The following is a 72,089-nucleotide window of genomic DNA, read 5'->3' as shown; positions in this document are numbered from 1 at the left end:
ATAATTAGCCCATATGAAACACGAATTACAAAAGCAAAACTCAATTTTTATTAACTATTCTAATTTAATATTTTGTTTTCCTCAATAAATTTGACTAAATCCCAAATATAAAGTTTATTTTTGACATGAATTAGAATTAGAACGGAGCAGTAATGGATCCAAAAATTTTTTTTAGGGTGAGTCAAAATAAAAACTAATTACATATCAATATTTTTGTTAGAATTGACCAAATTTAAAAAATTATATATATTAGCATTTAAAAAAAAAAAAAAAATTTGGCCCACGGGCTGGATCCGCCCCTGGAACGGAGTGGTGTTATTCAAACTCCATGCAATCTCTTTGTAAGCTCCAATATTGATTAAAAAAATTATATTCAAAAATTTTAATTTATTTCAAAATTGTCATTTTCTTAATCTTTTTAACCTAATTCTATTCTGGTTGAGAAACAACAAAATAATCATGAATGAGAAATAACAAAATAAATAATAAGATTTCATTAAAAAATTTGCCCTGACTTACTTTTTGCTCATGATTTATCTAGGAGATTGCGGCAATTGATTGTTATGGGATAGTTTCTCTTGAAGATTAATTGAAGTGTATGTAAACTAGTTCAAATATCCCAGTTAACAAAATAAAAAATAAAAAATAAGATTTCATTAAAAAAGAAATTATTAGTACACTTTTACCCTTATTTTTTTTAATTTAATTACTTCCACCCATAATGCTATGATTTAAATTAATTTAGAAATAATAATATATTTATCTAATTAATTATAGAAATAGAAGATGAATGTGATTATATGTACCCATAATTACAGGAAAAACTTGGGCTTTGATTTTAAGGAATGAGAGCCAGAGAATCCCTATCTCTTGCACGAGCTTGTATGGACCAAGTTGTACCTTGAGTTTTCATACTAAAGCCTACGGTTAACGGTCTCTTTGAATGTTTGTTTAATGCACGCCAAACATTCTCATTCCTCCATGGCTATTCAACCTATAATTTCATCTCTTCACTCTCATTTTCATCTTCAACTCCTCCCTCACTCTCCTACTGTTTCTCCATTTACGTTTCTTCCTGGACACCTCCACTCTAAATTTCACAAGGCCCCCAGAAAATCTCCAAGAATCCTTTGCAAATCCAATGAAGATGTACCTCCCATTCTCAGTTTGATCATTAATTTTCATCTTTTTCCTAACTTGCATATAATTTAACTCATTAAAATTGTTTAAATATGTTTGTAATTGTCAGGATTATCTCATAGATTCTTCTGTTTCTGTTGGTGATGGCTTTTCTTTCAGTGGAGGTACCCATCAAATTAGTTATTTCATTTTTAACTGTTTAATTATTAAGAATATTATTGAAGGAGAATGTGGTTGTTTTGTTTAGGAAAATATTCAGATGGGTCATCACCTTCTGATGAATGGTTTAAGCAAGGAAAAATGGTAAGTGTACAAGGAAACTTTCTGTGTAGTAATGACTTTTTAAAAGGGCTAAAGGCTCATTGTATCCCCCGAATAAGTAATAATAAATTTCCTCATAGCGTCGTCGAGGTTTACTGAAAAGAAGTATCAAGCATCAAGCATGCCTATTGATAAACATTGAAATGTTTCTTGGTTGTTTACTAATGTTGCTCACCAATACGAATTTAAGAATCTGTTTTTGCTTTAGATGAAAGCACATCCTGTTTCTGGTTTTGGTGAGAAGGCAAAAGATCCTGTTTTCGGACTTACTATGGGGCTGCTTCTCAGGCCTCAGCTGATGTTTTCAGGTAATATATATGAAATTAATTGAAATCTTCTGTAGACTATTCTGTAGACTATTACCTAATAAGTAGTTTCAATAGTGCTTTTTGATTAAGATTTGATTATTTGCAGGGTTTACCGATTGAAACATGCTCTCTCTATATATGATTTTGTGCCTTAGATGGTTCTGCGTCGAAAGTGGAAGTGCAGATAATCATTCAGTTTTGTTGATTCATGGTTTCCCTTCACAAGTGAGTATTATTTCCTCGATAAATTATAAACATTATGCATAACATCATGTTTGTTTTTCATGATTTATGTTGTTGACAGGCCTATTCTTATCGCAAAGTCCTTCCTACACTCGCCAAGAACTATCATGCCATTGCTTTTGATTGGCTAGGTAACATCATGCTCTTAGTCTATGGTGAATTGTAGTGAAAGAGGGTTCACTCCCAAAAGAATATAAACTGATAAGGAAAATTTATGCCTTTTTCTCTCTTCTTCAGGCTTTGGATTTTCAGATAAGCCTCAACTCAGATATGGATTTGACTATACTGTCGATGGTAATTATTTATTAGCCTTCATGGTGGCGATTCGCGAATGAGAATTATAGATTAGTTTAGTTTCTAATGCAACAGCTTTCATTTATCAAATTATGAAAATGAAAACATATTCTCTGTTTGTTTTGGGTTGCAGAATATGTAACAGAGAATATGTGGCATCCTTGGAGTCTGTTATTAATGAAATTGGCAGTTACAAGGTCTCGATTGTTGTCTAGGCATGTTTTCCTTCTTTGATTTTCAAAGTTCGGATGTAGCAGCTAACTTTATCTATTATGTTTAGTAAAATGAAACTGGAACTTCCTATTTTTGATGTGCTTCGCAGGGTTACTTTTCGCTTGTGGTTGTTACATATGCAAGCAATCATCAGGAAAAGCTTAAGGATCTAGTTCTACTTGATCCTCCGGTATGCATCTCCTGAAACTTTACCATTCAGTTGCTGAATTTCCTTCGACAATAACTCATTCTATTATTTGTGATGCTCTTAATTGCATTCAGTAACAACTAAATGATGGTGAATTTTTAGAATGAAGACAACTAACATATGCTCCTTCCTGGTTTACTTAAGCTAACAGAAAAACATGCCAACCTTCCGTCAACCTTGTCATCTTTAGCAACTTTTTGCTCGGCGAAATTTTTTCCCAGGTGAGTAGATTCCATTATAATTTTATTCAAACATGAGATGTTTGTGTGTTTGTGTGTACAAGTGTGTTTCATTTTCAAGCACATGTACTTATTTCACTGTCAATTTACTTTGTCCTCGAGACGTAGTACAACTGTTGATATCCTTAATGACTTTCTTCTGTGCCTAAATAGGATCCACTAAGGGCTAGTGATAAAGCCTTGATGAGCTCCGATCCTTATAAAATGAAAGAAGATGATGCAATGGTTTATAGAAGACCTTATCTCACTTCTGGTTCTACAGGGTTCGCATTGAATGCCCTTAGTCGAGCGATGAAGAAGGAGTTGAAGGTGAATCTAATTTATTTTCTGGTAATTTTCTCTACTTATCGATCATTTATTCAGCCTTTGTGTTTTGTAAGATTACTTGCTAGAGGTTTTTCTGTTGACTTTATTCTGTGGATTCTTCACCTCACAGAAATATGTGGAAGAAACCCTGTAGGTGTTTAGTGCCAGTGAATACTAAGGAAAGAGGAGAGAAAATTGAGTTGAGAGAAAAGTTGTCTTTCATTGCAATTCACATTACAATTTTATACAACCAAAATGCTTACTGTTACACCAGCTAATCAGTGCAATTACAGGTTTGAAATTTAAAAACAAGATTTATAACTAATACACCCTTAATCTTAGCTGACAGCACCTAAACATATCACCAAAATCTAACAACCATAGCAGCTCCATTCACGGCAGACAGAGTGCTTCTTTGGGGCCAAAAATATTTTAAAAGCCAACTGAATTTCCAGTCAAATTTCCAGCAAAATATCACTATTTCAACACTCCTCCTTGATATTTTTGCTGGAAACACCAAGTCTAAGCCTAAAGTCTTCAAACTTGGTTTTGGACAATCCTTTAGTCAAGATATCAGCCACTTGATCATCACTTCTGCAATGAACCAGCTTAACTTCCCCTTCTTGCTCAGCTTCTCTAACCGCATGAAACTTGATCTTTATGTGTTTTGTTCTTCCATGATGAACTGGATTTTTAGCCATAGCCACAGCTGATTGACTGTCACACATAATTGCAGTAGGATCTATTTGCTTTAGTTTCAAATCTTCCAGAATTTTTCTCAGCCAAACAGCTTGATTCATAGCAGTTGTAGTCGAAATGTATTCTGCTTCTACTGTGGATTGTGCCACAGTTTCCTGCTTTTTTGAGAGCCAGCAGATTGCACCATAATTCAAGAAAAGGAATACCTTAAAGTGCTCTTCATGTCTTCCATAGAACCACCCCAATCACTATCAGAAAATCCCACCAATTCAAAGTTTTCTGACCTCCTAAACCATACTCCAAAGTTGGTGCTACCTTTTACATATCTTACCACTCTTTTTGCAGCTTTGAAATGTGTTTCCTTGGGCTGATTCATAAACTTGGACAACAAACTTGTAGCAAACATGATATCAGGTCTGGTTGCTATTAAGTACAGCAAGCAGCCAATCAAACTCCTATATTGCCCTTCATCAACACTTTCTGCATCATCATCTTTTGACAGCTTTTGATTAGGAACCAATGGAATGTCCACTGATTTGCAATTCTCCATATTGAATTTCCTCAAAACTTCACTTGCATACTTCTCTTGGTTAACAAAAATTCCAGTTGAACTTTGATAAACCTGCATCCCGAGAAAGTAAGACATTTCTCCTAAATCTGTCATCTCAAACTCATCAAGCATTAATTTCTTGAACTCCTCCAGCTGAGTTGGTTTACTCCCTGTCACAAGAAGATCATCAACATACAAAGAGATAATCATCACATCTTCATCAATCTCTCTAACATACAATGTGTACTCATTTGGACTTCTCACAAAATCCAAGCTCAATACGTGATCATTGATCCTGTTGTACCAGGCCCTTGGTGCCTGTTTCATGCCATACAAGGCCTTCTTTAAGAGATAGACTTTATCTTCTCTTCCTTTGATCTTGTACCCTTCCAGCTATTCAACATATATTTCCTCATTCAGCCATCCATTGAGGAAGGCTGATTTAATGTCCAACTGAAAGATTTTCCATCCAAACTGTGCTGTCACTCCAAGTAATAATCTAATTGTATCATGCCTAGCAACTGGTGCAAAGGTATCCAAGAAGTCAACTCCATATTGCTGAGCAAAACCTTTGACAACCAGCCTAGCTTTGTGCTTAAGGACTAAGCCATCCATATTGAGTTTCCTCTTGAAAATCCATTACTTGGATTACTTCTCTGTTCAGATGTCTGTTTACCAGGTTCCACGTTTGGTTCTTCTCAATCATTGCCAACTCCTTCATCATGGCAGCTCTCCAAACCTCTAATTTTGTTGCTTCAAAGTAGCTTGTTGGGTCAAGTGAAGTCATGTTGCATCTTTCATAAACCTCAGCGAAATGTTTGGTACCTCTAACTAAGAGTTCCTCTTCTGCATCACTCTCATCATCTTCAAGAATCTGAACACCACCAGCTTCTGTCCATTTTAGTTTTGTCTCCACATCAACTATACTTTCTTCCTAATTCCAAACTCCATCGTCCTCTATTTTGACATCCCTAGAAATCAAAATTCTTTTGGTTTCTAGAACATAAGCCCTATAGGCTTTGGATTGGTTGCTATAACCAATAAAAGTGCCAATTAAGGCCTTCTCACCTAGCTTAGATCTTTTTGCTGCTGGAACTAAAATGTAACATATGCTCCCAAATACTTTGAGATTGTCTACTGCTGGTTTAACTCCATGCCAGGCTTCATAAGGGGTTTTGCTGACTAAGGCTTTTATGGGAAGCCTATTGAGCAGGAACATTGCTGTGTTGACAACTTCTGCCCAAAAATTCTTTGGCAACTTTTTCTCAGCCATCGTACACCTTGCCATCTCCATAACTGATATGTACTCTTTTTCTCACTAACTCCATTTTTTTGTGGAGTGTAAGGGATGCTATATTGATGCCTAATTCTAGCTTCCTTGCATACTTGCTCAAACTCTTGAGAAGTGTATTTAGTACCATTGTCACTTTTTAAGGTTTTGATAGTTTTTCCAGTTTGGTTTTCCACCAGTTGCTTAAATTGGTTAAACACACCAGCCACCTCTCCTTTTTGCTTCAAAAAGTACACCCAACACATCCTGGACCAATCATCTATAAACAATACAAAGTACCTACTTCTACTCAATGACAATGTCTCCATAGGACCACACACGTTTGTATGAATAAACTGAGCTGCTTTCCAGGCTTGGTTTATAGGGAAAGGCTGCCTACTCAACTTGCCAAGTTGACAAGCTGGACATACAGTCTTACTCTCCTTTATTTCAAGCAGATTCTGGACCAGCTTTTTGGTCTGAATTTCCTTGAGACCTTGATAATAAAAGTGACCAAGTCTCTTATGCCATTTCTCAAACTCATCTACCTTTACATTAAAAGCTCTAACTTCAGTTTTTTTCCATTTAATAGGGAAGCTCTTTCCCACCATTTTAACTCTTATCAGTTCACACCCCTTACTGTCCAAAATTTGACAGGTTTGATTCTCAAAATGCAAGACATAATTATTTTCCAACATTTGTCTTACACTAAGAAGACTTTGACTAATTTCGGGTGCATAAAGTATAGTGGTAATGAGTTTTGTACTTGTTGAAGTCTGGACAACAACATCTCCCTTTCCCTTTACTTCAACAAACTCACCATTTGCAACCTTGATTCTGGACCGATGTGCTGGATTCAATTTGACAAAGTCCCACAGGTTTGGTGTCATATGGTTTGTACATCCACTATCAACCAGCCAACCTTCATAGCTTGTTGGTGTTGCATTGCAGGAGGCTACAAATAGTTGTTCTGTCCCTTGCTTTGGTTGTTGATCATCAGTCACATGAGCTTGCTGTTGGGACTACTCTCTTTTGTTTTTGCAAACCTTCTTTATATGGCCAAACTGTTTGTAGGCCCTGCACTGTATCCTTGGCCTAAACCAGCATTTTTTCTCAGAATGTTCCTTCCTTTTACAGTGAGAGCAAGGTAGATATTCCTTCATCCCACCTAGTTTTCCCCATTGACCATTGCTCCTTTCTTTCCCCTTTTTATCACCGGCATATCTCCTATTGTTCCCTTGAACTGATTTACTTTTGTGAGTTGCCATCATTGCACCCTCACTTGCATCTTCTTGCCTCAAGAGCCTTCTTTGCTCTTGTGCTTGCAACACATGAACCAACTCTGTAAGAGTAATATGCCCTATATCCCTTGAGTCCTCAAGAGAGGAGATCTTGGACTCAAATCTTTCGGGCAAGCCTACCAAGACCTTCTCCACAACTGTCCTATCTGTCAACTCCACTATTGGCAGCCTAATTGTGTTGACAACACTCATCAACCTGTCAATATAATCCTTAACCTTATTTGATTCTTGCATCCTCAGCATCTCAAACTCTCTTCTTAGATTCAGCACCTGCATATTCCTTGTTGTGTTGCTTCCCATGTATTCCTCTCTCAACTTATCTCACACCTCATTTGGAGTTTCATATGCCATAATCCTTGTGAATACAATGTCTGTTATAGCAGCATGGATGTGGGATAGGGCTCTCGGTGCCTTGGCAGTTTCTTCTTCATGCATTCGAATATGATTTAGAGTGGGATTTGGTCCCAATGGTGTTTATATCTAAGCATAACGCTTGTCGGGCACAATACCTTTTAGATTCTTCTTGTTGGCTTAATCTCTTGTTCGGGACTTCCTTCAATTAAAGGGAGGGACATACAACTACAAGGAGTCAGGGTATTCAGTTAGCAGCCTCGAAAGAGAGCGGTTGGTTGAATAGGTAAAGGCGACGGATTGGAACTGTCGGTTAATGAAACGATTGGCGGCTTTTAGGCATGTATAGGGGTGAGCGGTTTCGGGTACCCTACATTTTTTGGGGGAACCGGAATCAGAACCGCACAGTGCAGGTTCCCAAAAAAAGGAACCGGAACCGCACAGTGCAGGTTCTTAAATTCAAGGAACCAGAACCTAAAATGCAGGTTCCGGTTCCTTTCCTGGGTACCTTGTAAAAAATCAATTACCCCCTTATTAGTTTAAAAAATGACAAAAATACCGTAAAAGTTTACAAATACACTGCTAAATTTTTTTTATTAATCATTCATTTGTGTCCAATGTAACTCATAAATCCTCTAATCTCTAGGCAACACTTGAATTCAATCAATTCATCACAATTCACATAAAATTTCTCAATCAAAACCAAGACACAAACAATTATTCATCTGTAAATTGTTAATTTAATGTTATAAATTATTAATGTTTATAATGTAATATAATAATATTGTAATTAATTAAGTAATTATTTAATTATAATGTAATGTTATAATTAATTAAGTAATCATACTATACATGTATAATTAGAAATTAATTAAAATTCTAATTACTTAATTAAATATTGTACTAATGTTATAATGTAATGTTATAATTAATTAAGTAATTATACTATAAATTTATAACGTAATGTTACTATTAATTAGATTTTTAACCATTTAATAAGTAATGTACTAATGACTAATGTAGCAAATTAATAATGTTATAATGTAATGTTATAAATTTATAACTAATTAAGTAATTTAACTATGTAATGCTATAATAATTTAGTGATCATAATATAATAATGTAAATGTTATAATTAATTACGTAATAATTTAATTAGTAATCATTTGTTATAATGTATGCTAAATTATTAAAATCGTAATATGGTATAATTAATTAAATTAACATTATTAATTAAGTATTGTGCTAATGTTTATGTAGTAAATTACTAATGTTTTAATATAATGTCATCAATTAAGTAATCATATTATAAAATGTTATAATTATATGTGATCTACTATAATATATATTATAATGAATTAAGTAATCATATTATAAATCTATAATTTAATATTGTAATTAATTAAATTTCTAATCATTTAATTATATACTAATGTTTATAAGGAAATGTTATAATTGATTAAGTAATTATACTATAATCTAAATGTAATGATAATTGATTAAGTAATACTACTATAACTCATAGTAATGTTATAATTAATTAAATTTTTAATCATTTAATTAAGTAATATAATAATGTAGCAAATTATTAATATTTATAATGTAATGTTATAAATTTATAACTAATTAAGTAATCATTAACTAGGTAATGCTATAATTAATTAAGTAATCATAGAATATGTAATGTAATAATTTATATTAATTAAGTAATTATTAACTATAATATAATGCTTAATTAATTAAATTTCTAATCATTTAATTAAGTAATCATTTGTTTCTATATAATGTATAATAATGTTTATAATATAATGTCATAATCAATTAAATAATCATATAATTATGTAAGTTATAATTAATTATGTAATCATACTATAATGAAACGTTACAATGAATTAAGTAATCATACTATAAATCTTTAATATAATATTAAAATTAATTTGTTATATAGAATGTTATAATTAATAAGTAATCATTTAATTATAATGTAATGTTACAATTATTAAATAATCGTATTATAAATTTATAACGTATTTATAATTAATTAAATTTCTAATCATTTATTAAGTATTGGCCAATGTTAGAGCTGGGCACTTGAGACCGGGCTAAAAGCTCAAAATCAAAACCCGGTCTTAGGACCGGTCTAAGAGGCTGGTCCCGTAAGGAGGAGGGCCCGGGCCCTCCACTAGGCCCTCCTCCAGGCTCGGGCCTGGGCCAAATTTTTTTTGCACTTATACATTTAGTCATTTAAAATTACATTAAACCCCTAAATAAGTATAAATTATAAGGGCTAAAATGAAATTTTACAAAATTTATAAAAAAAAAAAAAAAATTAACTTTTTATAAACGTTGGTGCAACGGTCACACAGCAGCCAACGGTTATAAACTAAATAATTATAAGTTTTTTTTCATCTCCACCGCCCCCCCCCCCCAAATACACTATAAATAACCCTAAAGCCTTTCATTTTTTATCACAATCAATCTCTCATTCTTTCATTCTCTCAACCTTACTCCAATCTCCAATCAATTTCTCATTCAATAATTATAATTTATTCATATTATTTATTATATTATTCAATTTTTTTCTATTTTTCAATATCATCATAATTTCATATTATTATTTATTTCTTTCATTTTTATATATTTTATCATAAATTAATGCCCCAAATGAGTTTTACGTTCCATCCACCAAAGAAATTGAAGCCTTCAACCATTTTCATCATTTCCCCAAGAGACGCAGTTGTAATTCCACAACCACATTCGGTCAGGACGAGGTGTAGCCAAACACATGTGAGCTGCGAGTCAACGACGGCACGGCATAGCCAACCCCCGACCGTCAAAGAGGGTCGTGTCCGATGTCTGGCGATACTTCACCAAATCAAAACGGCCAAAGACAAATGGGGAGGGGGAAGAATGTATGGGATATGTAATTTATGTGGAACCATTATTGGCGCTGAGAAGGGGACTTCGACGATGCGACGACGTAGAGAAGAAGCATCCCAAATAAATGCATCTTCAAGCAGATCAGGGAGCAAATTCAAACTCAACTTAATTTTAATTCACAATCTCAACTCTCTCAACATGGCAATACAATACACATGTTGCACGAGAGGAAATAGCAAGAAATAGTTGCTACGGACTCTCCCATTTGTTATCTGAAAATCCTTTTTTGTTAATAGGTTAAACTGCATTTTGTCCAGCATATACCTGTTAGTAGAAGTACTGTAGAAGAGATAACTAAAACTTTATAACAAATAAATAATAAACTTAAAAACGAATTTCAAAATTTTAGGAATATGTCTAGCATTACATCAGACATATGGGCTGTAGATCAAAAACCAATTTTTTAACTGTCACAGTACATTTCTTAGATTATAATTGGGGTTTACAACAAAAATTGATAGGTTTTAAACCATTATATGAAAAACATAGTGTTGAACTTTTATTTACAATTCTTGAGTTTTGCAAGAATATTTATTAACTGATAGAGTTGTAGCGCTAATGCTTGATAATGCAGTGCTAACACCGCGACAATCTCTTTATTTGAAAAGAATTGGATCCACTTGGTGAAGGCAAATTTATACCACGAGATGTGCTTGTCACATCATCAATTGATAGTTAAAGAAGGTTTAGATGCTATACATTCAAAGATGGAGAGGGTGCGTGAGCTATCGGATTTATCGTCGGCAGTGCAATAAAAGATGGCAGGAGTACGTCAAATATTGTAAGCAAGAGGAGCCACCGTTTGACCTTTGAAGTTATGTACATATGCCTATCCGGTGGAACTCTACCTACTGATGTTGGAAAAAGCTTTGCCAACCAGAAACAAATTACAGATTTCGTCAACGGAAGAACTATCCAGAGGAAGTTGTCAACTATGATGATTGGGCGGTTTGTGAATTTTTTTATCATTCTTAAAATTTTTTATGATGTACTGATACATTAAGTGGTATTTATATCCAACTACTAATTTAGTGTTAGATATTTAGTTCAAATTGCTAAAACTTTTGCTCAATATAGATATGATAACATAACATTTTAAGTGAAATTGTTTCAAGTATGGAAGAAAAATATAAGAGATATTGGTTAGATATTCCATTCTTATATGGATTAGGCCTTTTTCTAGATCCTAGGTTTAAATTATCCGTAGTTAACGGTGTAATTACTGAGTTAGGCCATTATTTAGGACATGATTATACGTCTTATTTGACTGACTTTAAACACAAATTGGATAGGCTTTTTTCTTTATATGAGAACAGGTACAATGGAAGTGGAAGTGGAAGTGGAACGTCTAGGAGAGGCGATCAGGGCCTTGATGCAGCCCCCCCTCAAGGATCGAGCAAGTGGGCGTATGTGGAACGTGGCGAAAGCTCCAGCTTGTACATACATGGACCAAATGAGATGACTCGCTACCTACAGGTGGACCTGACCTTTATGACGATGAAGGAGCAACTTGACATGAATATTCTTCCATGGTGGAACCAACATGAAAGTCTATTCCCCATTATATCCCAAATGGCACGTGACATTTTATCTGTGCCAGTTTCTACAATTGCATCCGAGTCAACATTTTCAACGAGTGGTCGGATTGTTGAAGACAGAAGATGTTCTTTAACCGATGAGATGATTGAAGTGATAACGTGTTTACGAGATTGGACTCATGCAGAAAGAAGACTACAACAGCACCCTGAAGATCCCTAACTACTCGAACTCTTTAGGAATACAGATTTGAATAATTTAACTAGTGTTGACGATGAAATTGAAGATGAATAATTTAATAACAAAATTATTTAATTATTTATTTGTGAAGCGTGAATGTGTGAAATGTGAATATTAAATTTATGTTAAAAATTAAAATTAACTATTAATTTATTATTTTTTAAAATTAATTAAATTTTTAGAAACTTACTAATCAACCCCTAAAAAAATAATAAAAACCCCCTATAAAATTTTGTTTTGCCCCCAAAATATAAAAAAAATTAAGGGGGGAAACTAAAATTATCCAAACCCCATGGGACCGGTCCTGGGCCCATGGGACCAGTCCCGACCAAGCCTAAGGCCTGGTCCGGGTCCTGGTTTTTCTCATGGGTCCCAAGCCCATGAGTGACTGGTCCCATTTGGGACCAGTCCCAAACGGGCCCAGGCCTGGGCCCGCAAGGGACCAGTCCCTTGCCCACCTCTACCAATGTTTATATAGTAAATTAGTAATTACTATTATTTATAATATAATGTCATAATCAATTAAGTAATTATTTAATTATGTAATGTTATAATTAATTATGTGATCACAGTATAATGGAATGTTATAGTGAATTAAGTAATCATACTATAAATCTTTAATGTAATATTATAATTAATTAAATTTTTAATCATTTAATTAAGCAATGTAATAATGTAGTAAATTACTAATGTTTGTAATGAAATATTATAAATTTATAACTAATTAAGTAATCATTTAACTATGTAATACTATAATTAATTAAGTGATCATAATATAATGTAATGTAATAATGTTATAATTTAATTAAATAATTATTTAACTATAATGTAATGCTTAATTAATTAAATTTCTAATAATTTAATTAAGTAATCATTTGTTTATAATGTAATGTTATAATTAATGTTTATATTATAATGTCATAATAAATTAAATAATCATCTAATTATGTAATGTGATAATTAATTATGTAATCATACTATAATGAAACGTTACAATGAATTAAGTAATCATACTATAAATTTTTAATATAATATTATAATTAATTTGTTTATAATATAATGTTATAATTAATTAAGTAATCGTATTGTAAATTTATAATATAATTTTATAATTAATTAAATATCTAATCATTTAATTAAGTATTATGCTAATGTTTATGTAGTAAATTAGTAATAACTAATGTTTATAATATAATGTCATAATCAATTAAGTAATCATTTAATTATGTAATGTTATAATTAATTATGTGATCATATTATAATGTAATATTATAGTGAATTAAGTAATCATATTATAAATCTTTAATGTAATATTATAATTAATTAAAATTTTTAATCATTTAATTAAGTATTATACTAATGTTTGTAATGAAATGTTATAATTAATTAAGTAATTAAGTAATTATACTATAAATTTATAATGTAATGCTATAATTAATTAAATTTCTAATTATTTAATTAAGTATTATACTAAATGTTATAAGTCAATTAATTAAGTAGTAATCAATTAATGTAATGCTATAATTAATTATACTATAAATCAATTAATGTAATGCTATAATTAATTATACTATAAATCAATTAAGTAATGTTATAAAATTATAATTAATTAAGTAATCATTTAACTATAATGTAATGTTATAAACTTATAATTGATTAAGTATGATATTTAACTAGTAATTAAATTTATTATTTTTTATCAATTTATCATATATAATTAATTAATTGCTAATTTACTATAGATATACTTAAAACTTGATAATTGAAGTAAATAACTAAATATATTATTATTCAATCAAATATACTATTTTATTAAAAAATGATTCTTTTAATGACATTAAAACACTTTTAATTGGATCCTAATTCCAATTATACACTTAATTAATCAAATTTTAATATTAATATATTAATTTTTTTTAATATGACGTAGTTTATATGTAATAAGTATCATTGTATATTTATTTAATTAGGTTATTCTAAAATTTTAACTTTTTCTATTTTAAACTTTTTATATGTAAAATAATGAAACCCCCCATTATTCACAAATATTTCATTGGAGCCCAGTTTCCAAAGCAGGTTCCAAAATAGGTTCCAAAACAGGTTCCAAAAATCGGTTCTAAACATGTTCTAAATCGAGTACCCGCAACAGGTTCTAAGCAGGTTCCAAACTGGGTACCCGTTTCAGGTTCTTTTTCCAAGATCTGGTTTTGGTTCCAGTTTTGGTTCCTCCACACATAAGAACTGGAACCAAAACCGTATAGTGTCGGTTTCAATAAAATGGAATCGGAACCTACCTGCACAATGCCGGTTCCAGGCAGGTTCCGGTTCTACCTGCAGGTTCTGGTTCTACTCGTTACCCATGGTCACCCCTATAATTTAATATAGTAGTTCCTATCAGTGCCAGTTTGTGCCTGCCACTCGTACTGAACTAACCAAAGAAGCAAGAGATACTGAAAGCGATTGACTTCTTGCCTTAGCTTCTATAAAAGTAAACAACTAATCCTTTCCTCTTGAAATCTGAATTCACTCCTGTTCGGCATTTCGAGAGAATCGAAAGGACCCCATAATCACTACACCGGTAGCTAGCCGCTAAAGGAAGATTCCTCATAAAGATGGATCATAAGCTTTTCAGTGGCTGCCTGTTCTCTTCCACATACTGCCACAGCCCCTGACCCTGGAGAAAAGCCTTCATTTTTATAGCCCATATATGATAATGTTCTCCATTGAACACTGGAGGTGATATCAAGGCTAATTGAGCAGCCATTGGTTCAGTTTAGATATCTGAAGCAGAAAGAATAAGAAGACTGGAACAAGATGTTCTTGAGCTGAGATGGATGATTGAATATGAGAGAGAGAGATTTTAGGTTTTAATGTGGCTCTAATACCAATTGTAGGTGTTTAGTGCCGGTGAATACAAAGGAAAGAGGAGAGAAAATTCAGTTGAGAGAAAAGTTGTCTTTCATTGCAATTCACATTACAATTTTAGACAACCAAAATGCTTACTGTTACACCAACTAATCAGTACAATTACAGGTTTAAATTTTAAAAACAAGATTTATAACTAATAAACCCTTAATCTTAGCTGAGAGCACCTAAACATATCATCAAAATCTAACAACCAATAATAGCTCCATTCACGGCAGACAGAGTGCTTCTTTGGCGCCAAAAATATTTCAAAAGCCAACTGAATTTCCAATCAAATTTCTAGCAAAATATCACTGTTTCAACAAACCTAGAAATACTAATGGATAAAAGTTGGAAAGTTCAAACAACAGTATACTGGGGTCAGAGAGATCGTTGGTTGAACTACGATGCAGTCGAAGATTTCTGCAAGGATTCAAATCATAAGCTAATCGAACTTCCAATGGTATAAACTGCAATCTCTACTTCATTTAAAGATATTGGAGAAAGTTTTAGTCGTTAAGGTCTTCTATGATGCTGGCAAAAAATGCACTAATGTCATATGTTGCATTGTGCAAGCAAGGCATCATGTACAAGAAGATTGCGGCAAAGAAATTGGACAAATTATTTCTGCAGTTTTTAGCAAAAGGAGATGAAATAAAAATATTCTATTCTATAGGTGTTTATGGGTAACTCATTCTACCAAATTTAATTTGAATTTCTTTGACATTAAACTAAGTCAAGAGATATATGAATTGTATCAGACTCTCTCTCTTTCATTTTTCATTTTATCTTGAGATTGATCAATCTTGTTGGGTATCACAAAATATTGCGACATGAAAGTTCAATGAAGACTCGATATTTCCATTCATAATGAATAAATTGTCTAGCCCTTGCAAAATGAATCGGGCTATAGTTATACAAGATTTGATAGAATAAAAGTGTTGAAACTGGTGATATTTTGCTAGAAATACAGAAAATTCAATTAACATTTTGAAAAACTTTTCTGGCCCCAAAAGCTTCACGTTTACTGTTTTGGTTGTAGTTGGTGGAGCTGTTGTCCTAATGCATTTTGTGATATGTTTAGCTGAGCTTAACTGTAATTAAGACTTGTATTTGAAAGACATAGTTGCATTAGTTGTAAGTGTTTAGTTTAGATTCAAATTTGTAAAATATCCACTGCATTAGGTGAAAATAATGGAATGACTTTGTGTATAAATTACCCTTGTTTTTTGAATGCAAAACAGAACACTAATTGCTGTAGCCATCTCTCTCTACTCTCTAGCAAAACCAACAATTGGTATCAGAGCCGTCATTGATCTTAAAGGGCCTGAAACACTCATCTCCTCATATCCATCTTCTCAACCCCTTTCATGATAACTTCAGTATCAAACTCTAGACAACCTGATTCAATGGCACAACATATGACTTCTCTTACTCCTCTAGTCTTCAATGGTGAACAATACCACATGTGGGCTGTTAACATGAACGCATTCCTTCGAGGCCAAGGCTTGTGGCAATATGTAGAAGAAAATAGGCAACCAACACAGTTGGGACCAAAACTCACCTTGAATAAGATCAGGATACATGAAGAAGAAGCTGCCAAGGCTTCGAAAGCTTTGTCTCACATCCATGCAGCTGTAATAGTTCTTGTATTTACAAGGATTATGGCGTGTGAAACACCAAAAGAAGCTTGGGATAAGTTGAGAGAGGAGTTCATGGGAAGTGACACAACAAGAGGTATGCAAGTGTTGAACTTGAGAAGGGAGTTCGAAATGTTGAGAATGCCAGAATTTGAGAAGGTAAAGGAGTATGTTGACAGGTTGATGAGTATAGTCAACAAGATTAGGCTGCTTGGAGTGGAGTTGATAGATAGCAGGATTGTTGAGAAGGTTTTGGAGAGCTTGCCCGAAAGGTTTGAGTCCAAAATCTCTTCTCTTGAGGGCTCGAAGGACTTGTCTCAGATCACTCTCACTGAGCCAGTCCATGCTTTACAAGCTCAAGAGCAAAGGAGACTCCCAAGACAAGAAGATGTAAGTAAAGGTGCTTTGATGGTAGGTCACAAAGGAAAGTTTATGCAGGGAGGTAGTAAGAAGAATGTTGGAGACAATAAGGGGAAGGAAATGGCCAAAAATCAGTGGAACAAATTAGGTTGGATGAAGGATTATCCACCTTGCTCTCACTGTAAGAAGAAGAGCCATTTCAAGGAAAGGTATTGGTTTAGGCTAGGAATCTAATGTCTGGCCTACAAGTAGTTTGGCCACATTAAGAGAGTCTGCAAAAACAAAGGAGAATCATCCCAACAGCAAGCACAAATCATTGAGGATCAGCAGCAAAGCCAAGAATCTGAGTTTACAATGAGACCTAGTTGGTTGATATTAGCTGCACCAACCACATGACATCAAACTTGCAAGGTTTCATCTGCTTGGATAAGACATACCAGTCTAGAGTCAAGATTTGGAATGGAGAGTTTGTGGATGTCAAGGGTAGAGGTGATGTAGCTGTGCAAACTCAATCAGGTACCACGCTGATTCCTAATGTCCCTTATGTTCCAGAAAAAAGCCAAAGCTTGCTTAGTGTAAGACAAATGTTAGAAAGAAAATATGTCTTGCATTTCCAAGAACAGACCTTCAAAATTCTAGACAGTGAGGGCTATGAACTTATGAAGTTTAGGATGAAGGGAAAAAGCTTCTCTATTGAATGGAAAAAATCAGAATTTAGAGCTCATAGTGCTAAGGTAGATGAATTTAAACTATGGCATAAAAGGTTTGGCAATTTTCATTACCATGGCCTCAAAGAAATTCGGACCAAAAGGTTGGTCCATAATCTGCATGAGATTGAAGAAACCAAGGCTGTATGCCTTGCTTGTCAACTTGGCAAGTTGAGCAGGTAGCCCTTTCCTATGAACAAAGCTTGGAGAGCTGTTGAGAAACTCCACCTCATCTACAAAGATGTATGTGGATCTATGCAAACACCTTCGTTGAATGGGAGTAAATATTTTGTCTTATTCATGGATGATTGGCCCAGGATGTGTTGGGTGTATTTCTTGAAACAAAAGAATGAAGTGGCTACTGTGTTTGGGAGGTTTAAGCTGCAAGTTGAAAACCAAACTAGTTTAAGCATTAAAACCGTGAGGAGTGACAATGGGACTGAGCATACTTCAAGCGAGTTTGAAATAATTTGCAAAGAAGTTAGAATTAAGCATCAATTCAGCAGTCCCTATACTCCATAACATAATGGAGTTAGTAAGAGGAAGAATAAGATTGTTATGGAGATGGCAAGATGCATGGTTCTGAGAAGAAATTGCCGAAATCCTTTTGGGCAGAGGCTATCAACACTGCAATCTATCTATTCAATAGGCTTCCCACAAAAATCTTGATCAACCAAACTCCATTTGAAGGCTGGTATGGAGTAAAGCCAGCTGTGGATAATCTAAGAGTTTTGGGGAGCATTTGCTATGCTCTTGTTCCAACAATCAAGAGGAGCAAGTTGGATGACAAAGCTATGATAGGGATCTTCACTGGATATAACAATCAATCTATGGCCTATAGAGTGGATGTTTTAGAAACCAAGAAGATACACATCACATGGGATGTTAAAGTTGATGAGAAGGGTGTTTGGAATTGGGAGGAAGACAAAGTTGATGAAGAAGTAAGACCACGGCTAATAGGACTTGCAGGGAACCAAAATGATGAAGAAGATGAGAATGATGCAGATGAAGAGTTCTCAGTTAGAGGCACCAGACTTTTAGCTGAGGTGTATTAGAGGTGCAACATGGTTGCACTTGAACCAGCAAACTTCTTTGAAGTAGCAAAATTAGAGGCTTGGAGAGTTGCCATGAAGGAGGAGTTAGCAATGATAGAGAAGAATCAAACCTGGAAGCTTGTGGACAGACTGGAGAATAGAAAAGTAATCAAAGTCAAGTGGATTTTCAAGAAAAAGCTTAATCCGGATGGTTCAGTTCATAAGATTTTTAGGACACCTTTGCACTGGTAGCTAGGCATAGCACAATTAGATTGCTACTTGCTTTGGCGACTCAATTTGGCTAGAAAATTTTTCAGCTAAATGTCAAATCTGCATTCTTAAATGGTTGGCTCAATGAAGAGATTTATGTCGAGCAACCGGAAGGGTATCAAGTTGAGGACCAGGAGAATAAAGTTTATCTCCTAAGGAAGGCATTATATGGCCTAAAATAGGCTCTTAGAGCCTGGTACAACATAATCTTGATTAGTTTGGGATATGTGAGGAGTCCCAATAGCACACCTTGTATGTGAGAGAGCTAGAAGGGAATTGGTCATTGTCTCATTGTATGTAGATGACCTACTAATCAGTGGAAGGAGTTCAAGTCAACTAGACGAGTTTAAAGAAACCATGCATATTGAATTCGAAATGACTGACTTGGGGGAAATGTTCTACTTCCTTGGTATGGAAATCAATCAAGCTTCACGTGGGATATTTGTCAATTGGTTGCAAATCAGAAGCTAAGCAAAGAATAAGGTAGATGAGGGATTATATAGGATCTTGATAGACCTGATCTTATGTTTGGAACTAGTCTTCTCTCCTGGTTTATGAGCTACCCGGGTGAAATTCACCTTAGGGCAGCCAAGAGAGTGCTGAGATACATTACAGGTAGCTCTGAATCTGGTGTGTGGTTTAAAAGGTCTAAAGATTTTCGGCTTGTTGGATACTCTGATAGTCATTGGGCTGGATCAACTGATGATATGAGAAGTACATCCAGCTATGTGCTCTTCTTGAATTTAGAAGCTGTTTGTTGGCTATCCAAAAAGCAAGTAGCTCAGTCCACAACAGAAGCAAAATACATCTCTACTGCTGCTGCTGTGAACCAAGCCTTTTGGTAAGAAAAATTTTAGAAGATTTGAAGCAAAAACAAAGGAATCCTACTATGATTCTAAGTGATAATCAGTCTGCAGTTGCAATGGCTAAAACTCCTGTCTTACATGGTTGAACTAAGCATTTCAAGATCAAATTTCATGCTGTAAGGGAGGCTGAATGTAATGGACGAGTTCAGATGGTCCATTGCAAGGGTGAAGATCAAGTGGTAGACATCATGACCAAAACTTTGTCCAAAGCCAAGTTTAAAGATTTAAGGCTCAAACTTGGTGTTTCCAGCAAAAATATCAAGGAGAGTGTTGAAGCTGGTGATATTTTCTTGGAAATGCAGAAAATTCAGTTAACATTTTGAAAAACTTTTTTGGTGCCAAAGTTTCAAGTTTGCTGTTTTGGTTGCAGTTGGTGGAGCTGCTGTCCCTTTGTGATGTAATTTGTGATATGTTTAGTTGAGTTCAGATATGATTAAAACTTATATTTGAAAGACATATAATTGCATTAGTTGTAAGTGTTTAGTTTAAATTCAAATTTGTAAAATATCCACTGCATTAGGTGAAAACAGTGGACTGACTTTGTGTATTAATTACCCCTGTTTTTTGAATGCAAAACAGAGCACTCATTGCTGCAGCCGTCTCTCTCTTTACTCAATATTATCCTCCTTAGCACTCTCCAGCAAAACAAACACATAATCTACATAATACTTATCAAGAAAGATTTTGGTGTATGGTATATCATCAATGATGGAAGAGACGCGGCCCTTCTTACTTCCTACTTATCCATGATGGTAAAAAATACTTCTCAAATAAAAAAAGATTCATTTACACCTACACCTCTACTCTAAAGTTCACAAGGCCCCTCTGAGGTACTCTTTTACATCGATTTTCTAGTTGTTTATAGAGAGATACTCTTTTACAAACTTAATTCGTCCCCACATAATGTCTTTGAGGTTAAAGTTCTTCACAAAGTGCCAGTTTTTGTAAAGCTTAAAACTATAGAGCACCGCTAGAGCTAAAGCTGAAGAGACTCCACTGATGAGGAATAAACCACGAAAGCTATCAAGGGTAAGAGGCTTCACAACGCTTGAAGGGTCATCATCCTCAGATGCGAAGGTTGATTGTCTCTTAAACCATTCGTGCTCCAACTTCATAAGCTTTCCATTTTCTCTTAGTTTTGCAATTGCCCTAGACATGTAAGGAACCAACGAAGAACCTTTACGAAAAGCCTGAAAAATCGGTAGTAGTCAAACACACGCACACACACACACACATATTTGCAAATACATAAGAAAAAAAAAAAGGTTTTATGATACTCACAAAAGCAAAGCCATTTGTGGTAGAAGTGGATCCAATCATGGCATAATCTGCAGAATACTTTGCAAGGAAGATTTTGATGTATGGTATCTCATCAATGATAGCAGAGACACCGCCCTTCTTACTTCCTCTTGATAAAGCATTAGCATACTCTTCAGGAGAACAGAATGGTCGAAGATTAGAATTCCTGAAATTTAGGTTACTAATGACTCCCCGGGTGATGGAACTATCGGTTTGGTATCCTATATAATTCTCCTTTGAGTTCAGTTGAATCTGTTGAACTGTAATCATTGAAGTCAAAGTTGCAGTATAACTAGAAGTCAATATAAGCACGACGAACACCCACACGATCACCACAAATCTTGAAAAATTACTTAACAGCTTCTCCTCTGTAACAATTGAATTAATGTGTATTGTGTGAGTAACCTAAATAATGAAATTTTTTTCAAGAATTGTGCAATGAGAAAGTGCTTACTATGAGCAAAAGCTAGGGTTGAAAAGGAGAACCAGAAAATCATTCCAATTTGGTGAGATATTGGACCTTGAAATTCATTGTTAATAGGACGTTCAATTAGCCAAATGACAATGCCGGTCAAGATAAAAAGGCCAGCACTTGATAACCAAAGATCACCCGTTAGCGGCTTCAAGAAAATCCACATGTTTTTGTTGTTTTTTGGGGCGATAGTTCCAACTCCCAAATCAGTATAAGGTATTGTAAAATCAACATATAAACTTCTGTTTGCCGTCATTGTTATATCTCCAACAGCACCATCATATTTCTATTTTTTTTCCCCAAAAGATGCAAAAGAATGTAGAGAAAATTAATGTAACATCAAGCAACATTATTGGTTTAAAACTTGTTAAGAAGAAATATAAAAGAAAACAAGTTTTGTGTTTTTGGATAAAAAAGGATTATATATATATATAAAACCTGTGACAAGCTTACCTTAAGATAGATCTCGTCAATAAGTTCACTATAAGTCCCAATATTCTTCCCAGTTGCATTCAGAAATGGCATAAACTCATAATCTACTTCAAGCTCAAGCTCAAGCTCTGCCTTTTCAATAGCAGCCTTGAATACATCTATGCAGAATCCTGTTGCTGATCTACGATCTACGTTCACCAATTCAGGGAATCCAACACTTCGTGGAACAGCAATTCTAAGCTTTCTGATGCTCATTTTTGTGACTGAACCTTTTGGAATTGTAGCAGATCCTCCAGGCCATATAATATCTTCAAGTCCACCAGAAGTATTACTCAATGATAATTCTCTTCCATGAATGGATGAATATAATTCTCCAGCAATTTTTCCTTCAGGAGTCCAAAACCCAACTCTTCGTTCCCCTTTTCCTATCATATTCACTATCTCAAATGCATTTAGATCTAGTTTCCCATTAATAAATTGAAAATCGCCACTTAAACCTTTGAAATTACTACGCAGAAGTATTTCTATAAGGAGTATTTCTTTAGGCCTTGCCCTTTCAACTGCTTTTGCCAGACCCCAAGCAACATCATATGCCAATATACAAAATGGGGTTAACTCCATTACTTCCATATCGGTTTCAAGAAGAAATTTTTTTCTCCATCTTGAAGTAAAATTGTGTAGCTCCTTTGAAGGTGGAACATAGGATTTGAGACCGATCACTCCTTGCATTGAGTCCATAACCTCAAACGATCTTGTGGAATGCAAGTGATTCATATTCATACTATTTACAGTCAGGATCCAAGCATAACCTTTTTTCATCATTCCTAATTTCTTTGCACTCATGAATAAACGAGATGCGAGAATAGGTGACATATGCACAATAAAAACCGTTGGTCCGAATGCCATGAGTTTGTTCAGCTCTTCATTGATTTGATTATCAGCTGATGAGACGGCAAGCGAGCTTTTGTATGCAATATGGATGTTTTTATCTTGCAAGGACTCAACCAAATGCAGGATAAAAACTCTCCATTCATCACTGTCCTCGTGTATCGTAATGACATTTTTCCATTTGAATGCTTCAACAATGGCAGCGATGGCCGCTACTTGAGAGGTTTCATCTTGTGCGATTTGGACTAGATAAGGGTATAATTTGTTTGAGAAAGGAGAAGTTGAAGGTGTAGAAAATGAAATAATGGGGATTTTAGCTTTATCTCCTAGCTCACCCAAAAATTTCGTTTCCATTGATGATTGTGCACCTATGAATATGATTGCCTTCAAGTTGAAATTTTCCAAAAGATCAAAAGCTGCATGGAGCAAGACATTTAATCACTTAGGATTCTAAGGTAGAAATTATAATTTTAAATTAAAAAATAATAATTTAATTAAATACTTATTTATATAAAATCATTTTATGATTTATATTCAATTTAAGGTATTTTACAAATAGACACACAACCAATTTTCAATTTTAAAAACTACTCTAATATACCCTTTAAAATCCTTTATATAATAGAACATCTCTATAATCACAGTGGTGAGATTAAACTAATTTTATTATTGCGAAAAAGTTATAATTTAATAGAGATGTAGTTATAAAATTAAATTATTATTTTGACTTAGTTATTCTTAGCGCAAGTGGTATAAAAGTAAAGTATGTACTACATTAATAATTAAAGAGTAAACGACATGTTCCCACCCAAGGTTTAGTGAAATCCCAGGTTGGTATCCCTGATTTCGTAAATTTCATATTCCCACTCTTAAATTGACATCGTTAGTGATGAATGGGTTCTCACACAGGGGCAAATGGCTTTTTTACCAACTACCCTTACACCTTCTTCTTCATCATCTCCCCTACCACCATCATATGAACCCCTGTCCTCTACTCAACAAAGCACACCCCTCCACCGGCCGTCCCCACTCACCATTTGCTATCCACGGTCTACTCCAAGGGCTGTATGATAGTTGTACTTTGCGACATTTCCCTCTATAAATCGTCAGTTTTTTCCCTCCGCATGACAGGGGCAGTTGTGTGTGGCCTTGGTGAAGAAAGAGTGTAGAGAGAGGGAGAAAACGAGAGGAACAAAGAGAGAGAGAGAGAGAGAGAGCGCCACAGTGAAGGAAAGGACCATTTTAGCCTTTAATGGATAAAAAATGAAACGGCATCCATTTAAGGGTGGGAGTTTGGAATTTATGAAACCAAGGGTACCAACTGGGATTTCGCTAAACCTTGGGTGCGAACATGTCGTTTACTCATAATTAATTAATGGAGTATGTCATATCCAAGGTGCAGATAAAAGAGATAGACAGTTTTAAAAAATTAGTATATTTATCTATGTAATATTGGAATATGCAAAGTCATCTTAAAAGTTTAAAATTTTGCATTCTCTTGAATGTTTTTCTCTCACCGTAAATTCTATAAATACATTATACTATAACATAATGCATGCAATCTTCAACAAATTCAAGTACCATAGCATATATTTTTTAAAATATCGAGATGAATTTATATACACAACAGTTGGTGATGAGAAATCTCACCGAAAATCATGAACGAAAAAAGAAAAGTATACATAAAATAATAACACAGTGAAGCAGCTGGAGTAAGTTGTTAAAACATGATATGATCGTTGAAAATCAACTATAAAAGCTCACCGGAAGATATAGCAAGTAGATGTTGTCCTTTGGAATCACTTGTGCGAAGAACAATTCTTGTTTTGTAGTAACCATTTACACTGTAAAAATCTGAAATTGCCATGGAAATGGAGCTTTGCATCATCCTCCCCTCCCATGAACCCATATCAACGATCAATCCAACATCAATCTCCACGTGAGATTTATCGAGTTGAGCAAGCAATATTATTGGAGCATTGAAGCTGAAAAAGATGAAAAGGTAGAGCCTGCAGAAGATTCGGGTCTTCTTCTTAATCTCCATGTGCAACCTCTGTTTATAATATTTCTTTGGTTTATATATGTTTATGAATTATGACAGTCGTGGTCTCGGGTAGACTTAGAAACACTTTGAAAACTACACAGAAATTTCTAAGAAGCAAGCAAGGAATCTATAAAACCCTCCACGAATTCAAAACATTTAGAACATCAGATATATTATTGGTTTGTGGTGATACTTCTATGAAACCGTAGACTCTATCATGAAAGCAAAAACTTTTATGGTAAACTGATGAAAGAATTCATTTTAATTTCTAAAATTTAATAATAAATGTATGAGTGTGTGTGTATATATATAATTTCTAGAAGAAAATTAGTTTTCATTGAAAAGTGTGAAGCAAGTTTGGGTCAACACGCTCAATCAAGTTTACACATTGAATAGAAAGTTGATGTTTTTGAATTTGATTCTTTAGAAAGTTTCCCACGCGGCTAAAGACTTTGGTAAAAACAAATTGTGTAACAAAGCATAGAAGAAAGGGAAAAAGGCTGAGTTGCAGAGAGCATCATGCACGAAGGGGCTGGAAAGTTTCCACAGTCTATTGAATTCATAAAATGCACGGTACAAGCAGGTCCTCATAGACACACTCTGCTCTAACAAACTAACAGAATCCTATACCAAAAGTAGATGCCAGCTAATTAAAATAATACTTTCTGAGAATAAAATAAAATACAAGTAAAACAAATAAGACAAAATATTTATCCTTTTCTCAAACGACTTGCAGCTGTGGTAGGAATGAGACGACTTGTCGTTGGTGCATACTCAGCGTGTAATAAATTGATTGACTTTAATCAATTATAAAGAGTTTAACATTATTATATTTGTTTGCTGATATACAAATATTCAATGACTTAGTCGGCAATAAAAATAACGACACCATTAGATAACATTACAGTGGCCACTCAATCTCTTTTAACCCCAATATTAATTATAATCATTTTAAAAATATAATTTAAAAAACATATCATATTTCATTCCAAGATTACTGTTGTAGTTAACACACACAAAGATCTAATCAAACAAACTAATCAAGCAACCATACAAATCAATACCACACTTTTACTGTGGTTCACCTTTCAAAGAATTAGAAAGATTACATCCACGTTGAGCTCTAAAAACAGGAGAAACTTGTTGCATTATGAAGAATCAGTGTTTACAGATTGCAGACACCAGATCAGTTGATCTATGAACCAACCCTTAATCGAACTTAACTTGTAACTAATACCCTAGAGAAGCAAATCCAAGATTCCCTAGCCCTTGAGAGACAAACCCCCTCACAGAATGACTAATCCTAATCACTCAAACTCTAGTTACAAAAGGTACCAATCAATAACTCAAGAACCCTAATAGAGCTAATTTTCCCTTTCTCTAAATCAGAATCAAGCCAAGAGAGGAACAAACCCGATAATTCCTCTGCTTAAATACCGTTGACCAAGTCTGGAGTGAATTGTAGCCTTTGGATCTCATAACAACTGACGGCCTTGATTTATCTTAGACACACTTGAAATGATAGCATATTACCCTTATGTATTATGACATCGTTTTAGTCTTCACACTTACAATTACCCTCACTAATATTTTCTTTAGAAATCTTTTAGTTAAGCCGAGATTAAATTCTTTCAATAACATCATATTTCCTCTCAAACATCTACTTGAATATTTTTTAATCCAAATACCACTCCACCACGTTTAATGCCTCCTTTACTATAGAGGAACAACGTTTCAAAGTTGTCAAGCAAAAAGTCGTTTGTTGCAAGAAGAGGATCGATGATGGGAGCCTTGTTCGTATTAGCATACTTCCAGTTTTCATTATTATTATTATTATTTTTAAACCAAGAATGTAGATGCCAAAAGATTAAAGCAAAGAGAATTTGAAGATAAAAAGAAAAATTAAACTTACCTTTTCATGATTTTTTTTGTTTTTGTTAATTGAAGTGTTCGGATCAGTTTAGGCGTACCTCAATTAATCTTCACCGTCTTGGCTCCCTAGATAGATCATGGACAAAAGGACTATCTTTGTGCATAGTGGAGAATCAAACCTGACACTATGAGTTGAAGACATGCACAACTCTCTTGATTCGCTCTTACCACTAGACTACCAATGGGGGAGTACCTTTTCATGGTTATTGTTTTTCCATTGATTGAGTTGAAACTATGTTCCACCATTTCTAAATATTTTAAATCTAAAAAAAAAAAAAAGAATCCCAAACATTTAAAAGGGTTTAGGGTTTCAACAGGGGTGAAACCGAAAATTTAATTCGGGTTCAGGGAGAGCTGAATTTTTTTTTTTGCTTAAGACAGAATAATAGAAAATAAAAAATAAAAACTAAATTACCTTTTTATGATTTTTTTTGTTTTTGTTAACTGGGTGTCTGAATCAATTTATTATACGTCGTAATCCTCACATGCCTTAACGCCCTAAGTAGATCATAGTAAATGTACTATTTTTGTATATAGTGAAGAATCAAACCTGATATGTAGGTTAAAGATATGCACAAACTTCTTAATTCGCCCTTACCATTGGGCTACCAATGAATGGGTACCTTTTCATTATTATTGTTTTTCCATTGATTGAGTTGAAACTACCTTCCACCATTTCTGAATATTTAAATCTTAAAAAAAAAAAAAAAAAAATGAATCCCAAACATGTAAAAGGGTTTAGGGTTTCAACAGGGGTGAAACCAAAAATTTAACTCGGGGAGAGCTATTTTTTTTTTTTGTTAATATCAAGAAAAAAAAATGTTGCAAATGATACTAGCGATAGGGGTAGAGACCTATATATTAATTTATTTTTATAAAGAATGATAAGATAAAAATTCATTTTAAATTAGGATTCTGAAATCTTTTTTAATAAAAATATGAGAACAAAAAAAATTCCTTTCATTAAGATTGATAAAATGAAAGATACAAGTTTTTAACAATGAGGATGGATATACAAAGTACAAACTACAATAATCTTTAAGGATTATAAATAAGTATAATGTAAATATGTATATAGAATTAATTTAGTGGTTTATATTGGAGTTGTTAATTAATGAGTTTTTAATCATTCAATATTTCATCTTAGTTTTTCAAATAATTAGCCCATATGAAACACAACTACAAAAGCAAAACTCAATTTTTATTAACTATTCTAGTTTAATATTTTTTTTTTTTTACCAATAAATTTGACTAAATCCCAAATATAATTTATTTTTGATGTGAATTGGATTAGGACGGAGTGGTGTTATTCAAGCTCCATGCAATCTCTTTGTAAGCTCCAATATTGATTAAAAATATTATATTAAAAATTTTAATTTATTTCAAAATTGTCATTTTTCTAATCTTTTTAACCTATTCTATTCTGGTTGAGAAACAATAAAATAATCATGAATAGAAATAACAAAATAAATATAATTTCATTAAAAAATTGCCCTGATTTATTTTGCCCATGATTTACCTCTGAGGCCGTAGCGGTTGATTGTTGTGAGATAGTTTCCCTTGAAGATTAGTTGAGGTGCACGTAAACTGACTCGGACACCTCAGTTAACAAAAAAAAGTAAAAAAATAAGATTTCATTAAAAAGAAATTATTAGTATACTTTTACCCTTATTTTTTTAATTTAATTATTTCCACCGATAATGCTATGATTTAAATTAATTTAGAAAAATAATATATTTATCTAATTAATTATGGAAATAGAAGATGAATGTGATAATATGTCCCATAATTATGCGAAAAACTTGTGCTTTGATTTTAAGGAATGAGAGCCAGAGAATCCCTATCTCTTGCACAAGTTTATTTGGGCCAGTTTCCCTTGAGTTCTCATTATGATGGCAATGGGCCGGGCCGGGATCGGGTACCCTTGGCCCAGGCCAAAGCCGACCTCATGACCAGGCCCAAGCCCGCCCGTGCCCGCTACGGGTATGATAGGCAAAGCCCGCCCGCCCAACGGGTTTTTATAACCGCAGGCCCGGCCAAGCCCGCCTTTTTTAATAATGTTTATTTTAAATATTAATAAATTTCAAATTTTTTTATATTTTTAATTTTAGAAATGGTTTTTAAATATTATTGAAACTATTTCCGCAAATAATTTAAGCAATAAGTGAGCAATTAAAACTCCATAATAGTTGATTATACTAACTTTTCAGCTGTGCATAATGTTATGGTGAAATCCACTTTAATAAGTTGAACCAAACCCATCTAACTCATTTAAAGGCAATTTTAACATGTTAAACCTTTAATATGGGATGAAAATTGAGGTTAGGGTTTGGGAAAAATGGATAATTATATAGGATAATATTGTAATTAAATATAGTATAAGGGTAAATTAGTAAAATTAATAAAATTTTCGCCGGGCCTAAGATATACCCATGCCGCCCGTACCCGAGGTCGGGCCTTAAATTAAGCCCAGGCCCAAGCCAAGCCCGCCAACCTGCGGTCAAGCCCGCCCCTTTCGGGTCGGGCCGGGTACCCAAAAAATATCGGGCTCATTGCCATCTCTAGTTCTCATATTAAGCCAACGGTTACGGTCTCTTTGAATGTTTTTATTGCACGCCAAACATTCTCATTCCTCCACGGCTATTCAACCTATACTTCATCTCTTCACTCTCATTTTCATTTTCAACTCCTCCCTCAATCTCCTACTGCTTCTCCATTTTCGTTTCTTCCTGGACACCTCCACTAAATTTCACAAGGCCCCCAGAAAATGTCCAAAATCATTTGCAAATCCAATGAAGATGTACAGCTCCCTTCTGAGTTTGATCATTAATTTTCATCTTTTTCATAACTTGAATAATTTAACTCATTTAATTGTTTTAATATGTTGAAATTGTCAGGATTATCTCATAGATGCTCCGTTTCTGTTGGTGATGGCTTTCCTTTCGTGGAGGTACATACCCATCAAATTAGTTATTTCATTTTTTACTGTTTAATTATTAAGAATATTATCGAAGGAGATGTGGTTGTTTTGTTCAGGCAAATATTCAGATGTCATCACCTTCTGTGAATCGTTTAAGCAAGGAAAATGGTAAGTGTACTAGGAAACTTTCTTGTAGTAATTTTTATTTACTTTTTTAAGGGCTAAAGGCTCATTGTCCCTGAATAAGTTATAATAAATTTCCTCATAGCTTCGTCGAGGTTTACTGAAAAGAAGCATCAAGCATGCCTATTGATAAACATTGAATGTTTCTTGGTTGTTTAATAATGTTGCTCCCAATACGAATTTAAGAATCTTTTTTCTTAGATGAAGCACATCCTGTTTCTGTTCTGGTGAGAAGGCAAAAGATCCTGTTTCGGACTACTATGGGGGCTGCTTCTTAGGCCTCAGCTGATGTTTTCAGGTAGTATATTTGAAATTAATTGAAATCTTCTGTAGACTATTACCTAATAAGTAGTTTCATAGTGCTTTTTGATTAAGATTTGATTATTTGCAGGGTTTACCGATTGAAACATGCTCTCTCTATATATGATTTTGTGCCTTAGATGGTCTGCTGTTGCCTCTCCAATGGCTAGCCAACAAGAGTAGCTTCCATCTTCAGTCACAAGAGGACTAGTCACAACCAAAGGGTATTCTGGAGCTCCATTTACACTTGCGCCCTCCAAGAGAGCCCCTCGTTTCACTGTCAAATCTGTCCAGGCTTAAGGTAACCAAACCATTGATGTTTCATTAGGATTCAGGAATTTCATTAATTGTATACTTGAATTCAGTAAGACCTTCATTTTGATTTCTCTTTTCGTGCAGCCAACTTCCAAGTTATTCAGCCAATTATGGTGACCCTTTCATGGAAGTCCTAGACTCCAGTCACATCAAGTCCTTGATTGCATGGTACCTCTCCAACCTCCCAGCTTACGGAATAGAGGTGGGGTTGGCCCATGGGTTCCTTCTTGTAGGCCCATTTGTTAAGGCAGGCCCATGGAGAAACACAGAATATGCAGGAGCACAGGGTCTTTGGCAGCAGGTGGACTAGTTGTGATCCTGAGCATTTGCTGACAATGTATGGAATTTCTTCTTTTAACGAAGGAAGCCCTCAATTGCCCCAGGTCTGACCTTGACAGGAAGGAAGAAGGAGCCTGACCAGTTGCAAACTGCTGATGGTGGGCCAAGTTCACTGGAGGGTTCTTTTTTGGTGGAATATCTGGTGTCATTGGGCATTATGGATGGTTGAATTCTTAGGATAAATTGAAAGAAGGAACCTGAACACTCACAAAATCAGAAATAATCAAACAACTAAACGTAAGTGTCAAGTTGTAATATTACATCGTTTTTCTAGTTATTCAAACTGAATTCGGCCACAAAAAATTTCTATAAAGGTCACACAAAACGCCAGTTTTTGTAAAGCTGAAAACTATAAAGCAAGCCTAGAGCTAAATCTTAAACCATTCGCTCCATCTTCATAAGCTTTCCATTTTCTCTTAGTCCGGCAATTGCTCTAGACATGTAAGAACAATGGTTAACCTTTCCGAAAAACCTGAAAGAGCGATTGTCAAATTCCGGTTAAAATTGTATGATCTCAAAAAAGCAAAGCCATTTGTGTTAGAAGTGGATCCAATCTGCCGATTAATTCTCAAGGAAGATTTTGATGTATGGTATATGATCAATGATAGAAGAGCGCCGGTCTTGATAAAGCATCAGCTACTCTTGGGGAGGAGTAAATGGTTAAAGATTAGAATTTTTCAAATTCAGGTTACATGACTCGCTTGGTGATGGATTTCCTTTGGTATCATATATATATTCTCCTTTGAATCTGTTGAACTTCCTAGAATTTATAAGAAACTCTTCTGAAACCCTTTATCTCAACTAGTACTTTTTGATTCAAATAACAACTTCAAATTACTTGTTTTTGTTTGCTTTTATGGCTTTTATAATTGTTTGTATACCACCAATTTATTTGACTAAAAAAATACTTCTTAATAAAAAAAAATTATTTACACCTACACCTCTACTCTAAAGTTCACAAGGCCTCTCTGAGGTACTCTTTTTACATCGATTTTCTAGTTGTTATAGAGAGGTACTCTATTACAAACTTATTCGTCCCCACATAATGTCTCTGAGGTCAAAGTTCTCCACAAAGTGCCAGTTTTTGTAAAGCTTAAAACTATAGAGCACTGCTAGAGCTAAAGCTGAAGAGACTCCACTGATAAGGATAAACCACGAAAGCTATCAAGAGTAAGAGGCTTCACAACGCTTGAAGGGTCATCATCCTCAGATGCGAAGGTTGAGTGTCTCTTAAACCATTCTGCTCCATCTTCATAAGCTCCATTCTCTCTTAGTTTGGCAATTGCCCTAGACATGTAAGGAACCAACGGAGAACCTTTACGAAAAGCCTGAAAAATCGGTGGTAGTCAAACACACACACACAAATATATTTCAAATACATAAGAAAAAAAAAAGGTTTTATGATACTCACAAAAGCAAAGCCATTGTGGTAGAAGTGGATCCAATCATGCATAGTCTGCAGAATACTTTGCAAGGAAATTTTATGTATGGTATCTCATCAATGATGAAGAGACACCGCCATTCTTACTTCCTCTTGATAAGCTTTAGCATACTCTTCGGAGAACTGAATGGAAGAAGATTAGAATTCTTGAAATTCTCCTGGATCATGGAATACCTTTGGTATCCTATTAATTATCTTTTGAGTTCAGTTGAATCTGTTGAACTGTAATCATGAAGTCAAAGTTGCAGTATAACTAGAAGTCAATATAAGCACGACGAACACCCACACGATCACCACAATCTGAAAAATTACTTAACAGCTTCTCCTCTGTAACAATTAAATTATGTGTATTGTGTGAGTAACCTAAATAATGAAATTTTATCAAGAATTGTGCAATGAGATAGTGCTTACTGTGAGCAAAAACAGGGTTCAAAAGGAGAACCAGAAAATCATTCCAATTTGGTGAGATGTTGGACCTTGAAATTCATTGTTAATAGGACGTTCAATTAGCCAAATGACAATGCCGGTCAAGATAAAAAGGCCAGCACTTGATAACCAAAATCGCCCGTTAGCGGCTTCAAGAAAATCCAATGTTTTTGTTGTTTTTTGGGGCGATAGTTCCAACTCCCAAATCAGTATAAGGTATTGTAAAATCAACATAAAACTTCTGTTTGCCGCCATTGTTATATCTCCAACGAACCATCATATTTCTATTTTGTTTCCCCAAAAGATGCACAGAATGTGAGAAAATTAATGAAACATCAAGCAACATTATGGTTTAAAAATTGTAAGAAGAATATAAAAGAAAACAAGTTTTGTGTTTTGGAAAAAAAGGATAATAATATATGATAAAAACCTGTGACAAGCTTACCTCAAGATAGACCTCGTCAATAAGTTCACTGTGAGTCCCAATATTCTCCCAGTTGCATTCAGAAATGGTATAAACTCTAATCTACTTCAAGCTCAAGCTCAACTCTGCCTCTTCAATAGCAGCCTTGATACATCTAGCAGAATCCTGTGCGATGTTACATTAATGAGGTTACGATCTACGTTCACCAATTCAGGGAATCCAACACTTCGTGGAACAGCAATTTTAAGCTTTCTGATGCTCATTTTGTGATGAACCTTTTGGAATTGTAGCAGATCCTCCAGGCCATATAATATCTTCAAGTCTCACAGAAGTATTACTCAATATAAATTCTCTTCCATGAATGGATGAATATAATTCTCAGCAATTTTTCCTTCAGGAGTCCAAAACCCAACTCTTCGTTCCCCTTTCCCTATCATATTCTATCTCAAATGCATTTAGGACTAGTTTCCCATTAACAAATTGAAAATCGCCACTTAAACCTTTGAATTACTACACGCAGAAGTATTTCTACAAGGAGTTTTCTTTAGGCCTTGCCCTTTCAATTGCTTTTGCTAGAACCCAACCAACATCATATGCCAATATACAAAATGGGTTAACTCCATTACTTCCATATCTGTTTCAAGAAAGAATTTTTTTCTCCATCTTGAGTAAAATTGTGTAGCTCCTTTGAAGGTGAACATAGGATTTGAACCGATCACTCCTTGCATTGAGTCCATAACCTCAAACGATCTTGGGGTGCAAGTGTTCATATTCATACTATTTACAGTCAGTCCAAGCATAACCTTTTTTCATCATTCCTAATTCCTTGCACTCATGAATAAACGAGATGCGAAATGGTGACATATGCACAATAAAAACTGTTGGTCCGAATGCCATGAGTTTGTTCAGCTCTTCATTGATTTGATTATAAGCTGATGAGACGGCAAGCGAGCTTTTGTATGCAATATGGATTTTTTTTATCTTGCAAGGACTCAACCAAATGCAGGTAAAAACTCTCCTAGCTCACCCAAAAATTTCGTTTCCATTGATGATTGTGCACCTATGGATATGATTGCCTTCAGTTGAAATTTTCCAAAAGATCAACAGCTGCATGTGCAAGACATTTAGTCACTTAGGATTCTAAGGTAGAAATTATATTTTAAATTAAAAAATAATAATTTAATTAAATACTTATTTATATAAATCATTTTATGATTTATATTCAATTTAAGGTATTTTACAAATAGACACCACCCAATTTTCAATTTTAAAACTACTCTAATATACTCTTTTAAAAACTACTCTAATATGCCTTTTAAAATCCTATATATAGAACATCTTTATATCACAGTAGTGAGATCAAACTAATTTTATTCTGCAAAAAGTTATATTTAATAGAGATGTAGTTAAATTAATTATTATTTGACTTAGTTATTCTTAGTGCAAGTGGCTAAAGTAAAGTATATACTACATTAATATTAAAGAGTAAACGACATGTTCCCACCCAAGGTTTAGTGAAATCCCAGGTTGGTGTCCCTGATTTCGTAAATTTTATATTCCCACTCTTAAATGGACATTGTTGTGATGAACGGGTTCTCACACAGGGGCAAATGGCCTTTTACCAAACTACCCTTACACCTTCTTCTCATCATCATCTCCCATACCACCATCATACGAACCCTTGTCCTCACTCAGCAAAGCACACCCCTCCACCAGCCATCCCCACTCACCATTTGTTGTCCACGATCTACTCCAAGGGTTGCATGATAGCTGTACTTTGTGACGTTTTCCTCTACAAATTGTCAGTTTTTTCCTCCGCATGACAGGGGCAGTCTGTGTGTGCCTTGGTGAAGAAGAGTGTAGAGAAGAGAGGAGAGAGGGGAGAGAGAGAGGAGAGGGAGAAGCGCCACAGTGAAGGAAAGGACCATTTAGCCTTTAACGGTAAAAAATGAAACGGCGTCCATTTAAGGGTGGGAGTTTAATTTATGAAACCAGAGGTACCAACTGGGATTTCACTAAAGCTTGGGTGCCAACATGTCGTTTACTCATAATTAATTTGAAGTATGTCAATCCAGGTGCAATCACCGATAAAGATAGACAGTTTTAAAAATTAGTATATTTGTCTATGTAATATTGGAATATGCAGAGTCATCTTAAAAGTTTAAATTTGCATTCTCTTGAATGTTTTTCTCTCATCGTAATTCTATAAATACATTATACTATAATATAACACATGCAATCTCAACAAATTCAAGTACCATAGCATATATTTTTTAAATATCGAGATGAATTATATACACAACAGTTGGTGATGAGAAATCTCACCGCAAATATGAAGAAAAGAAAAGTCTACATAAAATAATACACAGTGAAGCAGCTGGAGTCAGTTGTTAAAACATGATATGATCGTTGAAAATCAACTATAAAGCTCACCGGAAGATATAGCAAGTAGATGTGTCCTTTGGAATCACTTGTGCGAAGAACAATTCTTGTTTTGTAGTAACCATATACACTGTAAGGAATATGACCGCCTTCAAGTTGAAATTTTCCAAAAGATCAAAAGCTGCATGGTGCAAGACATTTAATCACTTAGGATTCTAAGGTAGAAATTAAGTATAATTTTAAATTAAAAAAAAAAACTATTTTAATTAAATACTTATTTATATAAAATCATTTTATGATTTATATTCAATTTAAGGTATTTTACTAATAGACACTTACATAACCAATTTTCAATTTTAATAACTACTCTAATATACTCTTTAAAATCCTTTATACAGTAAAAACATCTTTATAGTCATAGTGATAGAATTAAACTAATTTTATTACTACGAAAAAATTATAATTTAATAGAGGTGTAGTTATAAAATTAAATTATTATTTTGACTTAGTTATTTTTAGTGCAAATGATATAAAGGTAAAGTATGCACACCACTGATAATTAATTAATAGAGTATGTCAAATCCAAGATGCAGTCATTGATAAAAGAGATAAACAGTTTATTAATTATAAACACGTGTAATATACATTATTAATTATTTTTATATAAAGTATTACTATATGAAGGTTATTCTTATATGGGTAATGTTATGCGTACTAACGGATTTTACTAACTAGTATACTAACTTTTGTTAAAATTACATATGGTACCCGTACTATACGTATGGTACCCGTACTATACGTATGGTACCCGTACTATGCTTTAAGTTAGTGCACTGGTTAGTAAAATCCGTTAGTACCCAAAGTATTATTGTTCTTATATAAAGTATTACTATAGACAAGTTCTACTGTAAAACAAATTATTAATTATAAACACGTGTAATATACATTATTAATTATTAATTTCCAATTTAAAATATTATTTTTTATTGCATAATACTATACATACAATTTTTTTATACAATATTTCTCATACAATATGATGTGGTAAAAGATGATTGATTGATTTTAAATTAAAAATAAATGTTCACTAAATCATCTTTTATCACATCATATTATATGAAAAATGTTGCATGTGTAGTACTACTTTTTTTTTTTTTCCTCTTCTTCAATATAAACACATTAATTATAAACACGTGTAATATACATTATTAATTATTAGTTTTCAATTTAAAATATTATTCGTTAATTGTATACACAACAGTTGGTGATGAGAAATCTCACCGAAAATCATGAACGAAAAAAGAAAAGTATACATAAAATAATAACACAGTGAAGCAGCTGGAGTCAGTTGTTAAAACATGATATGATCGTTGAAAATCAACTATAAAGCCTCACCGGAAGATATAGCAAGTAGATGTTGTCCTTTGGAATCCCTTGTGCGAAGAACAATTCTTGTTTTGTAGTAACCATTTACACTGTAAAAATCTGAAATTGACATGGAAATAGAGCTTTGCATCATCCTCCCCTCCCATGAACCCATATCAACGATCAATCCAACATCAATCTCCAAGTGAGATTTATAGAGTTGAGCAAGCAATATTATTGGAGCATTGAAGCTGAAAAAGATGAAAAGGTAGAGCCTGCAGAAGATTCGGGTCTTCTTCTTAATCTCCATGTGCAACCTCTGTTTATAATATTTCTTTGGTTTATATGTGTTTATGAATTATGACAGTCCTGGTCTCATGTGCAACCTCTGTTAGTTTATAATGTTTCTTTGGTTTATATATGCTTATGAATTATGACAACTCCAGTATTCCAACCCAATAGTCTTGGTCTCGAGTGGACTTGGAAACACTTTGAGAACTAAACAGAAATTTCTAAGAAGCAAGCAAGGAATCTATATAAACTACCACTGATTCAAAAAATTTAGAATATCAGATATGCACTGATGAAAGAATTCATTTTAGTTTCTAAGATTTGATAACAAATGTATGAGTGTGTGTGTCTATATATATATATTAAAGTTTATGAGTTTGTTGCAAGAAGAGGATTTTTTTATGAGTTTTATTTATTTATTTTTATGTTAGTATGATTTGTTTTAATTATAATTGTATTGAACAACAACAAATTAAAATTATCAATACATTTATCATTAGGAAAATATTTTAAAGAATATTATATTTTTTAATTTCGTCCTCCCTTACTTGAAATCCTGACTTTTCTAACAATTAATTTGTAGAAGAAAATTAGTTTTGACTGAAAAGTGTGAAGCAAGTTTGGGTGAACACGCTTACGAAGTTTGATTAATCATGTTTCTATATTGAATAGAAAATTGATTCCTTAGAAAGTTTCCCACGCGGCTAAAGACTTTGGTAAAAACAAATTGATTGACTTTAATTATAAAGAGTGTAACATATTTGTTTGTTGATATACAAATATTCAAAATAACTATAATTTCTCATTCAACACCATTAAACAGTAGAAACAAGAACAACGTTTCAAAGTTGTTAAGCAAAAAATCGTTTGTTGCGAGAAGAGGATGATGGGAGCCTTGTTCGTATTAGCATACTTCCTGTTTTCATGATTTTTTTTTTTTTTTAAACCAAGAATGTAGATGCCAAAAGATTAAAGAAAAGATAATTAGAAAATAAAAATAAAAACTAAACTTACCTTTTTATGATTTTTTTTGTTTTTGTTAACTGGGTGTCTGAATCAATTTATTATACTTCGACTAATCCTCACTGCCTTAACGCCCTAAGTAGATCATAAGTAAATGTACTATTTTTGTATATAGTGAAGAATCAAACCTGATACTGTAGGTTAAAGATATGCACAAACTTCTTAATTCGCCCTTACCATTGGGCTACCAATGAATGGGTACCTTTTCATTATTATTGTTTTTCCATTGATTGAGTTGAAACTACCTTCCACCATTTCTGAATATTTTAAATCTTAAAAAAAAAAAAAAAAAAAATGAATCCCAAACATGTAAAAGGGTTTAGGGTTTCAACAGGGGTGAAACCAAAAATTTAACTCGGGGAGAGCTAATTTTTTTTTTTGTTTTAATATCAAGAAAAAAAATGTTGCAAATGATACTAGCGATAGGGGTAGAGACCTATATATTAATTTATTTTTTGATAAAGAATGATAAGATAAAAATTCATTTTAAATTAGGATTCTGAAATCTTTTTTTAATAAAAAATAATGAGAAACAAAAAAATTCCTTTCATTAAGATTGATAAAATGAAAGATACAAGTTTTTAACAATGAGGATGGATATACAAAGTACAAACTACAATAATCTTTAAGGATTATAAATAAGTATTAATGTAAATATGTATATAGAATTAATTTAGTGGTATTATATTGGAGTTGTTAAATTAATGAGTTTTTAATCATTCAAATATTATCATCTTAGTTTTATTCAAATAATTAGCCCATATGAAACACGAACTACAAAAGCAAAACTCAATTTTTATTAACTATTCTAGTTTAATATTTTTTTTTTTTTTACCAATAAATTTGACTAAATCCCAAATATAAAGTTTATTTTTGATGTGAATTGGAATTAGGACGGAGTGGTGTTATTCAAGCTCCATGCAATCTCTTTGTAAGCTCCAATATTGATTAAAAATATTATATTAAAAATTTTAATTTATTTCAAAATTGTCATTTTCTTAATCTTTTTAACCTAATTCTATTCTGGTTGAGAAACAATAAAATAATCATGAATGAGAAATAACAAAATAAATAATAAGATTTCATTAAAAAAATTGCCCTGATTTATTTTTGCCCATGATTTACCTCTGAGGCCGTAGCGGTTGATTGTTGTGAGATAGTTTCCCTTGAAGATTAGTTGAGGTGCACGTAAACTGACTCGGACACCTCAGTTAACAAAAAAAAGTAAAAAAATAAGATTTCATTAAAAAAGAAATTATTAGTATACTTTTACCCTTATTTTTTTTAATTTAATTATTTCCACCGATAATGCTATGATTTAAATTAATTTAGAAATAATAATATATTTATCTAATTAATTATGGAAATAGAAGATGAATGTGATAATATGTACCCATAATTATGCGAAAAACTTTGTGCTTTGATTTTAAGGAATGAGAGCCAGAGAATCCCTATCTCTTGCACAAGTTTATTTGGGCCAAGTTGTCCCTTGAGTTCTCATTAGTGATGGCAATGGGCCGGGCCGGGATCGGGTACCCCTTGGCCCAGGCCCAAGCCCGACCTCATGACACAGGCCCAAGCCCGGCCCGTGCCCGCTACGGGTATGATAGGCAAAGCCCAAGCCCGGCCCAACGGGTTTTTTATAACCGCAGGCCCGGCCCAAGCCCGCCTTTTTTAATAATGTTTATTTTTAAATATTAATAAATTTCAAATTTTTTTATATTTTTAATTTTAGAAATGGTTTTTAAATATTAATTGAANAATTAACAAAAAAATGTAAAAAATAAGATTTCATTAAAAAGGAAATTATTAGTATACTTTTACCCTTATTTTTTTTAATTTAATTACTTCCACTGATAATGCTATGATTTAAATTAATTTAGAAATAATAATATATTTATCTAATTAATTATAGAAATAGAAGATGAATGTGATAATATGTAACCATAATTATATGAAAAACTTGTGCTTTGATTTTAAGGAATGAGAGCCAGAGAATCCCTATCTCTTGCACAAGTTTATTTGGACCAAGTTGTCCCTTGAGTTTTCATATTAAAGCCAACGGTTAACGGTCTCTTTGAATGTTTGTTTATTGCACGCCAAACATTCTCATTCCTCCATGGCTATTCAACCTATAACTTCATCTCTTCACTCTCATTTTCATCTTCAACTCCTCCCTCAATCTCCTACTGCTTCTCCATTTTCGTTTCTTCCTGGACACCTCCACTCTAAATTTCACAAGGCCCCCAGAAAATGTCCAAGAATCATTTGCAAATCCAATGAAGATGTACATTCCATTCTCGGTTTGATCATTAATTTTCATCTTTTTCATAACTTGAATATAATTTAACTCATTTAAATTGTTTAAATATGTTTGAAATTGTCAGGATTATCTCATAGATGCTCCTGTTTCTGTTGGTGATGGCTTTCCTTTCAGTGGAGGTACATACCCATCAAATTAGTTATTTCATTTTTAACTGGTTAATTATTAAGAATACTATTGAAGGAGAATGCGGTTGTTTTGTTCAGGCAAATATTCAGATGGGTCATCACCTTCTGATGAATCGTTTAAGCAAGGAAAAATGGTAAGTGTACTAGGAAACTTTCTTTGTAGTAATTTTATTTTACTTTTTTTAAGGGCTAAAGGCTCATTGTGTCCCCTGAATAAGTTATAATAAATTTCCTCATAGCTTCGTCGAGGTTTACTGAAAAGAAGCATCAAGCATGCCTATTGATAAACATTGAAATGTTTCTTGGTTGTTTAATAATGTTGCTCACCAATACGAATTTAAGAATCTTTTTTGCTTTAGATGAAAGCACATCCTGTTTCTGGTTCTGGTGAGAAGGCAAAAGATCCTGTTTTCGGACTTACTATGGGGGCTGCTTCTCAGGCCTCAGCTGATGTTTTCAGGTAATATATTTGAAAGTAATTGAAATCTTCTGTAGACTATTACCTAATAAGTAGTTTCAATAGTGCTTTTTGATTAAGATTTGATTATTTGCAGGGTTTACCGATTGAAACATGCTCTCTCTATATATGATTTTGTGCCTTAGATGGTTCTGCTGTTGCCTCTCCAATGGCTAGCCAACTAAAGAGTAGCTTCACTTCTTCAGTCACAAGAGGACTAGTCACACCAAAGGGTATTTCTGGAGCTCCATTTACACTTGCGCCCTCCAAGAGAGCCCCTCGTTTCACTGTCAAATCTGTCCAGGCTGATAAGGTAACCAAACCATTGATGTTTCATTAGGATTCAGGAATTTCATTATATTGTATACTTGAATTCAGTAAGACCTTCATTTTGATTTCTCTTTTCGTGCAGCCAACTTTCCAAGTTATTCAGCCAATTAATGGTGACCCTTTCATTGGAAGTCCTGAGACTCCAGTCACATCAAGTCCATTGATTGCATGGTACCTCTCCAACCTCCCAGCTTACAGGAATAGAGGTGGGGTTGGCCCATGGGTTCCTTCTTGTAGGCCCATTTGTTAAGGCAGGCCCATTGAGAAACACAGAATATGCAGGAGCAGCAGGGTCTTTGGCAGCAGGTGGACTAGTTGTGATCCTGAGCATTTGCCTGACAATGTATGGAATTTCTTCTTTTAACGAAGGAGAGCCCTCAATTGCCCCAGGTCTGACCTTGACAGGAAGGAAGAAGGAGCCTGACCAGTTGCAAACTGCTGATGGTTGGGCCAAGTTCACTGGAGGGTTCTTTTTTGGTGGAATATCTGGTGTCATTTGGGCATTATGGATGGTTGAATTCTTAGGATAAATTGAAAGAAGGAACCTGAACACTCACAAAATCAGAAATAATCAAACAACTAAACGTAAGTGTCAAGTTGTAATATTACATCGTTTTTCTAGTTATTCAAACTGAATTCGGCCACAAATAATTTCTATAAAGGTCTACACAAAACGCCAGTTTTTGTAAAGCTGAAAACTATAAAGCAAGCCTAGAGCTAAATCTTAAACCATTCGCTCCATCTTCATAAGCTTTCCATTTTCTCTTAGTCCGGCAATTGCTCTAGACATGTAAGAACCAATGGTTAACCTTTCCGAAAAACCTGAAAGAGCGATTGTCAAATTCTGGTTAAAATTGTATGGTACTCACAAAAGCAAAGCCATTTGTGTTAGAAGTGGATCCAATCTGCCGATTAATTCTCAAGGAAGATTTTGATGTATGGTATATGATCAATGATAGAAGAGACGCGGTTTGATAAAGCATCGGCTACTCTTGGGGAGGAGTAAATGGTTGAAGATTAGAATTTTTGAAATTCAGGTTGCTAATGACTGGCTTGGTGATGGAATTCCTTTGGTATCCTATATATAATTCTCCTTTGAATCTGTTGAACTTCCTAGAATTTATAAGAAACTCTTCTGAAACCCTTTACCTCGTCTAGTTCTTTTTGATTCAAATAAACAACTTCAAATTACTTGTTTTTGTTTGCTTTTATGGCTTTTTATAATTGTTTGTATACCACCAATTTATTTGACTAAAAAAATACTTCTTAAATAAAAAAAAAATTCATTTACACCTACACCTCTACTCTAAAGTTCACAAGGCCTCTCTGAGGTACTCTTTTTACATCGATTTTCTAGTTGTTTATAGAGAGGTACTCTATTACAAACTTTATTCGTCCCCACATAATGTCTCTGAGGTCAAAGTTCTCCACAAAGTGCCAGTTTTTGTAAAGCTTAAAACTATAGAGCACCGCTAGAGCTAAAGCTGAAGAGACTCCACTGATAAGGAATAAACCACGAAAGCTATCAAGGGTAAGAGGCTTCACAACACTTGAAGGGTCATCGTCCTCAGATGCGAAGGTTGAGTGTCTCTTAAACCATTCGTGCTCCAACTTCATAAGCTTTCCATTTTCTCTTAGTTTGGCAATTGCCCTAGACATGTAAGGAACCAACGGAGAACCTTTACGAAAAGCCTGAAAAATCGGTAGTAGTCAAACACACACACACACACACACAAATATATTTCAAATACATAAGAAAAAAAAAGGTTTTATGATACTCACAAAAGCAAAGCCATTTGTGGTAGAAGTGGATCCAATCATGGCATAATCTGCAGAATACTTTGCAAGGAAGATTTTGATGTATGGTATCTCATCAATGATAGCAGAGACACCGCCCTTCTTACTTCCTCTTGATAAAGCATTAGCATACTCTTCAGGAGAACAGAATGGTCGAATATTAGAATTCTTGAAATTCAGGTTACTAGTGACTCCCTTGACGATGGAATTATTGGTTTGGTATCCTATATAATTCTCCTTTAAGTTCAGTTGAATCTGTTGAACTGTAATCATTGAAGTCAAAGTTGCAGTATAACTAGAAGTCAATATAAGCACGACGAACACCCACACGATCACCACAAATCTTGAAAAATTACTTAACAGCTTCTCCTCTGTAACAATTAAATTAATGTGTATGGTGTGAGTAACCTAAATAATGAAATTTTTATCAAGAATTGTGCAATGAGAAAGTGCTTACTGTGAGCAAAAGCTAGGGTTGAAAAGGAGAACCAGAAAATCATTCCAATTTGGTGAGATGTTGGACCTTGGAATTCATTGTTAATAGGACGTTCAATTAGCCAAATGACAATGCCGGTTAAGATAAAAAAGCCAGCACTTGATAACCAAAGATCACCCGTTAGCGGCTTCAAGAAAATCCACATGTTTTTGTTGTTTTTTGGGGCGATAGTTCCCATTCCCAAATCAGTATAAGGTATTGTAAAATCAACATATAAACTTCTGTTTGCCGTCATTGTTATATCTCCAACAGCACCATCATATTTCTATTTTTTTTCCCCAAAAGATGCAAAAGAATGTAGAGAAAATTATTGTAACATCAAGCAACATTATTGGTTTAAAAATTGTTAAGAAGATATATCAAAGAAAACAAGTTTTGTGTTTTTGGATAAAAAAGGATTATATATATATATATAAACCTGTGACAAGCTTACCTGAAGATAGACCTCGTCAATAAGTTCACCATAAGACCCAATATTCTCCCCAGTTGCATTCAGAAATGGTATAAACTCATAATCTACTTCAAGCTCAAGCTCAAGCTCTGCCCCTTCAATAGCAGCCTTGAATACATCTATGCAGAATCCTGTTGCTGATGTTACATTAGATTGAAGGTTACGATCTACGTTCACCAATTCAGGGAATCCAACACTCCGTGGAACAGCAATTCTAAGCTTTCTGATGCTCATTTTTGTGATTGAACCTTTTGGAATTGTAGCAGATCCTCCAGGCCATATAATATCTTCAAGTCCACCAGAAGTATTACTCAATGATAATTCTCTTCCATGAATGGATAAATATACTTCTCCAGCAATTTTTCCTTCAGGAGTACAAAACCCAACTCTTCGTTCCCCTTTTCCTATGATATTCACTATCTCAAATGCATTTACGACTAGTTTCCCATTAATAAATTGAAAATCGCCACTTAAACCTTTGAATTTACTACACAAAAGTATTTCTGTAAGGAGTATTCCTTTAGTCCTTGTCCTTTCAACTGCTTTTGCCAGACCCCAAGCAACATCATAGGCAAATATACAAAATGGGGTTAACTCCATTACTTCCATATCTGTTTCAAGAAGAAATTTTTTTCTCCATCTTGCAGTAAAATTGTGTAGCTCCTTTGAAGGTGGAACATAGGATTTGAGACCGATCACTCCTTGCATTGAGTCCATAACCTCAAACGATCTTGTGGAATGCAAGTGATTCATATTCATACTATTTACAGTCAGGATCCAAGCATAACCTTTTTTCATCATTCCTAATTTCCTTGCACTCATGAATAAACGAGATGCGAGAATAGGTGACATATGCACAATAAAAACTGTTGGTCCGAATGCCATGAGTTTGTTCAGCTCTTCATTGATTTGATTATAAGCTGATGAGACGGCAAGCGAGCTTTTGTATGCAATATGGATGTTTTTATCTTGCAAGGACTCAACCAAATGCAGGATAAAAACTCTCCTAGCTCACCCAAAAATTTCGTTTCCATTGATGATTGTGCACCTATGGATATGATTGCCTTCAAGTTGAAATTTTCCAAAAGATCAACAGCTGCATGGTGCAAGACATTTAGTCACTTAGGATTCTAAGGTAGAAATTATAATTTTAAATTAAAAAATAATAATTTAATTAAATACTTATTTATATAAAATCATTTTATGATTTATATTCAATTTAAGGTATTTTACAAATAGACACACAACCAATTTTCAATTTTAAAAACTACTCTAATATACTCTTTTTAAAAACTACTCTAATATGCCTTTTAAAATCCTTTATATAGTAGAACATCTTTATAGTCACAGTAGTGAGATCAAACTAATTTTATTACTGCAAAAAAGTTATAATTTAATAGAGATGTAGTTATAAAATTAATTATTATTTTGACTTAGTTATTCTTAGTGCAAGTGGCATAAAAGTAAAGTATATACTACATTAATAATTAAAGAGTAAACGACATGTTCCCACCCAAGGTTTAGTGAAATCCCAGGTTGGTGTCCCTGATTTCGTAAATTTTATATTCCCACTCTTAAATGGACATTGTTAGTGATGAACGGGTTCTCACACAGGGGCAAATGGCTCTTTTACCAAACTACCCTTACACCTTCTTCTTCATCATCTCCCATACCACCATCATACGAACCCTTGTCCTCTACTCAGCAAAGCACACCCCTCCACCAGCCATCCCCACTCACCATTTGTTGTCCACGATCTACTCCAAGGGTTGCATGATAGCTGTACTTTGTGACGTTTTCCTCTACAAATTGTCAGTTTTTTCCCTCCGCATGACAGGGGCAGCTGTGTGTGGCCTTGGTGAAGAAAGAGTGTAGAGAGAGAGAGAGAGAGAGAGAGAGAGAGAGAGAGAGAAAGCGCCACAGTGAAGGAAAGGACCATTTTAGCCTTTAACGGTTAAAAAATGAAACGGCGTCCATTTAAGGGTGGGAGTTTGGAATTTATGAAACCAGAGGTACCAACTGGGATTTCACTAAAGCTTGGGTGCCAACATGTCGTTTACTCATAATTAATTAATGAAGTATGTCAAATCCAAGGTGCAATCACCGATAAAAGAGATAGACAGTTTTAAAAATTAGTATATTTGTCTATGTAATATTGGAATATGCAGAGTCATCTTAAAAGTTTAAAATTTTGCATTCTCTTGAATGTTTTTCTCTCATCGTAAATTCTATAAATACATTATACTATAATATAACACATGCAATCTTCAACAAATTCAAGTACCATAGCATATATTTTTTAAAATATCGAGATGAATTTATATACACAACAGTTGGTGATGAGAAATCTCACCGCAAATAATGAAGAAAAAGAAAAGTCTACATAAAATAATAACACAGTGAAGCAGCTGGAGTCAGTTGTTAAAACATGATATGATCGTTGAAAATCAACTATAAAAGCTCACCGGAAGATATAGCAAGTAGATGTTGTCCTTTGGAATCACTTGTGCGAAGAACAATTCTTGTTTTGTAGTAACCATATACACTGTAAAAATCTGAAATTGCCATGGAAATAGAGCTTTGCATCATCCTCCCCTCCCATGAACCCATATCAACGATCAATCCAACATCAATCTCCATGTGAGATTTATCGAGTTGAGCAAGCAATATTATTGGAGCATTGAAGCTGAAAAAGATGAAAAGGTAGAGCCTGCAGAAGATTCGGGTCTTCTTCTTAATCTCCATGTGCAACCTCTGTTTATAATATTTCTTTGGTTTNTTTTTTTTTTTTTTTAAATTACAGGTCTTGAAGGCTGATGATGTTGATTTGATGATCATTGCTAGAGGGACTCCTGGGTTCTCAGGTGCTGATCTTGCAAACCTAGTCAATATTGCTGCACTGAAGGCTGCAATGGATGGAGCCAAAGCTGTGACTATGGCTGATCTGGAGTATGCAAAGGACAAGATCATGATGGGAAGTGAACGCAAGTCAGCTGTCATCTCTGATGAATCACGGACACTGACAGCTTTCCATGAGGGTGGTCATGCTCTTGTGGCCATCCATACCGATGGGGCGCTTCCAGTTCACAAAGCAACAATAGTTCCCCGAGGAATGTCCCTTGGCATGGTTTCCCAATTGCCTGATAAGGATGAAACAAGCATTTCCCGCAAGCAGATGCTTGCTCGACTTGATGTTTGCATGGGGGGAAGGGTTGCAGAAGAGCTCATCTTTGGAGAAAATGAAGTTACTTCTGGTGCATCTTCTGATCTAAAGCAAGCAACTAGCCTTGCAAGAGCAATGGTTACAAAATATGGCATGAGTAAAGAAGTTGGTGTTGTCACTCACAATTATGATGACAATGGTAAGAGCATGAGCACAGAGACTAGGCTCCTTATTGAGAAAGAAGTGAAGTACTTTCTGGAAAGGGCTTATAACAATGCAAAAACTATTCTCACCACCCATAACAAGGAGCTCCATGCACTGGCTAATGCATTGCTCGAGCAGGAGACACTTACTGGAAATCAGATCAAAAGTTTACTTGCCCAAGTCAATTCACAGCAGCAGCAGCAACCTCAGCAGATAGTTGCACAACAGAACAGTTCGCAATCCAACCCAGTGCAACCTCCATCGACTCCTAATCCAGCTGCATCAGCCGCTGCAGCAGCAGCTGCGGCAGCTGCAGCTGCAACTGCTGCCGCTAAGTCCAAAGGCATTGCACCTGTGGGATCATAGTCTGAGAGAGGCTGGTAAGGCTGCCGCTATTTATTGAATTGAATGTGCATAATTTAGTTACTGGCCTTTTTGTTCGAGAACTGTAGTTCCATTTCTGGTAGACTATTTCATGTATAACCATGTGTTCGAAAATTTAACAGAAGCTATAGAAGAAGTTAATGGCAGTAGAGCATTACCTTGGCAAGTTATTTTTAAGTTCGTTGGGATGTGTATGCTGTCTCCTCCTTTTTACGTATTCTTCTCAACTGGTCTTTGCTTATACGGTTCAGAATAATGTTCAATTTAAAATTTGGTTCCTTTCTGATTAGTATTTATTTTTATTTTATTAATATTTTTGCTTGTTTTGTGGAGGAAGAGATTTTTCTGTTTATGTTCGATGAGGATTCGGTGGAAAGAAATTCAAAGATGCTACCACACCGGTTCTGTGATTTTGTATGTTAGACAGGCATGAGATAATTCCTTGTACAGGACAACCATCTCACTGAATATTTTCACTATTCTTCTTCTTCTACTAATTTGTTCATGTGATGCCTTTTCAGTTGTCATTAGTTTTTCATACAGAAATCATTTATTATTATTTAAGAAAAATTAATAAAATTGTAACTTTGCTCAAGTTTCCACATTTTTAAGGTGATACCTCCATTAAACATTTGAAAAAAAAACCTATATGATTACCATTTTTTTTTTTCACTATGAAATTTTGGAATCTTCATCATATATTCAAGTTACAAGGTTGAAATTTTATGATGTTCAGAAAAATAAGTGCATTGATAAATTAAAAAGGTTGATGACAGAAATGACATGATAGTAATAGAGGTGGAACAAATGATCTGGGTTAGGCGGGTCAACCCTAACCTGGCCCTCCTCAACCCAGGTATACCCCGTTGGGCGGGTTGGGCCTTCATAGGCCAACCTGGCGACTCGACGGATTATTTTTTTTTTTTTTTTCAAAACCCATCCAATCCGTCGGGTTGAGGGTTTTTAACCCACCAGGTTTACTCATGGATTGGACAAAAAAAATTATTATTATTATTATTTTTTTTGGCAAAAACTCAATTTACCTTTGAAATATAGAAGTTAAAGGAGTCTTTTTGGTTATTTTCATTTCCCATTTTTTCTATAAATACGGCATAAACTCTTATATTTTACTAACATAAATGCAGTAGATTTAAACAATTCTGTTTTCCCGTTCTCAGAATCCGATATACCTCATAATATTCCCTCCCTCCCTAAATCTCATCAATGGCCACCCTTGATCCACCTAAATCTCATCAATGGCCACCCCTGATCCACCTAAATCTCATCAATAACCACCCCTATCAGCAACTCAGGTGGATCGAACTCAAGATCTCTGAGAAATACACTCAAGAGTTTTAGCTGACCGTTGAGCCATCGCAATTTCATTTTCATTATTTTGCTACATTCTTTTTTCTTTCAATAACCAGTTTTCGCAATTGAATTTTTTTTTTTTTTTGTTTTTAATTTCAATTTTCCATTTTTCTACCTTCTTTTTTCTTTCAATATCAATCATGTTTCCAGTCATTATTGGCTAATATCCATTTTTTGCAAGTGAAGTTGAGAAATTTCATTAATGGAGGTGAAAACGGTAGAAAGAATATGATGATGGTAACTGAGAGAAATTAGGATTGTGTTTTAACTTTATAATAATAATAATAATAATAATAATAATTAAGTTTTAATGAGATTGACATGTTTTAGTCTTAATCACCTTTAGACGGTCGAGTGGTTAAATAAAGATTTTTAAGTATATTATTCAAGAAATTCTGAGTTCGAGTTACTTTGGTTCATAATAAGAATCGGTCGTTGACTTCTAATTTTCGACAATTCAAAAGTAGGAGAGGGTTTTTTTTAACTAATGAATCGATTTTCAAAATCTGTTCATTCTGAGTTGTTTCTCTATCAAAGCATCAAATTTCTTAATTCTCATAGGCCCCCCTGGAATTCCTTCCAAACTTATTGAATAATTTTTATGGATTCCCGCATTTCGCCCATTCGGACTAAATAACGGGCTAATGAATCCCCTTGTTTTGCCGCTATACCTCCCTATCAAATCCGTCGTAATACTCATAATAATCGACTTTACGAAGATCCCATTCGAGTCCAAACGCTCGTAGCACTGGTCCAAGGCCCTGTGGGATTAGTTGGGTACCAATTCAACAAGATTTAATTAATTTTGAATTAAAGATTAATTGGAGATCTATTCTTGATAACTATTATCATGAATTATGATAATGAAAATTCAAGGGCAATTTGGTCATTAATGGAAGCTAATGATGGATGCGTGAAATGTCTCAAACGTAGGATAGGAATTTTAGTTTCGCCATACTTAGGGTGGGAACATGACCTTTAACACTCTTCTCTCATTTTATTTTATTATTTTTTTTTTCATGACATGGGTGTCTAGGTCAATTTGTACGCATCTCAACTAATCCATAAGGCTGAATTTAACAGCCAAATAAACTTTAAGTAGCTACTCCCATTAACAAACGAGGTAAATCGAACTTAAAACCTCTTAGGTAATTTCAAAAGAATTCATATTCAACCACTCGATCACCCAAGACCCAAGGGTGGTTCTCTCTTCTCTCATTTTCCTTCTCCTAGTCACATAAACATTATTTTGATTAACAAATTAAAAATTAAATTTCTTTTAACACTCTTCTCTCGTTTTCATTCTCCCAGTTAGAGATGGAACAAATGGTCTAGGTTAGACGGTTCAACCCTAACCTGGCCCAAGTATACCTTGCCGGGTGGGTTGGGCCTTCATAGGCCAACCCGACGACCTAGCGGGTTTTTTATTTTATTTTTTTCAAAACCTGTCCAACCCGCCGTCGGGTTGACCCATGGGTTGGACCAAAAAAATTAAATTTTTTTTTTTTTTTTTTACAAAAACCCATTTTACCCTTGAAATATAACCGTTTTATAACAGTTGGCGGGCTCTTTCTGGTCATCTTCTTTTCCCATTTTTTTTTCTATAAATAGGGCCTAAACTCTCATATTTCCTCACATCTCAATTCCTAAATTCTCTATTGAAATCTCTCAATCTCTTTGTTGTCAATTTCCTCTCAATTTGCTCTCATTTTAATTTTTATTAGTTTTTGCAATTTTCAATTCATATTTCCAAATTCCAATTCTTCTTCTTTAATTCTTTATTTCTTTTATATCCAATTTTTTTTTTTTTTTTAACTAGAATGGATAGATATTTCCATCCCATCAATTTCTATGATGAGAAAAATTATCCTAGTCCCCCTGAATTTACTGCAGTAGATTTAAACAGTCCTGCTTTCCCATTCTCAAAATCCGATACACCTCATAATATTCTCCTCCTTCCTCCCCATGTTGCTATAGCTCTCAATGGTTCTAGAAGTTTTCCTCATAATTGTCGTCCTCGTCCAACTCTATCTCAAGCAAAAGTGGGTTCATCAACTGCAGTTGGAACCGACGACAGGCACACATCAGACGTTTGGATGCATTTCGAAAAGTTTTACGAGATAGAAAATGGAGTTCAAGTGAAGAAAGCAAGATGCAAGTATTGTGGAAATATTTATAAAGCTGATGTAGGTAATGGTACTAGTACTTTAAAAAGGCATGTTAGTAAGCATATGAATCAACGTGGAAATAGAGAAACCAATTAAACTCAAATAACTAATATGAGTATTACTCGGCGTTATAATTCTGATGTATATATGGAATAATTAGCTTTATATATTACTGCAACTGATCAATATATTAATGTGACTGAAGATAAATATTTTGAAAGATTTATTAAAAATTCATTTTTTCTAGGATTTAAAAGTTATTATAAAACTGTAACTAGAAATGATTTAATAAAATTATTTGGGAAAATGAAATTAGAATTAAGAAATAAAATACATAGTGTGGCTCTAATCGCCGATATTTGGAGTAGTAGAGCTAAACAAAATTATATTTGTGTGACTAGTCATTATTTTGATAACGAATGTAAATAAAATAAATCATTATTGAGATTTAGATTAATGGAGTGGATCATAGTGGTCAACAAATTTATAATAAAATTGTTGAAGTTTTAGAAGATTATGATATTGTTCACAAAGTGATAAGTTTAACTTTAGATAATGTAAGTGCTAACAGTAGAGCTATAGATTTTTTTAAAGTAATTTTCCTTTTTATGACAATTTGAAGTTTTTTCACCAACGTTGTGGATGCCACATTATTAATTAATTGTGAAAAGTGGTATGAAAAAAAATTAGAAATAATATTGATAGAATTAGGGATTTTTTAGCTTGAATTACTAGAAGTAATAGAAGAAATGCTGAATTTCAATATGCTTGTATAAAATCAAATATGTCTCATAGAACTTTTGCATTAGACATGCCTATTAGATGTAATAGTACTTATTTAATGATTGATTCATGTTTACCTTATGCAAATTTAATTAGTTATTTTGTAGCAAATAATAGGGATCCTCATTATTTGGTAGACAGTGATTAGCATATAGTTCAAAATTTTCATTCTTTTCTTAAAAATTTTTATCAATCTACTTTAAAACTTTTTGGTGTGTATTATCATACTAGTCCATTGGTATTTGGTAATACATACAATTATAAAAATTTCAGATTTATTTAAAAAAAAAAAAAATCAGAAACAATGAAATTTTAGCGGGACCAATAGAGACAATGGAATTAAAATTTTAAAAATATTGGAAACTCATTCTTTTTTTCTTTTGTTTAACTGTCATATTTGATCCTAGAATTAAATTAGCGCGTTTAGAAAATGGTTTAGACACGTTAAGTGAAAACTTACAAAACGAAGCATATGCCTCAACTAGGAGAGATAAGACAATGTCTTGCAGATATATATTTGTAATATGAAAACATGTATGGGAACCAGCGAAAAGGTGAAATACCCGAGGAAGTAGCATTAGAAGACACAAATGAAGATTTTGACTCCTGGAGTGCACTTAATAGGCCGAAGAGGACTCGAACCCGCAGCATAGCCCCCTCTTCAGAAGCATCAGCAACGAATATACTGTCCTCCATGTAGCTACAGAGTAATGAGTTTTACCAATATTTGGGAACCCCCGACGTTTACCAACAGATCCACAACAAAGAACCAACTTTGATGTCTTAAAATATTAGAAAACCAGAAAATATATTTTTCCGGTATTATCAAGACTTGCCCTGGATGTTTTCTCTGTTCCTGTCTCAACCATCTCATCCGAACAAACATTTAGTGCAAGTGGAAGAATTTTAAATGACAGAAGGACTAAACTTTCACCAAAATTGATTGAAGTACTCATATGTTTCCGAGATTGGGAACGGTCGTGCCATCAAGATCAATACGAGGTTGTCGATGATACTTTAATAGAATCATTTTAATTTTGTAATTTAGATGATACAGACGAGGGAAGTCTTAGTCAACTCTCAAATTAGTTATTTTGTAAATTGTAAATTTGTAATTTATAAATTAACTGTCAATTATTGCACTCTTTTTTCCTTACCAAGTTTTTCTCCCAATTGGGTTTTTCTTGGTAAGGTTTTTAACGAGGCAATAATTATTGTAATTTCTTATTTTATTTTTTGATAAATGAATAAATCTCATTTTTCTTATGTTACAATTCAATTATATTAAAATTGAATTAATATTTGAAATTTTAACAAAAAAATTAATTTAATTGAATTATTAATATTTGAAACGTTAGCAAAAAAAAAAAATTACACAAAAGAAAAAAAATTAAAAAAAAATCGGGTTGACCCGGCTTGGCCCGCACAAAAAACCCATCAGTTTAGGGTTGGCGGGTCGGATTGGGCCAACCCTTTTGGCCAAAGAGGCAGGCCTAACTCAGCCTGCAATTTGGCTTAATTGCCACGGGTCGGGCCGGGTGGGTTAATTTTCCACCTTTAGATAGTATGATGTAAAATTAGGATATTATTTGTGAAGATGATTCTTTTAATATAATACCATAACTTTTAAGTAGAAAGAGTATTCTCATATCCTTTTTTATAGGCCGAATGACATCTTCCCACCTAACTTTGCCCTAAGATAATTTACTATCCAAAAAGTTTAAAAATACAAGTGCCAACTAACTGTTAAGATCTAAGATCTGTCAAACAGTTTCCCATCTACTGTTAAGATAGTAAAATCCTTCTAAAGAAGGATAAAATGGTAATTTTCTATATAGTAGAAAAATGTTATTACCCTTTGACTGTATTTGAATTTACCATCCTATCCTTTTTTAAGTTAATGGACAAAATTAACAGTTGGTGGGTAATTGTTGTATTACTGAGAATTTTATATTAATGGGAAAAATAAATTACCTTGAAGATTACTGCAGATGTTATATTAAATGTGTTTGATTAGATTGATATAAATTGGTGAGTATGTTATATAGATTACTGAATTACCCTTCTTTTTTAATATTATGATTATTATTTGGATTATTTATTTTAACCCTTACATTTGAGATTTTGTTAAAACACCCCAGCTACAATAAAAGTTAAAATTTTAACAAAAACACCCCCACCCACCCAAGCCATTGCCGACCGTTGGCCACCACTATTAGCTGCCACTATTAGTCATCGTAACAAGGCACAATTGGCTGGAGCTGGTCGATCGTGCATCTATCTGGCTGTTTTCGGCCAGATCAATGGCTAGAAACAACCAAATGGTAGTAGATCTTAATGGCCATGGATCTGTCCAAAAACGACTAGATCCATGGAGCTGATTGATCTGGCCAGAAACGATTAGATCCATGGATCTGATCGATCTGGCCAGAAACGGCCAGATCCACAACCATCTGGTCGTTTCGATCAAATCGGTGCACTACCGGCCGGTTGTGTGCTGTAACGGCGACTATTGGCGATGATTGGCAGTGGCTTGAGTGGGTGGGGGTGTTTTTGTTAAAAAATTAAAATTTTTATTAATGAGGGTGTTCTTGTAAATTGTTTAGATAACAAGGGCATTATTGTCCTAAAATTTTATTAATAAAGGATAAAATTGTAACAAAAATAAGATTACTAAGTAATCTCAAAATACCTAAAAAAAATGGTGGTATTCAAATTATCAACTATATAACCCATAGTGATTACTATTGACATTTGAGGATTACCAAAATCTTATTTTACTTGGCAACCAAACATAATAATGTCATATAAGATGAAATTGCTCCAATAATGGGAGATAACTCCCAACCAATCAGCCCCCCCTAAATGTAATATCATATCATAACACTAATAATATGTTTTTTTAATGTTAAATTAAAAGACGGGAGTTTCTGTGTTTTTGGCCTAGCTGTAATATCTTATCATAACACTAATAAATAATATGTTTTTTCAATGTTAAATTCAAAAAAGGGAGATATTGTTTTTGGGCCTTATTAACTGAACTTAACTAAACAACGGAGGTTAGATGAGGACGGGGGTTGAGTCGGACTTCTATTTGCTAGTTTGTTCTACGAAGTTTCTCCTTAAGCAAGTGTCAGGTGAGTTGGTGTTTCGACCATGACTCGGTCGACTCAGACTCATCAAGAAAAAGTTCAATTCTCAGGTGAGGCTTGCCAGTTGTAAATACATTGTGTTCCCTTTAACTTGACGATCATAATTTGATACAAGTAACGATATATTAATACCCTTTTGATATATATGAAAATTTAATCATCTGTAGTTTTAGTTTATCAGCTGAACAGCTCTAAATTAAGCTTTGTAGATGTCTGCTCTTTCGCTTTGTCACAGGGGTTCATCACCAGAGAGTTATAATACATAATAACGACGGTGAGAATCTTGTGGGTATCTTGCATGAAACGGGTTCAAAGGAGCTTGTTATTGTGTGCCACGGATTTCAATCCTCAAAGGTTGGTCATTTTTTTATTACCAGTGGGTGTCCATGTAGTACACAAATTTATCATATGCGCCTGTGAATATGATCTGAATTTTTAAAAATGCATACGTTCGCTTTAGAGAAGCAGTCTCTATATACATTTCGTGTACTTTGTGTTTGATTTTAACCCTTTGAAAGTCTGTTTATATCTTAATTTTCAATTTGCTTTTATAAATGATTCTTTAAAGGCCATTATGTAATTTTATCATCTTTTATTGAATCTGTGGCATGTCACTGTTTTTGTAGTATGCCCTTGTCATCTTCATTCATCTTTGTTCATGGTAAGCCAGTTCTTTTCAGTTCTAAACTTAGCCAAGATTATTTTTCTCTATAGGATCGTATCCCCATGGTGAGCATTGCAGCTGCCCTAGAGAGAAAAGGAATTAGTGCCTTCCGCTTTGACTTTGCGGGGAATGGGTAAGCTGATAGCACTAAAAGGAACCAGCTGTTTTAGGAACTTCAATTGGAATCCTAATGTCTGGGTGTCTTCTTTTGAAGGACTTAAATTCAAGTCGAGAGGGTCTATGTCAGTTTGTAAATTCAAATGATCCGTAATCTTCCAGCCACTAAATCATCCCTTTTCCCCATTTGCCTACGCCAGAATTCATCTTCAGTCTCAAATAATTTGGAAAAATGAAGAAATAACATTTCATATGAATTCTCTCTTATTTTTCTTATTGTAATTCCCTTGTAATTTGTAAATATGCCCTAATTGTATTATTCATTTTTTTGCTCTTTCATCGAATGATAAGCAGCTGTTTTCACTTGGCCTTCCAGGGAAAGTGAAGGGTCTTTTCAATATGGTAACTACCGCAGGGAAGCTGAGGATTTGCGTGCCGTAGTCCAACACTTTCGAAGGGAGGAACGTGCCATAACTGCAATTATTGGGCACAGCAAAGGTTTTCAATATACATCTCTGGCTCGATTCATAAATCAGATTAATAATTTGAAAAGACTGAGTGAATTATTTTAAGCCTGTCTAACATACAGGGAGATTTCAAGAAAAGACTTGAGTGAATTTTTTTAAGCCTGTCAAGCATATCGGAAGATTTTGAACACAACCTAGTTTAGTAATTTCACATTGCTGCAACTTTGTCTGACTACATATAAGGGCCAAAAATTGCAAAGCCATAGATTGATTGAAACTTTTTATTAACTGCATCATGCTTATGACCCGAATTTCTAGTTCTGGTGGGATATTTTTTGCTTTAAATTAATACCTAGTGTATGATCACAAAGATGTGTCTTTCTGTATAGACTAGCTTGTAGCCATCTCTTCTGCCTAGTATAATGGCTTTGGGCCATTATGAGTCGTCACACTGACTAGTCTGATTTATTTGTTATTTCTTCAAGTGTACCATATTGCTGAAAAAAGGTTACTGCAGGAGGAAATGTGGTGCTTTTATATGCTTCGAAGTATAACGACATATGTACAGTTGTCAATATTTCTGGCCGGTTTCATCTAGGGAGAGGCATGGAAGGTCGATTGGGTCAAGGATATTTACAAAGAATCAAGCAGAATGGATTCATTGATGTTAACAATAGAAGGGGTAAGCTATAACTGGTAAATATAGCACAAATTTGTCCTTAATGATAGTGTTTTTGTAATTTTGTCTTTTATTACTACAGGCCTGGTTCTTCCTTAATATTCTTTATTTTCCAATATTCTGGAAATTTCTTAATTAATTAAAATTTAACATCTTAAAAAGGATAAACAAGGGATTACATGTTTTTGGAAATTACAATGACCTTGTGTCACCAAGCAATTCTTAGGACTATCGTTACTGTGAATTGACCTGATAACCTTCTTTTTCTATTTGCAGGAAAGTTAAAGTATCGTGTGACTGAAGAAAGCTTAATGGACCGCCTAACCACTGATATTCTTGCAGCATGCCTGACAATTCACCAAGACTGCAGGTAAGAAAGTAATTCATCCTATAGTTACAATCTGTAATCTGTAATCATGTTATTGCGTGTCAATTGTGCATGCCCTGCTTGATTACATTGTTCATTTCACAATTTGTTCGAGAGTTCGAGAGATTTTAGGTAAAATCATTATTTTATCTTCTTTTTTCTTTTTTAACATATCTAGAGTAAGAAACTAGCTAGATATCCAAATGCTAGTTTCTTCTCAAGGGGCTTTTTCAAACTTTCCTGCTGAAGGTTTATTATCCACGTTAGAATTGCAAATTCTTATTCTGATTCTTCTGGGCATGCAAATCTGATATAGTTTTCGGTTAGATGTGAGTTGGAGTCAAATTCTTTTGTGAAAGTGTATACTGAATCTGGATTTTCTTCCGTATTCTCATTTTTATTAGTATTGGATCAGGATAGATATGTGTGTAATGCCATTCTCAATTTCAATAGTAATTGTTCAGCATCGATATGTTTGTGATGTCATCTTTGTTGAATTATATTTAGTCTTTCTTTCTGTTACAACTACTCATCCAGTATCCTATAGTGTTTGCATTTGAAATATTTATTCTTGTCATCTCATTAAGTTGTGTAAATTTTCTGAGTCAAGATCAAATTACTCCTATGTAAGAGTTGGCTATAATTACACCGGTTAATAACTTTTTATGTGATTCTTTAGTACCTGGAATTTCATGCTGAATATCACACCTATAAGATATTTATATTTTATTCCCTCCTTAAATGCATTTTCTTTTTTTCAAATATATTCATTTTGGGCACCCATCTTATGACATGGTTTTCCATCTCCTAATCAAACTTGAATTCTGTCAGGTGGGAAGAATATACTGATGATATAATCTGCTCTGATATTTCACGTTAACCAGTTCAAAAAAAAAAAACTACCATTACGTTGATTATGATGCTGACTCAATACATATTGTATTGTTCCTGCTGTCATTTACAGGGTGTTGACAGTTCATGGATCCATGGATAGTATTGTACCTGTAGATGATGCTTTGGAGTTTGACAAGTTCATACCAAATCATAAACTACATATCATAAAAGGAGCTGATCATGAGTACACTTCTCATCAAGATGAGTTAGCTTCGGTTGNCACTCTAAAAGGTGTAGGTGAATATTTATGCAAACTTTATAGTTATTCTTATTTTAGTTAAACAATCAAATAAATATGATTGAACTCTTATGTGATACTATTTTATTAGAATTTTGAACTATATACATAAACATATAAATTTCGAAATGTATAAAAATAATTAAATTTATGCGCATGTCTACAGTTAGAAAGTTTATGTGTATATAATTATATATGTATATTTCAGTACTTGAAGGTTGCGTTTGGTTCGGGGTGTTATAAGATTAATCCTGTAATCATTGTTTAATTTTCAAAATTCCCTCGTTTGGTTGTCAAGTAATAAAATATTATGTAATCTTTTATTGTAAATAGTGTTTACTGTTGGTAATATTGGAGGTAATCAGATTATCTTCCTAAGGGTTGTTAATATGAGATTACCAAGGTAATCTTAATTTTGACCCTATTTTACCCTTAATTTTTTATCATTTAGGACACATTTGCCCTCATATGTCTACCAAATAACAATTACCCAGACCCCATACATTTGAAAATATAGCTAAAACACTTCAACCACAAAAAGTTTAAAAGTTAACAAAATACCCCCAGCCACCCAAGACAATCGTCGGCCGCTAGCCACCACCACTGGCCGTCAACGAAAGTCGTCATATCAGGGCAAGACCGGCGAAATCTCACCGATTGTGTGCCGGTAAGGATGTTTCCAACCATGGATTTGTGATCCATTGCTGGAAATGACCAAATCTGGCCATGAAACGGCCATATTCATGGCCAGATCTAGCTGTTTTTGGCTATGGATCTTTGATCCATGATCAGATTAGGCCTTATCGGCGCACGATCAGTCAGATCCGATCAGTCGTGCTCCATTACTGCGGCTGTCGACGGTGGTGGCTGGCTGCCAGTAGTGGCTTGGGGTGGGTGGGGGTGATTTTGCTACAAATTAAAGTTTTATATGGCTGGGGTGTTTTAGCAAAATTTCAAATATAGGAGGTTAAAAGTAATTTAAAAAATAATAAAAAAATATTTTATTATTATTTAAAAAAGAGGACAATTTAGTAATCTATATAACATACCCACTCATTTATCCTCTCAACCAAACATATTATTATAACATACCCACCAATTTATTCCAACCAACCAAACACATTTCTCTAAAGATTATTTGGTAATCTATCTTTCCAGTAATACAATATTTCCTTGTAATACAAAATTCTCTGAACCAAATGCATCAGAAATTGAAACTTAAAGCTTTATTTTATTCTAATATAATTTTTGTATTTAATTGGAAGAAAATCTTTCACACTTGCAACCACATGTACACATTGACTATTATGTCCCTGCGTCTTTACTAAATTTTACGTGACATATTGTGATGGGTCCAGAATTGGGTATCGATAAAAATTTTAACCAACTACCTGCCAACCATACCTATTTAATATGTGGCTGTCAGCACTACCTCTAAAATATCAGGAAAAAATTAGACCCCTAAAGTTTAGATTATATCATCCAGGCATCAATATTTTCAAAAATGTAAATGATGCCCTTATTAAAAATATATATTATACACCCTGTTTTACTATATCCTGTCATTTTTAATTGTTGATTTTTCTTACTATATTTGCTAAAGTTTTATTAAATTTCTTATTATATTCTTACGAAGTAAGTAGAATATTATGGGTATAATTAATGTATGGAAAGATTAAAATAAGTCATGATTTAAATTTAACAAATTATGATTGAATCTAAACTTTTAAGAATTTTGTAACATGTGTGTTCTTTTTATTTATATGTTACTATGTAGTCAAGCTCTATTTTTTGACGTAAGTTTTAGGCACGATAAACTTATTGAGTTATAATCCTATAAGGTTGGCTTGATGATCAAGGAGGTTTACTCAATTCCTTGAGTTCCTCGATTCAAACCTTGAGATAACTTACCAATAACATTGTGATTTATTTGATCCATTGGACTTATAGAATGTTCAATAGATCCCAATGATTAGTTGAGATATAAGCAAGCTAGTATAAACACCTCGATTACCAAACACCAAAAAAAAAAAAAAAATAAATAACTTATTGCGTTATCCATACCACAACTTTTTATATATTTAAAGGTTATTATGTTGGTTATATATATAACATCATGTTTTCCACATGATTGATTTTGGTTTATATAAACCAAAATCTTTAGGTGAAGATGTTATACGTCATCCAATTAAGATGGGTTACGTCCACGGTCCATCCATAAGTCTATCTAATAAAATCTTACCATTAAGAATTTCTCATTTCTTTACATATTTCTTAAAAGAACAATTTGTGGATTACCTAAAAGCCAAACCACATCGTCCCACCCGAAGTTTGCCCTAATCATAATTTCATACCCAAATAGTTTGAAAACGACAATTATCCACCAACCATTAAGATCTATTAGACAGTTTCTCACCCCACCATTAAGATTTGTTAGTAAAGACATATAGGATGTTAATTTTTCATACAATCGAAAATAGCCGAAAGATATGGTAGTTGACAGCAGGGAAAATAACTAGAAAAAAACTTAATCAATCAACAAAGAATCTGGCCACCACCAGCTCCAAATCGCCACCAAAACCACCATTGAAAAAAGTTCACTTTCTCTCAACTCACCCTTCACTGTCGGCCTACTGCCAAACGAATTGAAAATAAAAACTATTGAACCAATTATGTGTCCCAAATTGACAACTATAACAGGTTCCAGAGAACCAAAAAAATGAAAATTTGTTTTAAAAAAATTAAACCACCTCAATAACACTAAGGGGGCGTTTGGTTAGAGGTAATAGAAGATTACTGGAGTTATGTCATCTTATATTACTTGATTACCATGTTTGGTTGTCAAGTAATATAAGATTTCAGTAATCTTTTATTACCAATAGTTGTTACTGTTGGTAATATTGGAGGTAATCTGATTATCTCAATTTTCTTAGGTATTGTAAGATTACCTTGGTAATCTTATTTTTGTTACAATTCTATCCTTTATTAATAAAATTTTTGGACAATAATGCCCCTATTTAAAAATAAATTTACATTAATATATCATTTCGATTTTACCCTTGTTTAATTAAGTTTTTGGACAATAAAACCTTTATATTTAAAAGAAATTACAGACCAGCACCGCTACCCAGCCACCATCACCGACAGCGGGCCAACCACCACGCACTACTGTCGAAGTCCCTAAAAATGATCGAGATTCGCTGGGAGGCTCCGGGAGGCTTCGATATGGCCATTTTCAGCCATATTGATGGCCGAAAACAGCCATATCTGGCCATTAGCAGTCAGATCTGAGCGAGATCTAGCCATTAACAGCCATGGACCTGGTCGTTAACGACCCAATCCATCGATCTGGCCTGATATGGCCGTTTTCGGTCATCAATATGGCCAGAAACGGACATATCGGAGCCTCGTGGTTACGGTGAGCTACTCACAGTGACTTTAGGAGACTTCCGGTCATGGTTTGCGGTGGCGGCATGCGGTGGGGTGACTTTGTCATAAATTAAAGTTTTATATAAGTGGGGGTATTTTAGCTAAATCTGAAATATTGGGGGTTAAAAGAAATTATTCAAAAATTAATAATAAAAATAATATTATATTAATGTTTTAAAAGAGGGCAATTTAGTAATTTAAATAACATACCGACCAATTTATTCCCCCTATCCAAACATATTAATATAATATACCATCAACTAACCAAACACATTTTCCTAAAGATTCCCAATAATCTTCAAGGTAATATAAGATTCTAGTAATCCAACATTCCCTTAACCAAATGCACCCTAAAGGTGTGTTTGGTTAGGGGTAATGGGAGATTACTTAGGTAATATCATTTTATATTACTTGATTACTACGTTTTGTTGTCAAGTAATATAAGTTTCCGGTAATCTTCCAAAACTAATAGTAATTATTGTTGGTAACATAAAAGGTAATCTGATTACCTCCATTTTCTTAGGTATTTTAAAATTATTTGGTAATCTTATTTTTGTTAGAATTTTACCTCTTATTAATAAAAAATTTGGACAATAATGCCCTTATTTTGAAATTAATTTACATGCATTTGCCATTACAATTTTATCCCTATTTAATTAAGTTTTTGGATAATAATGCCCTTATATTTAAAACAAATTGTAGGCCAACCAAGATCACCGCTACCCGCTAGCCACCATCGCCGACCGTCCCGAGGAGTCGTTAGAAGTCGATGGAAATGGTTGTCATGCGCCAATATGGTTGTAGATCTGGTCGTGGATGTCGGAATAGATCTGGTCGACCAGATCCATGGTGCACAACGACCACAAATCTGGTTGTTTTGGCCATTGATATGATCAGAAACATCCATATCGGCGCACGACCGGCCAGATTCGGCCGATCGTGCACCATTTCGTCGATTGCTAGCGGCGGACGACGATGGTGGCTGACAATCGACAATGGCTTGGGATGGGTAGGGGTGTTTTTGTAAAGTTTTAAACTTTTTTGGTTGTTGGGATGTTTTAGCTAAATTTGAAATGTAGGGGGTTAAAAAATTATTCAAAAAATAATATTATATTAATATTTAAAAGGAGGGCAATTTAGTAATTTAGATAACATACCCACCAATTTATTCCTCCCAACCATACATATTAATATAACATACCCACTAATATATTCCAACCAACCAAACACATTTCCATAAACATTCCAAATAATCTTGAAGGTAATCTATCTTTATATTAATGTAACATTCCCAATAATGTAACATTCCTTGAACTAATCACACCCTAATAATCATTCCATCGATCTCCACTCTAAATCCATCACCTTAATGCAAATATTAAAGAAAATAGAGGAAGATTTTTTTTTCAAAGAAAAACCCATAATCTCTCAAATCTGCTCAGCTACATGGTAAAGAGTATTTTATCAAAAAAACCCATAATCTCTCACATTTGCTCGACTATTTGGTGTTAAATAAATGTCTTTTCTTCTTCAATTCGTTTGGCTCGATTTGGTCGGAATCCAGTGTTGTTGGACTTCCCCGACCCCACCACCAGCTTTTTCAACCTCCATTGACCAAAACCCCCAAAGTTCCCAAGCCTCTCCTTCCACCATTCGTCGGCAACCACAAAGTTAGGGTTTTGTTGTTCTAAGCCAAATTCTGGCGACACACGGTGGTCAAATTTCAATCAAACACCACCACTCAAACCACTAACCTCAACTCTACAAAACCCCTTAACCTTGATGCTTGGTAACCCGCCATTTGCCAGTCGAGACTCACCTCCTACCGCCGCAACTGAGTTAATTTTTTTCGCTGATGTGGTTTCAATTTGATGATTTTTTAGGATGACTGCGCCTATTGACTGATTGGGCAAATAGGCCTTCAATTTCTGCCAAAGACGACAGTAAAATCTGGCAGTAGCGTCTGTTGTTGAAGAAGAAGAAGATGGGAGTAGTTTGGGGACATATATATATAATGACGTAATTAGCCTTTGACTGTTATTGAATTTACCAAGTTACTAGACATAATTAACGGTTGGTGGGTAATTTTCATTTTCAAACTTTTTGGGTACGAAATTTTCTTTAGGGCAAACTTTAGGTGGGAGGATGTCGTTCGGCCATTACCTTAACTCAATAACAAGAGAGCGTTTGGTTGGGGGTAATGTGGGATTATTGGGGTTATGTCATCTTATATTACTTGATTGTCACGTTTGGTTATCAAGTAATATAAGATTTCAGTAATTTTCAAATACCAATAGTAGTTACTATTGGTAATATTTGAGGTAATCTGATTACCTCCATTTTCTTAGGTATTGTAAGATTACCAGGGTAATCTTTTTTTTGTTACAATTCTATCCCTTATTAATAAAATTTTAGGACAATAATGCCCTTATTTTTATATTTATTTACGTGAATGTTGCTTTTACTATTTCACCCCAATTAATTAACTTTTTAGACAAAATTATCGTTGAATTCAAAACAAATTGCAGCCCACCCAAAACTAGTTTTTATAAACTCTAAATTAAGTTGACATATTTGTTTAAACTTTTTTGAACTTATAAGCAAAAAAAAAAAAAAAAAAAAAAAAAAAAAGTTGGGGGATGTACTTTTTTTTTTTTAACTTATATGCACTCGCTTGTAAGTTAGTTTGACTAAGTATATTACTACATTATCCTTGTTTAATTTTAAAATTTTATAGTATACCCTTGTTTAATGTAATACCATTTTTAGTCATTTTTAATAAAATGTACTTATAAGTTATATTTTATTAACACGTTAACTATTTATCAATCACTTAAAATATTTTAATCAAATACGTAATTGTTTAAATTTCGAATGCTTATAAATTAAAATTAACTGACAAGCACCTATTGCTTATAAGCTAACCTCACACAAACACCCCAACGTCATAAATGCTGACAAAATTTGTCATATAGAAGGAAAGATTATCAGAATTCAACTCGTATAATTAAATGGCCATGCGTTTGTTGAAATATGCCAACGGTTTCCATTCTTTTTCTTGTTTCTGCTCTCTTCTTGTATTTTTACACGTACCCATCTCCATCTTCCTCTACCAAAATGGCTTCCGAACACTCTCCAAAGTCCATTTATGACTTCACTGTCAAGGTATGACGAGAAAGCTTTGAACTTTCATGCTTTTGTTTCCAGAAAACTTGCATGAGTTTTAGTTTAGTAGCTGAGTTTAGTTGTTTCTTAAATTTTTGACATGGGTATTTTATTAGCTTTACCACACTATTTATTTTTATTCATTCTTTCTTCTGCTTTAACCTTTCAATTTATTAATTTTTTGTGTATACTTTCTTTTAATGAGTAATATTTTTTTCTTAATTGAATTCTATTTGCTTACTAGGATGAGAAAATTTTGAAATTATATGTTTTGGTTTCAAGAAAATGTGCATATGTCTTAATTTAGTTGCTGAGTTTAGTTGTTTCTTGATTTTTGATAGGGGTATTTTATTAGCTTTTGGTGTTATGTGTTTATGAATTCATTCTTGATTGTTTAACCTTTTGACTTTTTTGGTTTTGTATGTTTTATTTTTATAAATTTGACTATTACGTTTTTTTTTTTTTTTTTTTTTTTTAAATTCTGACTTTTATTTTGGTTTCAAGAAAGTGTGTATATATATTAGTGTAGTTGTTTCTTGATTACAGTATGGAAGCTTTTGATTTTAGCAAAATTTGCTTACCAGGATGAGAAAAGGTTGAGATTTTATGATTTGGTTTAGAAAATGTGCATATGTCTTACTTTGGCTCCTGAGTTTAGTTTGTTCTTAGATTTTTGATATGGGTATTTTATTACTTTACGTTTATGTGTGTTTATGAATTCTTTCTTATTGTTTTAACCTTTTGATTTTATTATTTGTTATGTTTTCTTTTAAATAAATTTAATAATACTTTTTTTTTTTTTTTTTTTTTTTTTAAGATGGACTTTATGTTTTGGTTTCAAGAAAGTAGCATATGTATTATTCTGTTGTTTTGATTACTGATATGAGTATTTTATTAGTTTTAGATGTTATGTATGTTATGGATTCCTTGTTGTTTGTTTAAGCTTTGATTTTCACAAAATTTGCTTTCCAGGATGAGAAAAGTTTAATTTTATGTTTTGGTTTCAAGAAAATTTGCATATGCTTAATTTAGTTGTTACCCTTTATTATTGATATGTGGATTTTATAATTTTCGGATGTTATATGTGTTTATGAATCTCTCTTAACTGTTTTAAGCCTTGTTTTTATTGGTTTGTCTTTTGTCTTTTTGAATATGATTGGTAGTCTTATTGTTAATAATTGAGCTATTTTTTATTTCATATGTTCTTAATTGAAACATGATTATGAGTTTCTGGTGAGAAATCTAACAATTTGTTATGTTTCCTTTGTATTTGTTCATTGGATTGTCAAAGCGGAGAAAAATAAAAGACAATTTTGAAATAGAATCTATGATTCTGATTTTATGGGAAAGATTTGTGTATTTTTTATTAATTATGGTTTATCATACTTGATATCAAGAATTTTTTTAGCAAATTAGAGATCAATCATATGAGACCTCAACTTTTTTCTTCTTTATATTTTTTGAAAGTTAAGGTTTTTAATTCAATGTAGCTGCTTAACCTGATTTGATTTCAGGATATTCGCGGAAATGATGTGAGTCTTAGTGATTACAGAGGGAAGTTCTCCTGATTGTAAATGTTGCCTCAAAATGGTATTCTTTCTTGATTTTTTTTCTTTTAGATTTCTTGGCACAATTAGTTGCCTATTTATATTGCCTATAACATTAGCTATTCAATCGGATATAACATTCTGATCCCTATTCCTGTTATCAAGGTACATAATTAGCTTTCCTGTTGTCTGGATTCTCTCTCCCTATTGCAACTTAAAATGATCTATTGTGAGATCTTTAGCACCATTAGTCATGATCAACTTTATCATTTTCTAAAGCTTTGAACGAATCTGTCTATTTTCAAATTGCTGGTATCGATTAATGGCTTTATTGAAGAATAAGGAAGTGTCTTCGTAATTTTAATCTTGGTTGCTGATTTTATTTTTAAAGTTGCTCTGATTATCATAGATATTTGGAATCTAAAAACGGTTATTAATGTTTGCCATCTAATTTTAAGAAATGAGTTTAAAGTTTACAAACAATAAGCACTTGACGTTTGTACTGAACATTTGCTATCGAGAAAGAACTTTAATATTTAGACAATACTTCCCGTTTTCCTTGAATGCTCCATGAGCATTGGATGGATGTTATTGCTGCTTCTCCCATTAAATGTTGAATTTCACAATATTATTTAAGCTGAAACTGATTTTGGTCATTGTGCTATCATGGCGAAAGAACTGTGGCAAAGATGAAACTTTTGCATTAGATCATAAAAATTCCCGTGCACAGGAATAATCATGTCTTTATAAGTGCATCGATGAACCAATAACATTTTTGAGAGTATAAATAGCTGGAGGTAATTTAAGCAAAGACTTTCTGATGGTTTCTTTTGGTCTGGTGCATTTAACTGTGCCAAAAGACACTATGATTGATTCTTTTAGCTTCCGCACAATGGCTAGATATTGTACAGGTAAAAAACTCTTTGTGTGATGGATTTGTTTTCCTTCAATTTAGAGTGGAACTCTTGTCACTATTCTAGAAAAGGAAGTTACCATTTTCATCCTCAAGCTGAAGGGTGACGATAGTTTTTTTTCCCCTCTGGAACTTTTGTGATGCCGAAGTTTACTATGGTTCCCACTGTTGGATTAACTGCCAAACTGTGAATTTTCTTGTTTTGTGTCATTTTGTTGTTTTTTTTTCATGTTGTGTTATTCATTTTGAAGTGGTTTAACTCAGTCGAACTACAAGGAGTTGAATGTTTTGTATGAAAACTACAAAAACAAAGGTTTGTTATTGATTCTTGAGAAACCATGTGACAAAGTCGAATTCCATACCTTTTTTCTCTTTTTAGAAAATTAGGTGTTTTTAATTCCTTGATTGGCACTGTTAATGCAGGGCTTGAAATCTTAGCCTTTCCTTGCAATCAGTTTGCTGGACAAGAGCCAGGAAACAATGAGGAGATCCAGGAAGTCGTATGCACCATGTTTAAAGCTGAGTTCCCAATCTTTGATAAGGTAGCGCCTTATATATGAAAGATTTTACAAGTGCATCGAACCAGATTCTACATATGCTTCCCATTTTACCTAATCCCGACCAAGACATGCTTGGGATCATACCCATGAGGGCTTAGTCGGATAGTTAGGTTTGTGGTTTGCTCTCACAAAATTTGGGGTTTGAGCTCCCTCATGGTTACTTGCATGGCCAAAAACCATTGTTTCCCGTTTCTCAAAGGTTGCAAGGTTTAGCAGGGCTCCAGTTTTGAACTCGGGCTTGCAAAGCAAGTTTGGGGGATTTCTGGATTATCAAAAAATAGATATGCTTGGTATCATGCTTTTTGTTGGTAAGACAGGAAAGCTGCCCGTCCGGGTGATGCCTTTGATTAACTAAGTTTTGGCCTTGCTGCCCACTGCTCGCAGAAGCTAAGCACTAAGAAATGTTGCTTCTGCTGCCTCTCTGTGCAACCGCCCTCTGATAGTGGAAATAGAGTTATTGTACGTACAAGACCATTCAAGTGTGCAAAAGTCCACGACCAGTCCATTAGTAAACAACTGGAATTTACAGTTGACAAGCTGGGGAGGGTTTCTTTTCTTCCCCTTGGCTTGAAAAGCTTTAAATTTGGTTTCTTTTTCTTTTTCAGCAATAAGTTTGTGAGAAAGGAAGCTATAAGTGATTTAATTTCTTATTGAAAAAGGGGGAAAAAGAAGTTATGAAACATGTGCTGGTTATTGTAGATTGATGTGAATGGGAAGAACACAGCGCCCCTCTTCAAGTTTCTGAAATCAGAGAAAGGTGGATACTTCGGAGATGCTATCAAGTGGAATTTCACAAAGTTTCTGGCAGACAAAGAAGGGAAGGTCGTGGCGAGATATGCTCCAACGACATCGCCTCTTAAGATTGAGGTTAGAGCAATCTTTCTTGTATGATAATGCATAATTAACTGTTTAACTTTGAGTAATTGTTTGATGTGTGGTGTGCTCTTGCAGAAAGACAAACAAAATCTATTGGAATCATCTTGAGCAAGTGCCAAGGTTGGAAACTGTATTTCATTTTTTCATATACTTTGGATGTTTTCCTGTGCTTAGTTTTAGCTAAGAAGACTTCACCAATTTTTGCATGACCAGACCTTTCCACAACAATGAACACTTCGAAGACTTGTAACTCAATCTGCATATTGATCTTATTATACCTTTTTACTTTAAAAAATGCAGGATATCGGAAAGCGCCGTCTTGTCCAATTCAGGAGGAAGTAAGCTATGAAGCATCATTATGTGTTCATACTTTGTTTTGTAATTTATTTTATCTTTTGTGCTTAAATAATTATAATTTAAAAAAATGGCGAAAATCTATTTACTTGTGTGCGAGTGTGTATTTATGCTTTGGATGATAACTTATTTTAAAAGTGATTAATATTAAATCTGATTGTGAAACATTTGAATCCAATTCGATTGTGTAAGAATGAAAGGAAATATTCTGATTTTATTGAAGTTGAACATTCAAAGAATTAGGATAACTCCAAAATTGATTCGAATTAATTAAATTTTCTTCAATATTTAAAAAGCAATGGCACCAAAGCTGCCACCAGTATTAAAATGATGCATAATTATTAGACTTTAGAGACATCACACGAGGTATAATATAAAACAACTTTTTTTTTTTTTTTTTTAAGTTTTTGAAATAATAAAAAATTTCGTCCCTAAATGAATGGTTAACATTTTTTATAATGAGTTAATGAATATTATCAATTTATTTTTCCACTTTTTTTTCATTTTTACACCTAAAACTTATCAATAGGAGAATTTTTGTTATTTCTAAAACTGCGGAGGATTTGTGTTATTTTACATACCTCAAGAAATTAAATTTTAACCTTAATTATTTTTTATAGGAGGAATAGTGGCTTACATCATGATGAATAGATAAATGTTTGGATTTATGTGATTATTTTTTAATAGGGGTTATTGAAACCTGAAAATCGAAAATTTATTATGCGAAACCTTATTTTTTTAGATCGCATTGAAGGAGTAGGCATTATTGTTAGAGAAAAAGCAATAAATTGGAGTTTTTCAGGATGGACACGAATGAGATTTTTGTAAAATTAATCATTGCGAGTGTTCCAACGAACTTGATTGGGACTTGGGAGGAACAATGGCTAAAAGAAAAAGATTCATTAGCTTGTTATTTAGTGGAAGGAGTGAAATGACGAAATCCATAAAAATTAGGGATAAACACTTAAGCCCCTTGAGATTTACCCAAAAATGGAAAAACAAGTAATGATGCGAAACTCCATACTGTTTGTGAGACGTTAACCAAATCCCATTAAAACTGTCAAAGGAAGGGTAAAATGATAGCCATCATCTAACGTTGCATCAAACAGCGCCGTCAACACCATTAGACTAAATCGGGGTGATTTTTATATGTAAATTGTTAATGAAATTAATAGTTCTTTAAGTAATAGTATTCTACTCCATAAATATTTAACTTTACTTCATTTCTTTAAAATGATTCTTAATTTAACCCAAGAAATGTTAAATGGAATGCCAAATATCAAAATGTTTCAACATTTTAAAGCCTAATCAATAGAAGAAAATTAATGTATACCAAACTTTCACACTCTTAAACCCTAATCAATTTCAATGGACCATTTTTGCATTCACAACCTAATACATAGATTTAAAGAGGAGCTATACTTGTGAAAGCTATACCCAACTGGTCCTATATTAGTAACATGATAATGTGGAAAGGGAAGTCAAAGTTAGTTTTTTTATTTTGTTTTTAAGAATAAAAAGAATACAATAAATCTTACGAAAATGTGTTTAATACAAATGAGTCAAACTGCTGATAATTAAAGTCTAATATTTAATAAAACTATCTACTTTAATTATATGTTATCGTTTGACAAAAGCAAGCGACATCCACTATTCATGGCTAATTGTCTTCAAGTATAAAAATAATTGTATTTTTTTTTTTTTTGGATTAATCTTTAATAAAATTAATTAATTATGTGAAACCCCAAATGTACTTTAAACAGCATTTCTTAATTCACAACAACAATAATAATATAATAACAACAATATTTTATTATTATTATTAAAAAAACCAATTATATCAACCTAATTTTAAACTAAAATGTTGATAATATCAATTTTTAAACCTTTGAATGATTTAAATATGAATCATTAGATTACAGTAAATAGATAAATTTAAATTAATCTCACAAAATTAAGTTAAAATTTTAAACCCTTAACTAAATTACTTGTAGAGTAAATGTATTATTAAAGACACAATAATTAAAAAATTTAATTTTAATTAATTTTTCTTTTTTTCAACATTTCATAGATCTCCACTAAGAATTTTAATCCTTAAAACTTAAGGTAAAGAGATTTTTACCATTTCTGAAACCTCAAGAGAATTTTTGTCATAACCTCGTTAACTCTTAAAATAATTATTTTGGACATTGACTT

At 33.6% G+C, this 72,089-nt stretch overlaps 6 protein-coding genes and 3 pseudogenes across 12 annotated transcripts; 7 read left to right on the top strand and 2 right to left on the bottom strand.

Moving 5' to 3' along the window:
- Positions 1-938: 938 nt before the first annotated feature.
- LOC116104871 lies at positions 939-6,795 on the top strand. 7 transcript variants are annotated; one of them, XR_004123968.1, is made up of 9 exons: positions 939-1,149; positions 1,250-1,304; positions 1,388-1,443; positions 1,670-1,769; positions 1,876-1,994; positions 2,074-2,143; positions 2,250-2,306; positions 2,454-2,948; positions 3,120-3,357. XR_004123968.1 is itself a non-coding variant. In XM_031391302.1 (8 exons), exons 1-5 carry the CDS (start codon positions 955-957, stop codon positions 1,972-1,974), a joined length of 456 nt encoding a protein of 151 aa, XP_031247162.1. In that variant the 5' UTR covers positions 939-954; the 3' UTR covers positions 1,975-1,994; positions 2,250-2,306; positions 2,454-2,948; positions 3,120-3,357. The 7 variants fall into 7 exon arrangements, 6 of the variants coding, with proteins under 6 accessions (XP_031247162.1, XP_031247166.1, XP_031247161.1 ...); XM_031391302.1 differs by lacking the exon at positions 2,074-2,143 and having other exon boundaries at positions 1,925-1,994; XM_031391306.1 differs by lacking the exon at positions 2,074-2,143.
- Positions 6,796-20,707: 13,912 nt separating this feature from the next.
- Positions 20,708-25,142, bottom strand: LOC116104843 (glutamate receptor 1.2-like). Its single transcript, XM_031391268.1, has 5 exons — positions 24,796-25,142; positions 22,165-23,447; positions 21,694-21,997; positions 21,222-21,607; positions 20,708-21,130 (listed from the first exon to the last, which is right to left on the bottom strand). Exons 1-5 carry the CDS (start codon positions 25,073-25,075, stop codon positions 20,792-20,794), a joined length of 2,592 nt encoding a protein of 863 aa, XP_031247128.1. The 5' UTR covers positions 25,076-25,142; the 3' UTR covers positions 20,708-20,791.
- Positions 25,143-29,774: 4,632 nt separating this feature from the next.
- Positions 29,775-31,241, top strand: LOC116104842 (annotated as a pseudogene).
- A 9,244-nt stretch (positions 31,242-40,485) lies between these two features.
- Positions 40,486-41,480, top strand: LOC116104872. Its single transcript, XM_031391308.1, has 5 exons — positions 40,486-40,703; positions 40,804-40,858; positions 40,946-41,001; positions 41,227-41,327; positions 41,422-41,480. The coding sequence occupies exons 1-5, from the start codon at positions 40,536-40,538 to the stop codon at positions 41,468-41,470; spliced, it is 429 nt and encodes a 142-aa protein (XP_031247168.1). The 5' UTR covers positions 40,486-40,535; the 3' UTR covers positions 41,471-41,480.
- Positions 41,481-42,199, top strand: LOC116104870 (annotated as a pseudogene).
- Positions 42,200-43,001: 802 nt separating this feature from the next.
- LOC116104841 (glutamate receptor 1.2-like) lies at positions 43,002-47,170 on the bottom strand. Its single transcript, XM_031391267.1, has 5 exons — positions 46,851-47,170; positions 44,381-45,338; positions 43,909-44,212; positions 43,437-43,822; positions 43,002-43,346 (listed from the first exon to the last, which is right to left on the bottom strand). The coding sequence occupies exons 1-5, from the start codon at positions 47,141-47,143 to the stop codon at positions 43,008-43,010; spliced, it is 2,280 nt and encodes a 759-aa protein (XP_031247127.1). The 5' UTR covers positions 47,144-47,170; the 3' UTR covers positions 43,002-43,007.
- A 12-nt stretch (positions 47,171-47,182) lies between these two features.
- On the top strand, positions 47,183-48,319 carry LOC116104868 (ATP-dependent zinc metalloprotease FTSH 4, mitochondrial-like). The gene has a single exon (XM_031391300.1). The coding sequence runs from the start codon at positions 47,229-47,231 to the stop codon at positions 48,129-48,131; it is 903 nt and encodes a 300-aa protein (XP_031247160.1). The 5' UTR covers positions 47,183-47,228; the 3' UTR covers positions 48,132-48,319.
- A 4,684-nt stretch (positions 48,320-53,003) lies between these two features.
- On the top strand, positions 53,004-59,092 carry LOC116104840. Its single transcript, XM_031391266.1, has 7 exons — positions 53,004-53,167; positions 55,833-55,977; positions 56,338-56,420; positions 56,781-56,902; positions 57,389-57,553; positions 57,827-57,920; positions 58,882-59,092. The coding sequence occupies exons 1-7, from the start codon at positions 53,004-53,006 to the stop codon at positions 59,090-59,092; spliced, it is 984 nt and encodes a 327-aa protein (XP_031247126.1).
- A 6,433-nt stretch (positions 59,093-65,525) lies between these two features.
- Positions 65,526-69,554, top strand: LOC116104839 (annotated as a pseudogene).
- Positions 69,555-72,089: the final 2,535 nt, after the last annotated feature.

The sequence above is a fragment of the Pistacia vera genome, unplaced genomic scaffold, assembly GCF_008641045.1.
Source record: "Pistacia vera cultivar Batoury unplaced genomic scaffold, PisVer_v2 Contig487, whole genome shotgun sequence".
Taxonomy (NCBI): domain Eukaryota; kingdom Viridiplantae; phylum Streptophyta; class Magnoliopsida; order Sapindales; family Anacardiaceae; genus Pistacia; species Pistacia vera.
This window is presented reverse-complemented; position numbering and strand designations above follow the sequence as displayed.

Bases quoted from the DNA above. Each gene is read 5' to 3' on its own strand.
- LOC116104871 (XM_031391305.1), top strand. From the start codon at position 955: ATGCACGCCAAACATTCTCATTCCTCCATGGCTATTCAACCTATAATT. The intron at 1,305-1,387 runs GTACCCATCAAA...TGTTTTGTTTAG, and splicing joins TGGCTTTTCTTTCAGTGGAG to GAAAATATTCAGATGGGTCA. The intron at 1,770-1,924 runs GTAATATATATG...TTTGTGCCTTAG, and splicing joins GCCTCAGCTGATGTTTTCAG to ATGGTTCTGCGTCGAAAGTG.
- LOC116104843 (XM_031391268.1), bottom strand. From the start codon at position 25,075: ATGGAGATTAAGAAGAAGACCCGAATCTTCTGCAGGCTCTACCTTTTC. The intron at 21,998-22,164 runs GTAAGCTTGTCA...GAAAAAAAATAG, and splicing joins TTGACGAGATCTATCTTAAG to AAATATGATGGTGCTGTTGG. The intron at 21,608-21,693 runs GTAAGCACTTTC...CAATTGTTACAG, and splicing joins AACCCTAGCTTTTGCTCATA to AGGAGAAGCTGTTAAGTAAT.
- LOC116104872 (XM_031391308.1), top strand. From the start codon at position 40,536: ATGGCTATTCAACCTATAACTTCATCTCTTCACTCTCATTTTCATCTT. The intron at 40,859-40,945 runs GTACATACCCAT...TGTTTTGTTCAG, and splicing joins TGGCTTTCCTTTCAGTGGAG to GCAAATATTCAGATGGGTCA. The intron at 41,328-41,421 runs GTAATATATTTG...GATTATTTGCAG, and splicing joins GCCTCAGCTGATGTTTTCAG to GGTTTACCGATTGAAACATG.
- LOC116104841 (XM_031391267.1), bottom strand. From the start codon at position 47,143: ATGGAGATTAAGAAGAAGACCCGAATCTTCTGCAGGCTCTACCTTTTC. The intron at 43,823-43,908 runs GTAAGCACTTTC...TAATTGTTACAG, and splicing joins AACCCTAGCTTTTGCTCACA to AGGAGAAGCTGTTAAGTAAT. The intron at 43,347-43,436 runs GTGAGTATCATA...CCGATTTTTCAG, and splicing joins CCACAAATGGCTTTGCTTTT to GCTTTTCGTAAAGGTTCTCC.
- LOC116104868 (XM_031391300.1), top strand. From the start codon at position 47,229: ATGATCATTGCTAGAGGGACTCCTGGGTTCTCAGGTGCTGATCTTGCA.